The 72,089-nt window shown below is 37.1% G+C and overlaps 2 protein-coding genes and 1 non-coding gene across 3 annotated transcripts; all 3 read left to right on the forward strand.

The window, feature by feature from the left end:
• Nucleotides 1-25,757: 25,757 nt before the first annotated feature.
• LOC130952821 (small nucleolar RNA R71) lies at nt 25,758-25,861 on the forward strand. The gene has a single exon (XR_009075001.1). It is a non-coding gene; the product is annotated as a small nucleolar RNA R71 (small nucleolar RNA).
• Nucleotides 25,862-37,992: 12,131 nt separating this feature from the next.
• LOC130976943 (uncharacterized) lies at nt 37,993-43,040 on the forward strand. Its single transcript, XM_057901905.1, has 2 exons — nt 37,993-38,545; nt 38,638-43,040. The coding sequence occupies exons 1-2, from the start codon at nt 37,993-37,995 to the stop codon at nt 43,038-43,040; spliced, it is 4,956 nt and encodes a 1,651-aa protein (XP_057757888.1).
• A 25,601-nt stretch (nt 43,041-68,641) lies between these two features.
• On the forward strand, nt 68,642-69,802 carry LOC130976951 (uncharacterized). The gene is made up of 3 exons (XM_057901917.1): nt 68,642-68,825; nt 68,931-69,056; nt 69,171-69,802. The coding sequence occupies exons 1-3, from the start codon at nt 68,642-68,644 to the stop codon at nt 69,800-69,802; spliced, it is 942 nt and encodes a 313-aa protein (XP_057757900.1).
• The last annotated feature ends 2,287 nt before the right edge of the window (nt 69,803-72,089 follow it).

Raw genomic sequence — 72,089 nt, forward strand, 5'->3', positions numbered from 1 at the left:
AGTGATTTTTGAAAATTAAAAGATAAGATAAGATTAAAATTAAGACAATTAATCAATTAAAAAGAATTTTTGAAAAAGAGAGAGATATTTTTGAAAATTAGAAAGGGAAAAGTAGTTAGGTGGTTTTGAAATAGGTAAGAAACAAACAAAAAGTTAGTTAGTTGAAAAAGATATTAAAATCAAATTTGAAAAGATAAGAAGATAAGAAGTTAGATAAGATATTTTGAAATCAAATTTTGAAAAAGATAAAATTTTAAAAAGATGTGATAAAAAGATAAGATAAGAAGATGTGATAAAAAGATATGATTGAAAAAGATTAATTTTTAAAATTAAAATTAATTACTTAACTAACAAGTAACTACAAGATATGATTCTAGAATTTAAAGATTGAACCTTTCTTAACAAGAAAGTAACAAATTTCAAATTTTTGAATCAATCACATTAATTGTTAGCTAATTTTCGAAAATTTGATATAAAGATAAGAAAAAGATTTTGAAAATATTTTGAAAAAGATTTTTGAAATTTTCGAAAAAGAGGAAAAATTGGAAAAGATATGATTTTTGAAAAAGATTTTGAAAATATAAGATTTTTAAAATTGAAATTTTGACTTGACTTGTAAGAAACAACTAATTTTTAAAAATTTTTTGACCAAGTCAACCCAAAATTTCGAAAATTTGGAGGGAAATAAGGAAAAGATAATTTTTTGATTTTTGAATTTTTAATGAGGAGAGAGAAAAACACAAACATGACCCAAAACATAAAAATTTTGGATCAAAACACAAGATGCATGCAAGAATACTATGAATGTCAAGATGAACACCAAGAACACTTTGAAGATCATGATGAACATCAAGAACATAATTTTGAAAAATTTTTTATGCAAAGAAAACATGCAAGACACCAAACTTAGAAATCTTTAATGCATGGACTCTAACAAACAAAAAATGCATATGAAAAACAACAAACAGCACAAAACAAGAAAACATCAAGATCAAACAAGAGGACTTATCAAGAACAACTTGAAGATCATGAAGAACACTATGAATGCATGGAATTTTTGAAAAATGCAAGAAAAATTTTTAAAGCATGCAATTGACACCAAACTTAAAGATTGACTCAAGACTCAAACAAGAAACACAAAATATTTTTGATTTTTATGATTTTCTAATTTTTTTTATTTTTATAAATTTTTTCGAAAATAAAATTTGGAAAAACGAAAAAGAAAAGAAAAATTTTGAAAAAGATTTTTGAAAAATTTTTTTGAAAAGAAAATTACCTAATCTGAGCAACAAGATGAACCGTCAGTTGTCCATACTCGAACAATCCCCGGCAATGGCGCCAAAAACTTGGTGGACGAAATTGTGATCCTTAAAGTTGTACTCCTTGTACTTGTATGGAATTTAAAATTGGCACGTGTGATCACAACTCCGTTCAACTTAACCAGCAAGTGTACTGGGTCATCCAAGTAATACCTTACGTGAGTAAGGGTCGATCCCACAGAGATTGTTGGTATGAAGCAAGCTATGGTCACCTTGTAAATCTCAGTTAGGCAGATTCAATGGTTATGGGTTTCGAAAATTAATAATAAATAGAAAATAAAAAGGGATAGAAATACTTATGTACATCATTAGTGGGATTTCAGATAGGCGTGTGGAGATGCTAGAATCCTTTTGAATCTCTACTTTCCTATTGCTTTCATCCAATCCTTCTTACTCCTTTCCATGGCAAGCTGTATGTAGGGCATCACCATCATCAATGGCTACTTTTAATCCTCTCGGGAAAATGGACCTATGCGCTGTCACTGCACGGCTAATCGTCTGGAGGCATCACCCTTGGCAATGGCTACATCCCATCCTCTCAGTGAAAATGATCTAAATGCTCTATCACAGCACCGCTAATCATCTGTCGGTTCTCAATTAGGTTGGAGTAGAATCTCTTGATTCTTTTGCGTTTGTCATCACGCCCAGCCTTCAGGAGTTTGAAGCTCGTCATAGTCATTCAATACCGGAATCCTACTCGGAATACCACAGACAAGGTTAGACTTTCCGGATTCCCAGGATCCTACTCGGAATACCACAGACAAGGTTAGACTTTTTGGATCCCCATGAATGCCGCCATCTATCTAGCTTATACCACGAAGATTCTGTTGGGGAATCTAAGAGATATGCGCCCGGCCTAAGGTAGAACGGAAGTGGTTGTCAGTCACGCGCGTTCATAGGTGAGAATGATGATGAGTGTCACGAATCATCACATTCATCAAAGTGTTGTGCAACGTATATCTTGGAATAAGAATAAAAGAGAATTGAATAGAAAGTAATAGTAATTGTATTGAAACTTGAGGTACAGCAGAGCTCCACACCCTTAATCTATGGTGTGCAGAAACTCCACCGTTGAAAATACATAAGTGAAAGGTTCACGCATGGCCGAATGGCCAGCCCCCTGAATGATCAAAAGACCAAATGATCAAAGAATAAACAGTCAAAAGATTAAACTGTCAAAAGATGTCTAATACAATAGTAAATTATCCTATTTATACTAGACTAGCTACTAGGGTTTACATGAGTAAGTAATTGATGCATAAATCCACTTCCGGGGCCCACTTGGTGTATGCTTGGGCTGAGCTTGATCTATCCACGAGCTGAGGCTTTTCTTGGAGTTGAACTCCAAGTTATAACGTGTTTTGGGCGTTCAACTCCGGATCATGACGTGTTTCTGGCGTTTAACTCCTGACAGCAGCATGTACTTGGCGTTCAACACCAATTTACGTCGTCAATTTCCGAATAAAGTATGGACTATTATATATTGCTGGAATTCTCTGGATGTCTACTTTCCAACTCCGTTGAGAGCGCGCCATTTGGAGTTCTGTAGCACCAGAAAATCCATTTCGAGTGCAGGGAGGTCAGATTCCAACAACATCAGCAGTCCTTTTGTCAGCCTTTTTCAGAGTTTTGCTCAAGTCCCTCAATTTCAGCCAGAAATTACCTGAAATCACAGAAAAACACACAAACTCATAGTAAAGTCCAGAAATGTGAATTTAACATAAAAACTTATGAAAACATCCCTAAAAGTAGCTTGAACTAACTAAAAACTACCTAAAAACAATGCCAAAAAGCGTATAAATTATCCGCTCATCAGCCCGCAAATATCTTTCGATTGATATCTAAGGTCAATCAATATCTTTCAAATCTCTATCTTGCTTCTTTTTTCTCCTTCAAAAATAAGAAATCTATGTATTTTGAAATTCAAATTACTCAAATGATTTGTGTTTATAAATAAAGGCCAAACTCCTTGATCATGTCACATTTTTCTCACATTCATGTTGTCATAATATGTGTTTTAGTTGTTGTTTTATTGACTTAAATATGTTTTCTCTTTTATCCCTTTAATTGCATTTCAAGATGAGAACTGTCATGGATATGGTTAATAAGATTAATCCTGAGAAGGAATCATGGAACCTTAAAGTTAGGGTGATTAGGCTTTGGTCTGTTCTTACTTTCACTGGTCAGCTTCTCCCAAATTCCATGGAGATGATTTTAGTTGATCAATCTGTGAGTTATAGTAGTCTAAATCTATTAAATTTTTTTGGCTGTTTATTTTTTGTATTTAGATGTATTTCTCCTTACCTTTTTTATATTGAGGTCTCAAATTTTGTTTCATTTAAATTTATTTTTCTCTTTATTCTATTTGTCATTTATCAGATATTTGTTATAATTTGTGTTGATTGGTAGGGGTGCAAGATACAAGCTACTGTTCGGAAGACTATGATTTATAAGTTCAAAGAACTTCTCTGTAAGGGTATATATAAGTAGAACTGGATTGCAAGTTATAGTTGAGAAAAATATACCCATTTGCAATTTGAAAGACACCATATAATAGGTACTGGATTGCAAGTTATAGTGGCACACAATATACTTAATTGATTGCCCTGATATTGCATATTGTGGCTTGAAATGTATACCTCGACTTCTAATATTTTTTTACCTTTCATTCTATACATAAAAATGGGATAGTGATCACATTGCCATGGCTTCTGAATTGGAAATCTTAAAAGATACACCCAAGTTCGCAGTGATGTTTAATGGCACTATGTTTATTGACAATCTTTTAAAAGATCATGAAAAGTCTGAGAAGAAAGACGATGATCAGAAATTGAAAAATAAGAAGAGAACAAACATGGAAACATCAAATCAGTTGTCAGATAATGAGAGAAAGAAAAGTAAGCATGAATTGATCTCTAAGATAAAAGAGGAGGTAATTTTTATATATAAATGATAAATTACATATTATGATTGTTCTGGTTATTTTTGAGATAAGATTGAATTGATGCTTTCTATAGGTTGAAGCTGAGTACAAGGCTACATCGTTTGTCCCAAATGTTACGAAGAGGAGACATGCAATCTGAAACACTCTCTTCTGTCTTTTTGAAACACACAATGCATTCTATAGTAATTAGGTTTGTATTTATATAGTACCTTTGTGTATTTGTATTACAGTGAGGCACCATTAGTTGTTGGATTGATAGGGGGTGATAATTTTTTTATTATTTAATATTTAAAATTCGGGAAAAGAAACCTGCTTTTTCATGAAAAGATATTAATTATTAAAAAAATTCAATTTTGAGACATCTAGAAATGTTTGAGAAGTGCAATATATAAAATAACCTTTTTTATTAAATAACTTTTTTAATTTTTGGATTACTCATGCCATCTTTCTTAATTTTGAGCCTTCTATTTCTCGATTTTTAAAAGATATACTTTTATGCCTTTGAAATAGTAAAATACTTCTGTTGTAAAAAGTGAGAAAACTTATAAAATTTAATGTTTCAATTCCAACTGCTGTCGTCCATATTTGTCTTTTTTTTTGTCACAGCCAAATTGAGTTTCAAATTCACTTGTGTGTTTTAAGTAACAATTCATTAAAATTTTTTAACCCATTTTAATGAAAATTTATACACTGAACTTCTATCTGAATTTACTTTTGTTGTCATACACAATGATAAAGGTTGAAAAAGAATATAAGAAATAGTACTTGAGTTTTTGTGATTGTGACTTTATGTAGTCCCAATTCAACGCAACAATAATTTAGAGTAAACATTTTAAGAGTAAAAATTTTTTTTGTTATCATTTTAATTCCAAATAATCTTTAAGGTAATACGGCTGAGTGAGCCATAACTTTATAACTTTTATTGTTTTTTATATTCTTTTTTTCACGTTCACTATTCTAGATGTTTTATAGTACTTGAGTTTGCTGTTTCGGGTGAAATGATTGTTTGAGTTTACTGTTTCGGGTGAAATGAGTGTTTTTGGCCAAGACGAATGTCTGTGGATCTACTAAGTTTCCTCTGAAGACTTCGTTGTTGAAAACTTAATCCTACAGCTGCTGCTGTTTCGGTTAATAAATAGCAAACATTTATTAGTTTTTGATCATATGTATTGATAGTTGGGTATTAGAATGTGGTAATTACAGTAAAATATTATTTGTTGTATCAAGGAAGGGTATAAATTAGGACTGTGGGTAAAAGAAATTCATCATGGTAAATTTTGGCAACGAATGTTTTTTGTCCATGCATTGCATATATTCCAATGAAGAATAGAAGAGAAAGCAAAAAAAAACCAAAAAACGTCCTCTATAGTGCGCTCTCTCTCATCTAAGTTAGGATTTTCATTAAAAGGTAGTGATTGAGAGATTTGTATGAACAAGTTGAAGTTGGGCAAAAGAAGTTTTACACTTATTGTTCTTCTTCTTTCTTTTATCTTGAAAAATAACAATTTTGATGAGATATTCCAAATATCCATTCTTTTTTTTTCTCTGTCTTTGATCAACATTTAAACATAATAAAGGGTCAAAGCAGTAATTTTTTTCAAATTCTTAAATTCTTCGTCTTTTTATGCACTTGGCCCTCTCTTTCTGATACTCTTTTTAATAGACCTTTATTAGCATAAAAAATGACAACTTATATTTTTGTAAAATAAATTTTTTATCCAATATATAAATTATTTTAACATGATAAATCAAAGAATTTTTTTAATATACATAAATTATATTGGTTATGATTCTTATTTATATTTATCTTTTGAATTGTATTGTTTATATTTTTAAGTTGTATTCGCATAATTTATGAAATTGAACAAGATACAATGTACTGTGAGATAGAATCTGTATAGCTATTTTAAGAAGTGCTCATCAAAATAAATGTTTCAAAAAACATGAATACTTATGCAAACTATGAGAAATTAGAAAAAGATACTTCTGTATTTTGAGTTGTAATAGAGTAAATAAATCTATTACATTTAATTAAAAATTCAATACACTAGACTACTTTTAGTAACGTAAAAAGATCAAAACAGGAAACAAAAATTTTTAACCCGTGCATTACACAGGACATCTGCTAGTATATATATATATATATATATATATATATATATATAAGCATGTAAGCCACGTTTTCATTCTTCCTTTTGTTTTTTTTTTAACTTTAACAACAACAACAACAACAACAACAACAACAACAACAACAACAACAACAACAATAATAATAATAATTAAAGTTCTTTTTTATCTTTTTAAAAATATCTCATTATAATTAAAATTTTTTAAAATGCCTAATGAATTTTAAATTTAAAGTATCATAAAATTTATTTTAATGACTTTTAGCAAAAATGATTTTTCTTAAATAAAATTCTCAATAAGTATAATAAATCGTAAATCACTCATTATTTAATTTTCAAAAATTCGAGTTGTTATATACTTTATGCGTACGCATGATGGCTCAAAATCTTCTTGTTGTGCGTACACCTAATACATTTGTACGCATGATGGCCAATATCCCACGTCTATTCTTCTATGTTCCACGTTGAATTGGGGGTCATGCGTACGCATGAATGAGCGTATTCCTCCACTTGTGCGTATGCATGGGTCATGCGTATGCACAACTTCCTTTATCGTGTTGAAGTGCCTAATGCGCATGGGACGCTTAATTGGTTTGGCGTGGCACGCTGCTCTCTCCCACATTACACGTGAAACTTTATTTCCAACACTTGGTGTCCAGGGAGCTCTCTGTTTGGTCCAGAGAGCTTTCTGAGTTACTTATGCATTTTGCTCTTTATGCTCAAAGTGATTTTTGGCCTTCTTTTCTCTTTAATCTTTGCCAATTCTCTTTCAAATTCTCTGAAATCAATAAATACACACTAACTCAAAGTATTTCTCAATTAACCATGAAATCATTGTTTGAATTATAATTATTCTTAGTTTATTGAATGAAATTCTAAGAGAAAACACTAATGATTGGTGCACGAAATTGTGATCATCAACAATGGCGCCAATAAACTTGGAGCTCTAAAACGTGAATCACACTTTGTCACAACTTCGCACAACTAACCAGCAAGTGCACTAGGTCGTCCAAGTAATACCTTACGTGAGTAAGGGTCGATCCCACGAAGATTGTTGGTATGAAGCAAGCTATGGTCATCTTGTAAATCTCAGTTAGGCGGATTCAAATGGTTATAATGGTTTTCGAATACAAAGATAAATAAAGCATGAAATAAAGATACAGATACTTATGTAATTCATTGGTGGGAATTTCAGACAAGTGTATGGAGATGCTTTATCCCTCTTGAATCTCTGCTTTCCTACTGCTTTCATCTAATTATTCTTACTCCTTTCCATGGCAAGCTGTATGTTGGGTTTCACCGTTGTCAATGGTTACCTCCCGTCCTCTTAGTGAAAATAGTCCAAATGCTCGGTCATAGCACGGCTAATCATCTGTCGGTTCTCGATCATGTCGGAATAGGATATATTGATCCTTTTGCGTCTGTCACTACGCCTAACACTCGCGAGTTTGAAGCTTGTCACAGTCATTCAATCCCTGAATCCTACTCGAAATACCACAGACAAGGTTTAGACTTTTCGGATTCTCAAGAATGCTGCCAATGGATTCTAGCTTATACCACGAAGATTTTGATTAAGGAATCCAAGAGATACACACTCTAGCTCTCGCTTGTAGAACGGAAGTGGTTGTCAGGCACGCGTTCATAAGAACAGATGATGATGAGTGTCACGGATCATCACATCCATCAGGTTGAAGTGCAGCGAATATCTTAGAATAAGAAAAAGCTTGAAATGAATAGAAGAACAATAGTAATTGCATTAATTCTCGAGGTACGGCAGAGCTCCACACCATAATCTATGGTGTGTAGAAACTCCACCATTGAAAATACATAAGAACAAGGTTCAGGTATAGCCAAATGGCCAACCCCCAAACGTGATCAATAGTCTCCAAAAATGATCTAAGGAAAGCTAAAGATGTCTAATACAATAGTAAAAAGTTCTATTTATACTAAACTAGTTACTAGGGTTTACAGAAATAAGTCTAAATGCAGAAATCCACTTCCGAGGCCCACTTTTGTGTGTGATTGGGCTGAGCTTGAGCTTTACACGTGCAGAGGCTTCTCTTAGGGTTAAACGCCAAGTTGTAACGTGTTTTTGGCATTTAACTCTGGTTTGTGACATGTTTCTAGCGTTTTACTCCAGAATGCAGCATGGAACTGGCGTTAAACGCTAGTTTGCGTCATCTAAACTCGAATAAATTATAGACTATTATATTTTGCTAGAAAGCCCTGGATGTCTACCTTCCAACGCAGTTGAGAGATCGTCATTTGGAGTTCTGTAGCTCCCAAAAATCCATTTCGAGTGCAGGGAGGTCAGAATCCAACAACATCAGCAGTCCTTTGTCAGCCTTCTATCAGATTTTTGCTCAGGTCCCTCAATTTTAGCCAGAAAATACCTGAAATCCTAGATAAACACACAAACTCATAGTAAAGTCCAGAAATGTGAATTTTGCATAAAAACTAATAAAAACATCCCTAAAAGTAGCTAGATCCTACTAAAAACTACCTAAAAACAATGCCAAAAAGCGTATAAAGTATCCGCTCATCACAACACCAAACTTAAATTGTTGCTTGTCCCCAAGCAACTGAAAATCAAATAGGATAAAAAGAAGAGAATATACTATAAATCTCAAAATATCAGTGAATATTTGTTCTAATTAGATGAGCGGGACTTGTAGCTTTTTGCTTCTGAACATTTTTGGCATCTCACTTTATCCTTTGAAGTTTAGAATGATTGGCATCCATAGGAACTCAGAGTTCAGATAGTGTTATTGATTCTCCTAATTAAGTATGTTGATTCTTGAACACACCTACTTTTATGAGTCTTGGCCGTGGCCCTAAGCACTTTATTTTCCAATATTACCACCGGATACATAAATGCCACAGACACATGACTGGGTGAACCTTTTCAGATTGTGACTCAGCTTTGCTAAAGTCCCCAGTTAGAGGTGTCCAGAGCTCTTAAGCACACTTTTTTAGCTTTGGATCACGACTTAAACCACTCAGTCTCAAGCTTTTCACTTGGACCTGCATGCCACAAGCACATGGTTAGGGACAGCTTGATTTAGCCGCTTAGGCCTGGATTTTATTTTCTTGGGCCCTCCTATCCATTGATGCTCAAAGCCTTGGATCCTTTTTACCCTTGCCTTTTGGTTTTAATGGCTATTGGTTTTTTCTGCTTGCTTTTTCTTCTTCTTTTATATTTTTTTTTCACCATTTTTTTTCGCAAGCTTTTGTTATTCACTGCTTTTTCTTGCTTCAAGTTTCAAATTATCAATAACATTTCTCTTTTTCATCATTATTTTAGCCAACAATTTTAACATTCATAAACAGCAAGATAAAAAATATGCACTGTTCAGGCATTCATTTAGAAAACGGAAAGTATTGTCACCACATCAATATAATTAAACCAATTTCAAGGATGAATTTGAAACTCATGTACTTCTTGTTCTTTTGTATTAAAAACATTTTTCATTTAAGAAAGGTGAAGGATTCATGGAATTATTCATCACCTTAAGACATAGTTACTAGACACTAATGATCATGTAATAAAGACACAAACATGGACAAATATGAAGCTTAAAAACCGAAAAACAGAGAGATAAGAACAAGGAAGTTAAGGAATGAGTCCACCTTAGTGATGGTGGCACCTTCTCCTTGAAGGACCAATGGTGCTCTTAAGCTCCTCTATGTCTCTTCTTTGCCTTTGTTGCTCCTCCCTCATAGCTCTTTGATCTTCTCTAATCTTGTTGAAAATGATGGAGTGCTCTTGGTGTTTCACCCTTAATTGGTTCATGTCATGACTCGATCCTTTTAGAGAAGTGTTGAGTTGTTCCCAATAGTTGTTTGGAGGAAAATGCATCCCTTGAGGCATCTTAGTGATTTCTTGATGATGAGCTTCCTCATGCGTCTCTTGAGATCCATGAATGGGCTCTCTTGTTTGCTCCATCCTTTTCTTAGTGATGGTCTTGTCCTCTTCAATGAGGATGTCTCCTTCTATGACAACTCCAGCTAAGTAGCATAGATGGCAAATGAGATGAAGAAAAGCTAGCCTTGCCAAGTGGAGGGCTTTTCGGCTACTTTGTAGAGTTCTAGAGAGATGACTTCATGAACTTCTACTTCCTCTCCAATCATGATGCTATGGATCATGATGGCCCGATCCACAGTTACTTCAGATCAGTTGCTAGTGGGGATGCTGGAGCGTTGGATGAACTCCAACCATCCTTTAGCCACAAGCTTAAGGTCCAGTCTTCTCAATTGAATGGGCTTGTCTTTTGAGTCTCTTTTTCGTTGAGCTCCTTCCACACATATGTCCATGAGGACTTGGTCCAACCTTTGATCAAAGTTGACCCTTCTAGTGTAGGGGCGTGCGTCTTCTTGCATCATAAGCAAGTTAAATGCCAACCTTACATTTTTCGGACTCAAATCTAAGCATTTTCCCTGAACCATTGTAAGATAATTCTTTGGATTCGAGTTCATACTTTGATCATGGTTCCTAGTAATCCATGCATTGGTATAGTACTCTTGAACCATTAAGATTTCGACTTGTTGAATGGGGTTAGTAAGAACTTCCCAACCTCTTCTTTGGATCTCATGTCGGATCTCCGGATACTCATTTTTCTTGAGCATGAAAGGGACCTCAAGGATCACCTTCTTCTTGGCCACAACTTCATAGAAGTGGTCTTGATGGGCTTTTGAGATGAATCTCTCCATCTTCCATGACTCAGAGGTGGAAGCTTTTGTCTTCCCTTTCCTCTTTCTAGAGGTTTCTCCGGCCTTAGGTGCCATCAATTGTAACACCCTAATATTCAAATCCTTATGCTCGAGTCATAAGTCAATGATATTACGGTGGTACGACTCTCAGGTGGATTTTTAATATATAAGCATAGGTAATTTCGAAAGGAGTATTAATCAAGAAGCCTGAAAAGAGTAGAAATAAAATCGCGAAGACGTATCACTCACGTTTCGACAACGAAAAGATAAAACGTGAAGCCGAAAGCGATATACGGATAAGGCATAAAGGAGATTAAGAGATAGATAACAGATAGATATATATAACATAAGTAATAGCCACTAGTCGCGACCCGCGAAGCTTAGGCCGGCTAGGGTACAGTATGAAAGTAGTTGACAACAGTACATCCTAATCTCTCCCAAAGGAAACATAAGAGCCTCTATAGGCAAGTCCCAAAAGAGTTCAACACATAATATAATATCTTCAAAACAAAGATGGAGAGATTCTAAGCAAAACACAAAGTAGAGAAAATAAAGATCTTCGCCGGCTCTCAGACGAACCACAGCTCACTTCTGAGCACCTGGACCTGTATCTGAAAAACAAAAGATATATACGGAATGAGAACCCCGGGCCCACGGGTTCCCAGTACGGTAAAAGTGCCAAATGAGTTCAATGCACTGCAATAAAAACTCACTAAGCATCCTAAACTCCTTTTCATCAAGTATCCAGCCTAGATTCTCACTAATCCATAAATAGGCATCTGTCGTAAGGGGATACTAAATCTAGTTCATGTTACACATGTTTCCCAACTCGCTGATTCTTCCACGAATCAGACTCAGAATTATAAGCAAAACCATCATCAGTTGTTCTGCCTCAGCAACTCAATATCAAAACATCATACCCTCGCCTGGAGCTAGTGAAATCACATCACTGCGTCTACCCAGGGGGCTCAAATGATTTCATTCAAAAATCATCATCATTATGCAATCGCATTATCAATTCATCTCATCAAGGACAGCCCCCAACATCCACCAACACCATCATGAGGGATCTCTCAGTTGTACAAACACAAGCAATACAGACAAGTAATACACAAATAAGGTACAAGTAGAACAAGTAGCATATAATCAGGTAACATAGCATATATGATATAGAAATCCAAAACAAATAGGCAAACCCAAACAATTCAAACATATGCAAATGATGTATGCCTGTCCTATGGCTGATGATATCATCTGTCGGTTATATAGCCAACCCGACACGTCCTGGTAGCTAACCGTGGACAGAAACACCCCTCGCGGAGCAAGTAGGTTTGAGCTACAACCCCCTTGCTACTACCCGCTCAGCCCAGAGCCAGTGGAACAACCACTACTGCGGCTACTACCCAGGCGGGTGTTTAACAGCTCAACCTGGAGCCAGTGGAACAACCACTACTGCGGCTACTACCCAGGCGTCACAATCTCTGACCTGGAGCAAGTGGGACAAACCACAACCCTTGCTACTGCCCAGGTATCTCAAGCATTAACCCGGAGCAAGTGGGACGAACCACAACCCTTGCTACTGCCCAGGTATCTCAAAAGCATTGACCCGGAGCAAGCGGGACGAACCACAACTCTTGCTACTGCCCAGGTATCTTAATCATATATTCATTCAATCTCAATTCAAATTATCAATCCTTATTGTTATCAAATCTCAAACATTAACCTGGAGCAAGTGGGACGAACCACAACCCTTACTACTACCCAGGTATCACAAATACATTCATCTAAAACTCCATAATTAAACTCATTTATCATAAACATCCTTTTCCGTCTCACACCCGGAGCAAGTGGACTAGCCACTGCTACTACCCAGGGAAACTCGCATCTCAGATAGTGGAAGTGCAAATCACAATTATCAATAATTCAGCATAAACATGCATGAATTCTCATCCATGGATCAACATCCATATCAGCCATCCGGCTCACGGTTAAATCCATAACCAGCCAATATTCATAGCATACACAGCTATTCCGGCTCACGGTTCAATCCAGAACCAGCCAATTCATAAACAATTACGGCCCTTCGGCCAATGGCATAACAAGCACTTCCACCAGCATCCTCCACATCTCATATAATCATCAATGATCCTCATTGATTATTCATTTTCCCCTTGCTTCACTCGCAAGTTACCTCATTCACTAGCCCTTTTCTAATAGCTAGGCATATCATAATGATTTAGGATATAAGTGGTGAGATCGGAGGCTTAGAAGTATGAGATTTGGCTTTTAAAACTCAAATATCAACTTTGACATGAAAACAATGCCACGCGTACGCGTACTCCACGCGCACGCGTGGATGTCCTTAAAAACTCATCGACGCGCAAGCGTCATGCACGCTAACGCGTGGATTAAAAATTTGCCAAATCGACGCGCACGCGTCAACCACGCATACGCGTGGATACTCTCGTGCCCCAGGCACAAAGCTGGCACAGTTCTGGCACAACTCTCTGGAAAATGGCTGGGCATTGGGTGCAGCACTATCGGCGCGCCCGCGCACATCACGCGCACGCGTGGATGGCGTTTTCTGGAAGATCGGCGCGTACGCGCCAAGTGCGCCCACGCGCAAGGGGTTATTCTGCTAAAAATTTACTAAGTTAAAAACTGCAGAATTCACAGCTTCAACCCCCAATCTTCCGACGGACATAACTTCCTCATTTTAAATCGTTTTTCACCCGTTCTTCGAACGGCATGGACATCCCGAATCCAATTTCATTTATAAACAGATTTGGCACAAAACAAAGATCCGTAGTCCAAGTTATGTCCCGTCAAAGTATGCCCAAAAACCATATTTCCATATAAAACTACAAAGTGCCATTTTCAAAACAAGCCATTTTCAACTCTTTTCAAAATCAACCAAAACATGCCAATTTCAACCCTTTTTGAAACCAGTCAAAATATACCAAAATCAACATCAAGCCTCCTCAACTCATACATTAACACTTTACCACAATTCACAAAACCGCCATATAACCATCTTTACCCATTTCAAACAAATGGCTAAATTACAAACATATCAACATGTCATACATCCTTCCTCATCCCAATTTCCAACAATACTATTTCCAATCAACCATCATTATACATAACCAATATCATACTCACTATCACGTGGTTTCACCCCCAAATCAACCTTAATCATTCCACAAGCATATGTCACAACATACATACCTCTCATGCATTATCATACCATCAAGGCATCAATAATCATACTCACATATATGACCACATAATATATCTCAACCAAAATCAAACATACCTCATCTACACTATTTCACCCAAAATTTACCAATTTCCACACTTCAACTCCTCAAACCTCATTGTTCACTAATCAACCCAATCATTCATATATTCATTATATGAAATTCATCCAATCACTTGTGTCATCATACAATGCACACATCAACTTACCTTCCTTACCTCTTTCCGGCCTCCGGCCCAAAATATACGGCCTCTGGCCCAATTTCACAATTTAAATGCATAAATCACAAATCAATACTCATTACCCAAAACATCAAATTTTCAATACACCAAGCATACAAGGCCACACAATTCTCAACCCAATCATTAATTCACATTACATACCAACTATGCATATTAGCATCAACCATTTACACAATCCAAACTTAATCCTAGGGCATCTAGCCTAGGAATTCTCATCACACCACACGGTACTTAAATGAAACTTAAACCGTACCTCTTGTAGCCAAATCAATTGAGCCTCTTCTTTAGAAGTCTCCACCAACCTTAGTCCCAAGCCTCACCAAAGCTCCTCAAGCAACACCAATCTCCCAATTGTGCACCAAGATCATCAAATACACTAACATAACCAATATCACATACATACATCAACCTAGGGCTCATAAAAATCACAAATCACAAGGGTTTGAGCACTTCTTACCTCAGCCCATATGAAGTAGGGATAGAACCCACTTAGAATCCATGTTGGAGTATCCCTAAACACCCAAAATCACAAGATTTCAACACTAACTTCCCAAAAACGTGTAACAGTGGGGAAATTCGAAAACTGGGCAGAGATGAATGGAATACTCACCACAAAACTTAGATAGAAATGTAGAGGATGAGAAGAGCAACGCGTGGCCGCAAACGGCTCGTCAATCGGAGCTCCGTAGCTCAAGTTATGGTGGTTTGAAGATCAAAGAGAGTTAGGTTTCCTCTCTTCTCTTCTCTCTTCTCAAATCAGCGCCCCACACTCCTCTTTTAGGGTAAAAATGAGCTGAAATGCTCATAACTAATGTTTATATATGTTGGGTCTTGGGCCCACTTAGGCCCAGTTCACTTATTTTTGTCCGTTGGCCTAATTTTGGCCCCAAACCTTTAAGATTAGCGCTTTAAATCGCACTTCAAATATTTCTACCTCCCCTAATTATAATTCCTCATTTCTTAATCTTATTTACTCATAATCAATTTTCTCAGCTGCAGTACCAGACAGGTCTCAGCCAGTACTGCCGGTCAAAATTCCACTGCGCGCTTTTACGCAGAAAACTATGTCTTCCGACTCGGAAAAACTCACTGAATCCAAATATCATATTTAAATCATCAAATTCCAATGGCCAAATCTTCCAAGCATATTCGCTCCTACTTAACTCATCATTTAATTAATTTCGGTTAGACCGGGTATTACATTCTACCCCCCTAACAGAAATTTTCGCCCTCGAAAATTCCATCCATCACTACGAGTACGCGAGCGTAGTCTGCCGTTATATCCAACGCATAACAGTTCCAAGGCCCTTTTACTCTGCGCGCTTCCGTTGCCGTGCTCTGATTTCTCTATCTCTGAAGATCTCGGTCATTCGTTCCTTACTTTTATCGTCTCATGAACTCACACCCTATTAAATCTCAAATCATGTCATCAATAATATTGTCATCATCGTTAATCATAGCCATCATCACACATCACTATAATCAATCAAAGCTTTCTTCGTTTTTAGAATCCAATGAGTTTGTACTAACAAGCTGACAAACTCTTATGAATCCGCTTTGCTTTACTAATCTATAAAAGCTTTCGAGACACATCTCTTTTGTTGAAGTTACTCAGATCAAAAATCATCTTCAAAAATATAACCAAGTACTCTTTCAAATTCTTGGGAAAATTTTCAACAGCGCCTCTCCAAAAATTGGAGTTTACCACCCGTCACGGGTTCCCTCAAACCAATCTCAGTACCACATCAGCATTGCAATTTAAAGGTTTCCAAACGATTCCTCTGAAACCGATCATTACAAATCTTGATCTAAATCCAAAGTCACCATGACCAAACATCATAGCACTCATCTCTCGAACACAACAACTTGCACTCAATCATCATCTAAATCTGATTACGCATCAATGATAATTTTCTCATCCGTTTCAGAACCATCAAGGCTCACAGCCGCAATTAATTCCAATTATCTAGAATCATTATCTGTATAAGCTCACTAAGCTTTTAAGTACCCAAAGCATAAGGCATTTCTAATCATACCCCACTTTTCCTTATTATTACCATACTATGCTAACGCTTTAGCAAGCTTCCACTACGCCACTTTGATTTCTCGTCAAGTATTAGCTCCATCACTTATTTTCTCAAGTACCCAACCACAACTTAGCATGACTGGTATTTCAAATCAACGTTTCTAAATCCATCATTTAGGAACATTTCTTATCTATTTAAATCAAAGGAACTAAAAGTCACGGGTCAATCCGTTTTACCAAAAATCCAAGAATTAACCAACTATATAACAAACACAACACATTATTTTCAACAGAAAATCATTTACATCACAAGCATTTATCCATTTGTATTAAGGTAAATCCTTACTCGGACCATCCGGTTTGCTTCTCAGTCTAACATTAAGCTCGACATTCCCAGTTATACTGTATAGGTGGTATTATAAAATCACACACTGCCATTTAAGCTTGATTATTGCAATTACCTCAATCTTACTGCCGCAATCGGCCCGCATCCTGACTCTCTCCCTGTTGGCAATTTCTTGATACATGCGCTGGTAACCCGCACTTGTAACATACGCCTAACCCCAATCGGCATGGCCTATTTGGGTGATGACTTCCACATCTCTGACAGCTCAGAACATTAGAAGCAGCCGCTGCTAGTTTTCCCTTACCATCCCTTTGGGACTCCTCACTCGTCGCAAGGTCATTTCGCCTTTGAGAAAAACGTTGTGGGTATCCTCTTCTCTTAAACTCTTGACCCCTTGTTGGGTATTCTTGATTGTGCTCCCTGCGGTGGGACTCCCGACGGTCATTCTTTGCCTCAACAGCCTTCCTCACACATTCTTCAGCAATACGGCTCTTGTTCACAAGTTCAGAGAAGACCCTAATCTCCATCGGTCCAACGGAGCTTAGGATTTCACTTCGAAGTCCTCCCTCATACTTAATACACTTCCATTCCTCGAAGTCTCCCGGAGCTCCCTGACACATGCGGGAAAACCTGAATAGCTCCTCAAATTTGTCTGTATACTCAGATACGGACATAGCACCTTGCTTCAACTGTAGTAACTCCAATTCCTTGGCTGTTCTGGCGGAATTCGGAAAGTACTTCTTATAGAATTCCACTTGGAAGGCATCCCAAGTGATAGGATCATTCCCCTGTTGCAGGAGACGTCGAGCCCCTTGCCACCAATGCGATGCTTCCCCTTTGAGCAGATAGGTAGCAAATTCAACACGCTGCTCTTCAGGCACCAACTGCGCTTGCAGCGCTCGCTCCATGGCCTGAAACCAAGTATCAGCTTCAGTCGGATTGGTGGTCCCCTTGAACTTAGGTGGATTAACCTTTAAGAAAGTTGCCAGTGTCATCGGGCCCTGAGCTTCCCTTCCGCCATTGCCATTATTGTTTATCTGTTGCCCAAGAGCCTCCGTAGTGGCTTGCATAGCAGCAGCCATATTCTCCAACGCCGCCATAAGGTTTACCGGGTTATTCGGGTTGACTTCCGGTTCCTGCGTACTAGTACGATCTCTCTCACGTCCCTGACTGGGTCCACGAGGCGCCATCTGGTTCCTATACACACCAAACAATCGATATCAAGTTGATCAGTCTCAATATCGGAAGTATAGTGCTTCAAAGTACCAAAGGTACACTCATGGACTTCATGCTAGATGTATCAGTTAGATACCCTAACTAGCACAGGCACAGACTCAGAGTATGCATTGAAGCATAAGCAGTTCCATCCCTCAGGCTCACGAGGACGAACTGCTCTGATACCATAATGTAACACCCTAATATTCAAATCCTTATGCTCGAGTCATAAGTCAATGATATTACGGTGGTACGACTCTCAGGTGGATTTTTAATATATAAGCATAGGTAATTTCGAAAGGAGTATTAATCAAGAAGCCTGAAAAGAGTAGAAATAAAATCGCGAAGACGTATCACTCACGTTTCGACAACGAAAAGATAAAACGTGAAGCCGAAAGCGATATACGGATAAGGCATAAAGGAGATTAAGAGATAGATAACAGATAGATATATAACATAAGTAATAGCCACTAGTCGCGACCCGCGAAGCTTAGGCCGGCTAGGGTACAGTATGAAAGTAGTTGACAACAGTACATCCTAATCTCTCCCAAAGGAAACATAAGAGCCTCTATAGGCAAGTCCCAAAAGAGTTCAACACATAATATAATATCTTCAAAACAAAGATGGAGAGATTCTAAGCAAAACACAAAGTAGAGAAAATAAAGATCTTCGCCGGCTCTCAGACGAACCACAGCTCACTTCTGAGCACCTGGACCTGTATCTGAAAAACAAAAGATATATACGGAATGAGAACCCCGGGCCCACGGGTTCCCAGTACGGTAAAAGTGCCAAATGAGTTCAATGCACTGCAATAAAAACTCACTAAGCATCCTAAACTCCTTTTCATCAAGTATCCAGCCTAGATTCTCACTAATCCATAAATAGGCATCTGTCGTAAGGGGATACTAAATCTAGTTCATGTTACACATGTTTCCCAACTCGCTGATTCTTCCACGAATCAGACTCAGAATTATAAGCAAAACCATCATCAGTTGTTCTGCCTCAGCAACTCAATATCAAAACATCATACCCTCGCCTGGAGCTAGTGAAATCACATCACTGCGTCTACCCAGGGGGCTCAAATGATTTCATTCAAAAATCATCATCATTATGCAATCGCATTATCAATTCATCTCATCAAGGACAGCCCCCAACATCCACCAACACCATCATGAGGGATCTCTCAGTTGTACAAACACAAGCAATATAGACAAGTAATACACAAATAAGGTACAAGTAGAACAAGTAGCATATAATCAGGTAACATAGCATATATGATATAGAAATCCAAAAGAAATAGGCAAACCCAAACAATTCAAACATATGCAAATGATGTATGCCTGTCCTATGGCTGATGATATCATCTGTCGGTTATATAGCCAACCCGACACGTCCTGGTAGCTAACCGTGGACAGAAACACCCCTCGCGGAGCAAGTAGGTTTGAGCTACAACCCCCTTGCTACTACCCGCTCAGCCCAGAGCCAGTGGAACAACCACAACTGCGGCTACTACCCAGGCGGGTGTTTAACAGCTCAACCTGGAGCCAGTGGAACAACCACTACTGCGGCTACTACCCAGGCGTCACAATCTCTGACCTGGAGCAAGTGGGACAAACCACAACCCTTGCTACTGCCCAGGTATCTCAAGCATTAACCCGGAGCAAGCGGGATGAACCACAACCCTTGCTACTGCCCAGGTATCTCAAAAGCATTGACCCAGAGCAAGCGGGACGAACCACAACTCTTGCTACTGCCCAGGTATCTTAATCATATATTCATTCAATCTCAATTCAAATTATCAATCCTTATTGTTATCAAATCTCAAACATTAACCTGGAGCAAGTGGGACGAACCACAACCCTTACTACTACCCAGGTATCACAAATACATTCATCCAAAACTCCATAATTAAACTCATTTATCATAAACATCCTTTTCCGTCTCACACCCGGAGCAAGTGGACTAGCCACTGCTACTACCCAGGGAAACTCGCATCTCAGATAGTGGAAGTGCAAATCACAATTATCAATAATTCAGCATAAACATGCATGAATTCTCATCCATGGATCAACATCCATATCAGCCATCCGGCTCACGGTTAAATCCATAACCAGCCAATATTCATAGCATACACAGCTATTCTGGCTCACGGTTCAATCCAGAACCAGCCAATTCATAAACAATTACGGCCCTTCGGCCAATGGCATAACAAGCACTTCCACCACCATCCTCCACATCTCATATAATCATCAATGATCCTCATTGATTATTCATTTTCCCCTTGCTTCACTCGCAAGTTACCTCATTCACTAGCCCTTTTCTAATAGCTAGGCATATCATAATGATTTAGGATATAAGTGGTGAGATCGGAGGCTTAGAAGTATGAGATTTGGCTTTTAAAACTCAAATATCAACTTTGACATGAAAACAATGCCACGCGTACGCGTACTCCACGCGCACGCGTGGATGTCCTTAAAAACTCATCGACGCGCAAGCGTCATGCACGCTAACGCGTGGATTAAAAATTTGCCAAATCGACGCGCACGCGTCAACCACGCATACGCGTGGATACTCTCGTGCCCCAGGCACAAAGCTGGCACAGTTCTGGCACAACTCTCTGGAAAATGGCTGGGCATTGGGTGCAGCACTATCGGCGCGCCCGCGCACATCACGCGCACGCGTGGATGGCGTTTTCTGGAAGATCGGCGCGTACGCGCCAAGTGCGCCCATGCGCAAGGGGTTATTCTGCTAAAAATTTACTAAGTTAAAAACTGCAGAATTCACAGCTTCAACCCCCAATCTTCCGACGGACATAACTTCCTCATTTTAAATCGTTTTTCACCCGTTCTTCGAACGGCATGGACATCCCGAATCCAATTTCATTTATAAACAGATTTGGCACAAAACAAAGATCCGTAGTCCAAGTTATGTCCCGTCAAAGTATGCCCAAAAACCATATTTCCATATAAAACTACAAAGTGCCATTTTCAAAACAAGCCATTTTCAACTCTTTTCAAAATCAACCAAAACATGCCAATTTCAACCCTTTTTGAAACCAGTCAAAATATACCAAAATCAACATCAAGCCTCCTCAACTCATACATTAACACTTTACCACAATTCACAAAACCGCCATATAACCATCTTTACCCATTTCAAACAAATGGCTAAATTACAAACATATCAACATGTCATACATCCTTCCTCATCCCAATTTCCAACAATACTATTTCCAATCAACCATCATTATACATAACCAATATCATACTCACTATCACGTGGTTTCACCCCCAAATCAACCTTAATCATTCCACAAGCATATGTCACAACATACATACCTCTCATGCATTATCATACCATCAAGGCATCAATAATCATACTCACATATATGACCACATAATATATCTCAACCAAAATCAAACATACCTCATCTACACTATTTCACCCAAAATTTACCAATTTCCACACTTCAACTCCTCAAACCTCATTGTTCACTAATCAACCCAATCATTCATATATTCATTATATGAAATTCATCCAATCACTTGTGTCATCATACAATGCACACATCAACTTACCTTCCTTACCTCTTTCCGGCCTCCGGCCCAAAATATACGGCCTCTGGCCCAATTTCACAATTTAAATGCATAAATCACAAATCAATACTCATTACCCAAAACATCAAATTTTCAATACACCAAGCATACAAGGCCACACAATTCTCAACCCAATCATTAATTCACATTACATACCAACTATGCATATTAGCATCAACCATTTACACAATCCAAACTTAATCCTAGGGGCATCTAGCCTAGGAATTCTCATCACACCACACGGTACTTAAATGAAACTTAAACCGTACCTCTTGTAGCCAAATCAATTGAGCCTCTTCTTTAGAAGTCTCCACCAACCTTAGTCCCAAGCCTCACCAAAGCTCCTCAAGCAACACCAATCTCCCAATTGTGCACCAAGATCATCAAATACACTAACATAACCAATATCACATACATACATCAACCTAGGGCTCATAAAAATCACAAATCACAAGGGTTTGAGCACTTCTTACCTCAGCCCATATGAAGTAGGGATAGAACCCACTTAGAATCCATGTTGGAGTATCCCTAAACACCCAAAATCACAAGATTTCAACACTAACTTCCCAAAAACGTGTAACAGTGGGGAAATTCGAAAACTGGGCAGAGATGAATGGAATACTCACCACAAAACTTAGATAGAAATGTAGAGGATGAGAAGAGCAACGCGTGGCCGCAAACGGCTCGTCAATCGGAGCTCCGTAGCTCAAGTTATGGTGGTTTGAAGATCAAAGAGAGTTAGGTTTCCTCTCTTCTCTTCTCTCTTCTCAAATCAGCGCCCCACACTCCTCTTTTAGGGTAAAAATGAGCTGAAATGCTCATAACTAATGTTTATATATGTTGGGTCTTGGGCCCACTTAGGCCCAGTTCACTTATTTTTGTCCGTTGGCCTAATTTTGGCCCCAAACCTTTAAGATTAGCGCTTTAAATCGCACTTCAAATATTTCTACCTCCCCTAATTATAATTCCTCATTTCTTAATCTTATTTACTCATAATCAATTTTCTCAGCTGCAGTACCAGACAGGTCTCAGCCAGTACTGCCGGTCAAAATTCCACTGCGCGCTTTTACGCAGAAAACTATGTTTTCCGACTCGGAAAAACTCACTGAATCCAAATATCATATTTAAATCATCAAATTCCAATGGCCAAATCTTCCAAGCATATTCGCTCCTACTTAACTCATCATTTAATTAATTTCGGTTAGACCGGGTATTACATCAATGGTTATGGAAAAACAAAAAAAAAATATGCTTTTACCACACCAAACTTATAATGTTGCTCGTCCTCGAACAAAAGAAGAAAGAATAGATGAAGAAGAAGAAGAGATAGCGGAGAGGAAGAGTGGTGTGTATTCGGCCAAGAGGGAGAAGAGAGGGTTGTGCTGTGTGAAAATGAAGAAGGATGGGGGTTTATATAGTGGAAGGAGAGAGGTTAGGGTTCGGTCATTTAGGGTGGGTTTGGGTGGGAAAGAGATTTTGAATTTGAAGATAGGTAGGGTTTATGGCGAAGAATGGATGGATGTGAGTGGTGAAGAGGTGATGGAGAAGAGTGATTGAGGTGATGGGTGAATGATGTTTGGGGAAGAGTGTTATGAAAAGGTGTGAGAGAGAGGGAGAAGGTAGGTGGGGATCCTGTGGGATCCACATATCCTGAGGTGATCCTGTGGGATCCACAGATCCTAAGGTGATCCTGTGGGGTCCACAGATCCTGAGGTGATCCTGTGGGATCCACAGATCTTGAGGTGTCAAGGATTTCTCATCCCTGCACCCTTTAGGCGTGTAAAACGCCATTTGTATGCAATCCTGGCATTTAACGCCAGACTGCAGCATGTTTCTGGCGTTAAACGCCACTTCCATGCTTCTCTTGGGCGTTCAACGCTAATCTGCAGCATGTTTCTGGCGTTGAACGCCACTTCCATGCTTGCTTCTGGCGTTTAACGCCAGCTCTCTTCAAGGTGCAATCCTGGCATTTAAACGCCAGACTGCTGCTTGTTTCTGGCGTTCAATGCCAGCTTCATGCTCTGTTTTGGCGTTGAACGCCAGCCAAATGCTCCTTACTGGCGTTTAAACGTCAGTAAGCTCTTCCTCCAGGGTGTATTTTTTCTTCTGTTGTTTTTTATTCTGTTTTTAATTTTTTCAATTATTTTGCGACTCCACATGATCATAATCCTAATAAAATATAAAAGAACAATAGAAATATAGATAAATAAAAATTGAGTTGCCTCCCAATAAGCGCTTCTTTAATGTCAATAGCTTGACAGTGAGCTCTCATGGAGCTTCACAGATGTTCAGAGCATTGTTGGGACCTCCCAACACCAAACTTAGAGTTTGAATGTGGGGGTTCAACACCAAACTTAGAGTTTGGTTGTGGCTTCCCAACATTAAACTTAGAGTTTGATTGTGGGGGTTTTATTTGACTCTATATTGAGAGAAGCTTATCGTGCCTCTTTTCCATGTTTACAGAAGGATAACCTTAAGCTTTAAACACAAGGTAGACCCAATTCAATTGAAGGACTAGTTCACCTCTGTCAATATCAATCACAGCTTTTGCTATGGCTAGGAAGGGTCTTCCAAGAATGATAGATTCATTCTCATCCTTCCTAGTGTCTAAGATTATGAAATCAACAGGGATGTAAAGGCCTTTAACCTTTACTAACACATCCTCTACCAATCCATAAGCTTGTTTTATTGACTTGTCTGCCATCTCTAATGAGATTCTTACAGCTTGTACCTCAAAGATCTCCAGTTTTTCCATTACAGAGAGTGGCATAAGATTTATACCTGACCCCAGGTTGCATAGAGCCTTCTCAAAGGTCATGGTGCCTATGGTACAGGATAGTAAGAATTTACCAGGATCTTGTTTCTTTTGAGGTAGAGTTTGCTGAACCCATGTATCTAGTTCACTAATGAGCAAGGGAGGTTCACCTTCCCAAGTCTCATTACCAAACAACTTGGCATTCAGCTTCATGATGGCTCCTAGATATTGAGAAACTTTCTCTTCAGTTACATCTTCATCCACTTCAGAGGAAGAATAGTTCTCAGAGCTCATGAATGGTAAAAGGAGGTTCAATGGAATCTCTATGGTCTCTAGGTGAGCCTCAGATTCCTAAGGTTCCTCAGTTTGGAACTCTTTTTTGTTTAGAGGACGTCCCAGGAGGTCTTCCTCACTGGGATTCACGTCTTTCTCCTCCTTTGTGCATTCGGCCATATTGATTATATCAATGGCCTTGCACTCTCCTTTTGGATTCTCTTTTGTATTGCTTGGGAGAGTACTAGGAGGGGTGTCAGTGATTTTCTTACTCAGTTGACCCACTTGTGCCTCCAAATTTCTAATGGAGGACCTTGTTTCACTCATGAAACTTAAAGTGGCCTTAGATAGATCAAAGACTATGTTTGCTGAGCTAGAGGGGCTCTGCTCAGACTTCTCTGTCTGTTGCTAAGAAGATGATGGAAAAGGCTTGCTATTGCTAAACCTGTTTCTTCCACCATTATTAAAGCCTTGTTGGGGCTTTTGTTGATCCTTCCATGAGAAATTTGAATGATTTCTCCATGAGAAATTATAGGTGTTTCCATAAGGTTCACCCATGTAATTCACCTCTGCCATTGCAGGGTTCTCAGGATCATAAGCTTCTTCTTCAGAAGATGCCGCTTTAGTACTGTTGGATGCATTTTGCCATCCATTCAAACTCTGAGAAATCATGTTGACTTGCTGAGTCAACATTTTGTTCTGAGCCAATATGGCATTCAGAGCATCAATTTCAAGAACTCCCCTTTTCTGAGGTGTCTCATTACTCACAGCATTCTTCTCAGAGGTGTACATGAATTGGTTATTTGCAACCATGTCAATAAGTTCTTGAGCTTCTACAGGCATTTTCTTTAGGTGAATGGATCCACCTGCAGAATGGTCCATTGACATCTTAGAAAGCTCAGATAGACCATCATAGAATATATCTAAAATAGTCCACTCTGAAAGCATGCCAGAAGGACACTTTTTGGTCAACTGCTTGTATCTTTCCCAAGCTTCATAGATGGATTCACCATCTTTTTGCTTGAAGGTCTGAACATCCACTCTAAGCTTGCTCAGCTTTTGAGGAGGAATGAATTTGGCCAAGAAGGCCGTGACCAGCTTATCCCAAGAGTCCAGGCTATCTTTTGGTTGTGAGTCCAACCATGTTATAGCCTTGTCTCTTACAACAAAAGGGAAAAGCATGAGCCTGTAGACTTCAGGATCTACTTCATTAGTCATAACAGTATCACAGATCTGCAAAAATTCAGTTAAAAATTGATAGGAATCTTCTGATGGAAGTCCATGAAACTTGCAGTTTTGTTGCATTAGAGCAACTAGTTGAGGCTTCAGCTCAAAATTGTTTGCTCCAATGGCAAGGATTTTATGCTTCTTCCATAAAAATTGGAAGTAGGTGTAGTATAATCACCAAGCATCCTCTTTTTGCCTCCACCATTGTTATTGGGTTCGGCCATGTCTCTTTCGTTTTTGAGATTCTCTGTAAGGTTTTCTCTGAATTGTTGTGCTTTAGCTTCTCTTAGCTTCTTCTTCAGAGCCCTTTCAGGTTCAGGATCTGCTTCAACAAGAATGTCCTTGTCCTTGCTCCTGCTCATATGAAAAAGAAGAGAACAGAAAAGAAGAGAAATTCTCTATGTCACAGTATAGAGATTCCTTTATGTGAGTAGAAGAAGAAAAGAATAGAAGAAGAAGGAGAAAAATTCGAACACAAAAGAGAAGAGAGGGTTCGAATTTTAAGATGAAGAGAAGTGTTAGTAAATGAATAAATAAATAGAAAGAGATGCGAGGAAAGAATTTTCAAAAATTGTTTTGAAAAATAGGTTAGTGATTTTCGAAAATTAAGAGAAGAAATAAAATTAAAATTAAAATTTGAAATAATTAGTTAATTAAAAGAATTTTGAAAAAGAGGAAGGAATTTTCAAAAATTAGAGAGAGAAAACTAGTTAAGTGGTTTTGAAAAAGATAAGAAACAAACAAAAAGTCAATTAGTTAGTTGAAAAAGATTTGAAAATCAATTTTGAAAAGATAAGAAGTTATAAAAGATTTTGAAATCAAATTTTTGAAAAAGATATGATTGAAAAGATGTTTTGAAAAAGATTTGAAAAGGAAATTAAAAAGATTTGATTTTCAAAATTAAAATTGATTACTTGACTAACAAGAAACTAAAAGACATGATTCTAAAATTTAAAGATTGAACATTTCTTAACAAGAAAGTAACAAACTTCAAATTTTTTAATCAATCACATTAATTGTTAGTAAAGTTTTCAAAAATCATGAAATAAAGATAAGAAAAAGATTTTGAAAACCAATTTTTAAAAAAAATTCGAAAATAACAAAAGGAAAATGAAAAGATTTGATTTTGAAAAAGTTTTGAAAAGATAAGATTTTTAAAATTGAAATCTTGACTTGACTAACAAGAAACAACTAATTTTAAAAATTTTTGACTAAGTCAACCCAAAGATTTCAAATTTTATGAGTAAAATAAGGAAAAGATATTTTTTTTATTTTTGAATTTTTAATGAGGAGAGAGAAAAACACAAATATGACTTAACACATAAAAAAATATGAATCAAAACACATGATGCATGCAAGAACATTATGAATGTCAAGATGAACACCAAGAACACTTTGAAGATCAAGATGAACATCAAGACTTATTTTTGAAAAATTTTCAAGAAAAGAAAAACATGCAAGACACCAAACTTAAAAATTTTCAATGCTTAGACACTATGAATGCAAAAATGCATATGAAAAATAACAAAAAAACACAAAACAAGAAATTTTGAAGATCAAACAAGCAGACTTACCAAGAACAACTTGAAGATCATGAAGAACACCATGCATGAGTTTTCGAAAAATGCACAAATTTTTAAAAATATACAATTGACACCAAACTTAAAAATTGACACTAGACTCAAACAAGAAACACAAAATATTTTTGATTTTATGATTTTCTAATTTTTTTGGATTTTTTGAAAACTATTTTTAGAAAAACGAAAATAAATAAAAAATTTTGAAAGATTTTTGAAAACTTTTTGAAAAGAAAATAAGAAGAAAATTACCTAATCTGAGCAACAAGATGAACCGTCAGTTGTCCAAACTCAAACAATCCCCGGCAGCAGCGCCAAAAACTTGGTGCACGAAATTGTGATCATCAACAATGGCGCCAATAAACTTGGAGCTCTCAAACGTGAATCACCCTTTATCACAACTTCGCACAACTAACCAGCAAGTGCACTGGGTCGTCCAAGTAATACCTTACGTGAGTAAGGGTCGATCCCACGGAGATTGTTGGTATGAAGCAAGTTGTGGTCATCTTGTAAATCTCAGTTAGGCGGATTCAAATGGTTATAATGGTTTTCGAATACAAAGATAAATAAAACATGAAATAAAGATACAGATACTTATGTAATTCATTGGTGGGAATTTCAGACAAGTGTATGGAGGTGCTTTATCCCTCTTGAATCTCTGCTTTCCTACTGCTTTCATCCAATCATTCTTACTCCTTTCCATGGCAAGCTGTATGTTGGGTTTCACCGTTGTCAATGGCTACCTCCCGTCCTCTCAGTGAAAATGGTCCAAATGCTCTGTCACAGCATGGCTAATCATCTGTCGGTTCTCGATCATGTCGAAATAGGATCCATTGATCCTTTTGCGTCTGTCACTACGCCCAACACTCATGAGTTTGAAGCTCGTCACAGTCATTCAATCCCTGAATCCTACTCAGAATACCACAGACAAGGTTTAGACTTTCTGGATTCTCAAGAATGCTGCCCAATGGATTCTAGCTTATACCACGAAGATTCTAATTAAGGAATCCAAGAGATACACACTCTAGCTCTCGCTTGTAGAACGGAAGTGGTTGTCAGGGACGCGTTCATAAGGACGGATGATGATGAGTGTCACGGATCATCACATCCATCAGGTTGAAGTGCAGCGAATATCTTAGAATAAGAATAAGCTTGAATTGAATAGAAGAACAATAGTAATTGCATTAATTCTCGAGGTACAGCAGAGCTCCACACCTTAATCTATGGTGTGTAGAAACTCCACCGTTGAAAATACATAAGAACAAGGTTCAGGCATGGCCGAATGGCCAGCCCCCAAACGTGATCATTAGTCTCCAAAAATGATCTAAGGAAAGCTAAAGATGTCTAATACAATAGTAAAAAGTTCTATTTATTCTAAACTAGTTACTAGGGTTTATAGAAATAAGTCTAAATGCAGAAATCCACTTTCGGAGCCCACTTTGGTGTTTGAATGGGCTGAGCTTGATATTTACACGTGCAGAGGCTTCTCTTCGGGTTAAACGCCAAGTTGTAACGTGTTTTTGGTGTTTAACTCTGGTTTGTGACGTGTTTCTGGCGTTTTACTCCAGAATGCAGCATGGAACTGGCGTTGAACGCCAGTTTGCGTCATCTAAATTCGAATAAAGTATGAACTATTATATATTTCTGGAAAGCCCTGGATGTCTACTTTTCAACGCAGTTGAGAGCGCGCCATTTGGAGTTCTGTAGCTCCAGAAAAATCATTTCGAGTGCAGGGCGGTCAGAATCCAACAGCATCAGCAGTCCTTTGTCAGCCTCTTATCAGATTTTTGCTCAGATCCCTCAATTTCAGCCAGAAAATACCTGAAATCATAGAAAAACAAACAAACTCATAGTAAAATCTAGAAATGTGAATTTTGCATAAAAACTAATAAAAACATCCCTATAAGTAGCTAGTTCCTACTAAAAATTACCTAAAAATAATGCCAAAAAGCGTATAAATTATCCGCTCATCAATGATGCAAACGCATCACCTTCCAAAATCTCTCTTCATGCACATAGGTTCTAGCTAATTCTTTTTCTAAGAGATCATTCATGTTTTTGTCTACCATTGTTGGATTTTCTTTTAGCACCGCAAGTGAGGTTTCTATATTCTCCATGTCTTTTCTTTAAGTGGTTGCTCCCAAAGCTTGCCATATTTTTTCAACTTCTAGAATAATTGAAACATGGGTGAACCTTGTATGCTCTCTTGCTAAGTTTCTCCAATAATGTGATTAATTTCTTCCAAACCGTACTATCTCTCTTAATTCCAGAAGTGTATTTTCTTTCTTTGACCACCTTCACTTGAGAACATAAACGGGGTCTATATGATCACTACCATTGTCCTCTAAATGGGTAATTATAGCAGTGGGATATTCCTCTTGCAAAAATAGCGAGATCAGCCCTCTATCTAACCTTTCTCTGACTGCTCTCTGTTGGTAACTCCTATTTTACTTTGTGAATTTTGATCCATTGTAACCATATCAACTAGTAAATCTCTATTAACAAAATCCAAGAAATTCCGAATTAATTGTGGAGATTTTTCTCTGCCTCCATCCTTCTCATGCATTGCTAGGATTGCATTAAAATCCCCAATTATGAAATATTTGTGCCCTAATGAATCGATAAGCTCCAATAATTCCTCATATTGCCTATTCTAATTTTGCTCAATGTTGTTTAGATGCACGCCACCTATCTCGCAGGTAATTTGTTTCTATGGTTCTGTGAAAGAAAAGTGAATAAAATATTGTTCACCTCTCTAACCTCTACTTTGATTTCTTCCTTTCATGCAACAGCTAGCCCCCCGCTGTCCCCACTGGTTTGACACAAAAACATTCATTATAACCATATTCATTCAACTAGTTTGTCACAAACAAGGTGGGTTTTTTAGTTTCACCTAAAAAAAACTACCTCAGAAGAATGGAAAATCCAAATCCCTTTGATGTTGTGAACTGCTATGGTTTTCCCAAACCCCGGTAGTTCCATGCCACTAGCTTTATATCTCTGTGGGTGCCTTTGAAAGGTTGGCACCTGCATCCTCTTTAGTTTCCTGTTTTTCTCCCACTTCTTCTCTCATGTCCTCCATCCTTTCCTTCAAATACTCTGTGGTTCGTTTAACACTAGCCACCTGCCTAGTATTCTCACCTATCCTGCCGTTTCTTGCAAGATATTTTAATTTTTGTCTTTTGTTATTGTGCTTTGCCACCACCTTATTGCTTCCCATTTGAAATCTTTTGGATCCTCCAATCTGTTGAGAATATGTTAATGCTTCAGATGTGAATAAGCAAGTTGGATTAGCGGACGTGAGTTGGTGTTGTGGGAGATTTGGGTTGTTGGGTTCATAATGAGCGTGGTGATAAGGTTAGGATGAGAAAATTGAGTTGTGTTGATCAGCTTGGTGTGTTGGTTGTGGTGAGTCAATTTGACTCGTGGTTGCTAGTTTGTCTTGGAATGAGGGTTATAGTTGAATTATGATTGGGTTATTGTTGTCACTTTGTCTTGGAGTGTTTGGGCGAGATGTGTTAAGTGTAATGTTCTGGGGTTGGGACAGTACAGTTGTAGAGGTTTTGTTGTAGTAATTTGGAGTTGGGTATAGAAGATGGAGAGTGTGATTTTGGTTTGGAATGATATTGGTTTGGCCTCTAACACAAAGTTGTGAAAAAAATTTCAAAAGGCTAACAGATGTGGGCTTCTTTCTTGTGTGATTAACTCCTCCCTCATTCCTTCCAAAATTTGGGTTATTGTTCTCCTTTGAATCATCCACTTTCCATCACATTTGATCCTCCTTCAAATTTGCACTCCATTTCAATTCTAGCTATTGTTGATCTTGCAAATCCTTTAGGAATTTATTGCACTTTCTGAACTCATGACTAATAAAGTCACAGTAGCTGCAATAAAGACCCAAGCATTCATATCTCAACAGAATTTCATGTGTAGTGCAGTTAGGGCTAGCCACCTTGATCGATTGCTTAAGAGTTTTATTGACATTAAGATTAATTCTTGCCTTTATTATCTGACATTTTCCTCCTCTTACTTTAATAGCCATTACCTCCAAGACCCTCCCAATCCTTCATCCGATCTTCTTTGCAGCTTCAGAAGTTTTGCAGAATTCAGGTAATCCCCAAAGTTAAAACCATGTGGGAATGATGGTGTAATCTTCATTAATTATATTCATATTTACCTTCCATCTCTTTAGATGAATCGCATATTATTTAAATAACCACAGCGAACCCTTCTCTAATCGAATCACATCAGCTTTATTATCGCAAAAAATTGATAGATATTATTCCCATGGTATTTGATTATCAATCCGTCCGAGTGATTTCAAATCACATCAAAGGCTGCCTCCAGTGTTCCCAAACTAAAATCTCTGTCCGCCATTAATCTTCCTACCAAAATTTTATTGCAGTTTTCAATTCCTCTTTGGATGTCCTCCTCTTCTAATATCACTACCTCCTCCCCCTTAGTCCCTGGTGGTAGGGGTGGGAAAAAAAATCCAAATTTTGGATTTTAATGCAAATCCAAACCAAACCATTTAAAAAAAACCAGTTTTAAACCAAAAAAATCCAAACCAAATTATATTTATTTTATAATTTGGTTTTTGATCCAATCCATTTAAATGGTTTTAAATCCTCCAGATCCAAATTCAAATTAAGATCCAAACCTTAAAAAAAATCCTAATTTCGGATTTCTGATTCGGTGAACTCTCCTCTTCTACTCCTTCGCCTCTTCTCCTTCGACCGGGGAGTCTCCACTCTCCACCGCAGCCGGCACCGGAGCAGGCAACTGGCACCGGCACCGTCTCATTCAATGTTGAACGGGTCTCACCTTTGTTTCTCTTCTTCTACCTTTGGTCTTCTCCGCCGTCATCTTCAGTTCTTCACCGTCGCTGAGTCATTGTATCAAGCTTTCGTTGAACTTGGGTGTAGTAAGTCTCCATTTTAATATCAAGCTTTCATTGTTATACTAATTAGTAGAGTTGAATATCAAGCTTTAAGTCTCCATTACTTTCTGGGAATTTCGGGTTGTCGTGTCTGATTTTGCAATTGATTGCATTGTAGATTTTATTTTTTCACCCAGGAGCACAACAAAGTTAGTGAAACTGAACCAGAACAAGCAGTTCCAGCACAAGCAGAACAAGTAGTAGCCCCTGTTCTAGTTCTCTGTTCCAGGTTTTTGTCCATTTTATTTTATTAAGTTTGATTAATTTCCAGGTTCTTTGTGATTTAAGACTAAGAGAATTATACTAAAAGAAATCAGCTACTAAGAATAAGGGTTAGGGTAGTTAGAAGCTCAATCATATGATATATAAACTGAAATTATGAAGCTGTATTGGTTGAGTTTGTGTTGCTGAATTTGTGCTTGATTATGTTGTGGCGAATGTTTAATTGATCTTCTGAATATGTCATTTTATATTGTGATGATTGAATGCAAATGTTATAAGGAAAATTGGTTTATCAATTTGATGAGTGGTGCTGATGTGGATTAGCCACATGTATTTGGAGATGCTAATCAACAGAGTGGATTTTGGCCTAACACGTTTTTCCATTGAAACAAACAAACGAAGAAATTTAAGTTTTATAAGTGTGGGTTCCTTTGTTGGAGTTGGATCTTTTTATGTTTAAAATAAGTATGATTTGGCATATGCATATTTTTATATGAGATGATTGCTCTTAAAAAATAAAATATTAAACTTCTATGACAGTATAAATATGATTGCAAGCATATGATAAATCATTAACATGTTATCTTTTGACTTGGACTTGTTATCTTCACATGTCGAATCGCTTTGGTCTGTGGTATAATCTTCCTTTTTGTTGTTATCTTCCCCTGTCATATTGCTTAGATCTGTGGCATAATCTTCCTTTTCTTCCTTTGTTGTCTCAACATCTTTCATGATAGCTAAGTTATCACCACTTCTCTTCTTTTAAGGTGTATAGTGTTCCTCTGGCTTCACATCCATCAATTTTTCTGAAAGATTCTCAAGATTATTGCTAGCTTTAGTGAAGTTTGATTGGATACTATTTTCTTGCATTCTGACATTCCTGTTAAGAAGCTTAACTCTCTTCATTTCCTCCTCTAATTCCTTCAGCAGCTTCTTGGTTTTTTCTGAATCATCTAACAGCATTTCCTTGTCCTCTTCCAAGCTTTTTATGAGATTCCTTAACCTTTTGGAATGTTGCATTAGCTTCTTCAGAAGATTGCAATTGTTCTTCTTGCAATTTAGTCAATTTCACTTTGCATGAATTCAGAGACGTGGTTGCCATCAAAGTTCGCGCATCATTATCTTCTATGACAGTAGAAATATTTTAATATTATAGATCACAAGCATATGATAAATCATAATATGACCGAGTTTGAACTATTTTTGCTGTTTTGGCATCTCTTTTTCGATTTAAATATGATTGCAACAGAGTTGACTCCTGCTGAATACTGACATTAGCTGAATGATAATACAAATGGAAATAAGAAATGAATTATAAAACCAGTTTTATATGTAAAAATGAATTTAAAACTGGTTTATAAGTAAAACTAGATTTAAATTATAAAATCGATTTAAAATCGATTTTTATTTTTTTCAAATCGATTTAGAACCGGTTTCTTCCTTCAATCCAGTTCTAATTTAATTTTATGAACTATAAAACTGATTCTAAAATGGATCCAGTTTACCATGCCCACCCCTACCTGGTGGATCAGGTGCTTGAGGTAAATTCCTTCTCTTCGTTGCCATCGTTCAGTACCGCGTGCACTATGTCTCTGAGATCACAGACCAGGTCACAGAATGTGTTCTAGTCACGTACCAATAAACAATTTTGAATTCAACACTCAAATGAGTCACAAGCTCTGATAGAGATCAAAATCCTAACAGAGCACACTAACCTTAGGAGGCTACTCTAGTGATGGTTCTGTTCAATAAGTAAGGATTTTAAATGTTACTAATTTAGCTTTATAAGTTTAATTTGGTGCTAATTGAGCCGTCTATCGTGCAGATTTTCTTACTAAAATTTAGTCTGTTTAGTATGATGGCCAAAATTTTACAAAGAGAAACGAAATTAATGAATTATATACTTTCAAAAATTTTATATAAAATTAAAATGTCATTTTTATCGATTCAACCATAACTGTTGAATTAAATTAAATTGTAACTGATCATTATTTATATGCAATTTGAATAGAAAATAGAGTATATATTCAAATAGGTCGTTAAGAAATTTTGGTTTTTGTCTCCAAATATTTTTTTATTACATTGAGATTCTTGAACTTTACAAAAGTAAGACATATAAATTCCCATCTTAATTAGATATGTTGTTTTTACTTGGACAAATTGGTTTTTAAGATTACGTTTGGTTCTAAGAACAAGATAAGATAAAATACTGAAAACAAGACACAAATGACAGAGATAAATTAGTGTCTTCTATTTTTTTTAGTGATAAACTAAAACAAATTAGAAAAATCTAATTTCTTCTTATTTTTGTCATTCAAAAAGTTTGAGAAAAAATTATAATAATAAATAATATAACTAAAAAAATTAACAAAAATAATGAAAGAAAAATAAAAAATAAGTTGTATTTCTTGTTAATATATTTGTGTTCTTTTTATTAAGATGGATACAAAATATAATAATTTAATATCTTTGGACACAATATTTCTGTCTAGATCTCATTTGTCAACTACAATTTTATGTTTCTGTGTTTCTGTTTTAGTGTCATATATGTAAATAAATGTAACACAAAAATATGAAAAAATGATTTATATGTCTTATTTTTACAAAATTCAGATATCTCAATGTATTAAAATTTTGTTAGGAACAAAAAAATTTGATGTGAAATTTTTTAGAAACTTTTTGAATATATACTTTAGAAAATATTAAAATGTGATAAAATGGTTGACTTTTACATATATTTAATAAATCTGTGAATATTAGTTTTTAGTCTATGAAAACAAATTATCAAACAATATTGTATTAATGTAAAAATTTTATAAATTAAATATGATCTATAACATATGATATCCAATGATACAACGAGATGTGAATCCGTATAATGTCCCGCTTCATATAATATATAAACATACTATTTTCTCTCTATTTATTTATTAGTAGCTTTGGCTTAAATTAGGTGTATATGATTGTCAAGTTATAAAAGTGGAACCTCGGATCAGCTGGGTGGAAAAGGGAAAAAAAATATCCTTGATGGTATGACCGTATGGAAGAGCTGAATTTTGGTACCTTCGCTTCCACATGTCCATACCTGAAACCCCTCCACCAAACAAGAAAAGAAGAATCATCATGAAATTTTTTTTAATTGATTAAGTCCCTCTAGCCAAGTTACGAATAAAGATAAAGACGGTGCAACTATTAATTCGGTTCTTATTTTAATCGGAGAAAGAAAAATATAAAGTCACACATAACATAAATATATATTTATTATTGGTCAAATATATATATACACATATAAATTAATCTTCCATAATAACAGGGTCAAGAGAGTGGAAAAAGCAGACTCAGCTGTTCATGAAATACTAAAGTTTATGACTTTTAAACCACTTTCCATTGATTCTGGTTATTTTATTTTATTTTTAAATAATGTGGTGCACCACCCATGCCGACGTTACAGAACCCTCATCCAGATGTACAAATTAACCCATTCTATATATCTCCACCACTACAATTTATTTATTGATCCGATTAAAGTGTACGTGTATATATATGTCTTATCTTTATGTGCTTGTAAATTTTAATTCGAATTTAGTGATACTGAATGTTATTTGCGATAGTATAAGCAATACATCCAAGGGTGTAATGGTATGGATTTTATTAATACGTATAATGCAGAAACTAGGGTGCCTTTACAAACAGAATTACAATGGAAAAAATGAACAAATAAGCTATATCAGAGTGTAATAAAGGAATGGAACTATAAGAGTATGATTGATGAGTGTGATATGTATATGTCCAGCAAGTACCTGAAAGGAGATAGAGAAAGAACGTAAGAGAAGCAGAGAGAAGCAGAGATTAGAAGAGAATTATGCAGAGAAAGAAGAATTCAGGGAGGAGAATCTAGTTACCAATTTAGCCACCAAACAAAGTCCGATCCTCCCTTCACCTATTAGTGTCCTTCCTCTTTTGCTTCACTTAGGCCCCAAAATATGTGGATCAATTGCCACCTGTCCCTATGATGTAACTAACTTCTCTTAACTCTCAATTGATGTATTGACGCCTCTCTAATGTCTCATTCCCTCAATATTGCTTTGCTCTACGTCAACCCCCTTTACATTACCCTCTCCATTAAAAACAACCTTGTTCTCAAGGTTGAGATTTGGAAATGCAGCTCGCAAGTCCTCCAATAATAGTTCCCAAGTCTTCTCTGTTACTGGTCCTATCCCCAATTGCACCTCAACTTGCTAAATTTCTTTACCATTCCGCAAAAGAGTTTTGCTCCTGGTAACAACATGTGGTGCCAATATCAGATTTGCTACTGACGTTTGTAGAGGTAAGGGGAGATATTGTTGTTGCAAGTCACCTCTAAATTTCCTGAGAACAGAGATGTGGAATATGTTTTGTATTCTCGCCTTTGCTGGCAGCTCCAACTAAAGCTGGTTATACGGGTGATGATTCGTGGATCAACTCGTTTAATTCGCAATCTGCATTACTTAAATCTATAATTTTTTTATTAGCAATATTAATAGAGTTTTTAATAAGCATTATTTAATTTATGGACTAAATAGATTGAACCCGGCATATAGGAAGGCCAACCCATTAACCCATTTTAAGTATATGTAATATTAACAAAAATGTATTTATACGGACTAAAAGCTAATAACTTTATATGACCAGTAAACATCGGTTACACATTATAGCTCGGTTACACTTGAGACCCGATCATAACCGACGATTTCATAACGGCCATAAATGGCCCTAAATCAATAACGTCGGATTCACAATTTATCCTCTTCCTAGACGTTATACCTCAAGGAAAACGGCCGACCTTTCCCGTTAATATAAAGCAGACGAAAGACCAGAAGGAGGTATGTCACTTTTTCAAAAGTACAATCTATTATTCACCTAATTCTGACTTGAGCGTTGGAGTGCCTTTGCAGGTACTCTCCCCCGCCGATCATTCGCCACCGACGTATACCTTGCTTCACTTTGGAAGTCGGCCGACCTCAGTAGAAGACGAGCTATACCTCGGGAGAATCAGGCAAGAACATTTGGCGCCCACCGTGGGGCCGAATAACTTGGAAATACTATTCACAAAGGTCCCAAAACATCCTTAAAATACACCCATGGCTGACGCTCCTCCCCCTACCCCATCTGAGCTCCTACGGATGGTGACCGAGCTTCAACAGGCAAATCAACAAATGGCGGAGGAAAATTGAAGAATGCAAGAACAAATTGCGCAATTAGTTAATGCTCGGCTGGAGCACAACAATGATCATCATAACCGAGAGGAAAATCATGAACGTCGATCAATGCCAACCCATGTTTCTGAAACACCCCAACGGGAAGAAGAGGAGGCCCACCAAACAGAAGAGGCCCAACCAGAGGCTGAGGAAGAAGAGCACGACAATTCTGCCGGCCCGTTTACGGCCGACATCATGAATTTCCAACTTCCCAGACAGTTCACCCTGCCAACAACTCTGACCCCATACGATGGATTAGGAGATCCAAAGCAGCATATTAAAAAATTCCGATCTATTATGATTGTTAACGGTGCATCTGACCCTATTTTGTGCCGTTATTTTCCATCCTTTTTAGATGGTCCTGCACTTGACTGGTTTTGCTCTTTGCCTGCAGATTCAATATCGCGTTTTCAGGAATTGGCAAAGCAGTTCGAAGATCACTTTGCAGCATCTGCAATATACCTGCACGATTCTGACTACCTGACGACCATCAAACAGGGCCCACAAGAGAGCCTGAAGGACTATATTACTCGTTTCACAAAGGTTGCCATGAGGATCCCCGACCTTCATCCTGAAGTCCATCTCCATGCAATTAAGAGCGGCCTTCGTTCGGGCAAATTTCAGGAGACAATAGCTGTGAGCAAGCCGAAAACTTTGCAGAACTCCGTGAAAAGGCCAAGGGACAGATAGATGTTGAAGAGCTTCGGCAAGCCCGTAAAACAGAAAAGTCAGCCGCTGTCAAGGATGATGATAAACCTCGGGATAATAAGAAAACCTTCAAGCCCGTCCTCCGGTATGAGTCATACACAGTCTTCAACGCAAAGAGGGATGACATTATCAAAGAAATACTTAACTCCAAATTAATCAAACCCCCTCGTAAAGCCGGAGCCTACCCAGAGTCCAAAACTGTTGATAAATCCAAATTCTGTACTTTTCATCAAAAGCACGGTCACACAACTGATGAATGTGTGATCGCCAAAGACCTCCTGGAACGCCTCGCAAGACAAGGTCACCTCGATAAGTTTATCGCAGGACGCATGCAGAAGACTGTAACCTTGGCCTCCGACCCCTCAACAGCAAGCCCCTCATCAAAAGAAAAGGACAAGGCACCCACCCAACCAAGAGGAATCATCAATTGTATATCAGGAGGATATGCAGGAGGCGGACATACAAGCTCGGCTCGAAAAAGAACCTATAGAGCCATGTTGGCAGTTACAGATGCCCCTAAAATTCCCCAGCCGACTCACGATTTCCTAGAAATGACTTTTCGTTCAACCGACTTTAATCATACAGATGTGAATTATGACGATCTAGTGGTAATTTCTGTTCAGTTAGGAGACCTAATAGTCCGCAAAGTACTCCTCGACCCCGGAAGTAGCGCAGACGTGTTATTCTTTACCACATTTGAGAAAATGAAGCTGAGTAACAATATTTTGCAACCATACCATGGAGATTTGGTCGGATTTTCCGGCGAACGCGTCCCCGTTCTCGGTTCTGTGTGGTTACAAACCACACTCGGTGAGCAACCATTATTTAAGACACAAGACATTCAATATCTTGTTGTCGACTGTTTTAGTCCTTATAATCTTATACTAGGTAGACCATTTTTAAATCGATTTGCGGCAATTGTATCTATAGTTCATCTTTGCGTGAAGTTTTCTGTGCAGGATAATTTAGTAGCAACCATCCACGGAGACCTCCATGAAGCTCGGGAATGCTACAACACAAGTTTGAAACCTATCAAAAGGAGCAATATAGCACAGGTCAACTCCATACAGCCCGACCAGCCGAGGTTGGCAGAAATAGATCCAAGAGCCGATTTTGAAGATCGACCTATGCCAAACGAGGACTTAACAACGGTTCTCCTAACGGATGATCCCATGAAATTCACCTTTGTTGGAACGTCAACAGATACCGAGGAAAGAGAAGCACTCGTAACATTTCTGCGTGAAAACGCCGATTTATTTGCTTGGACCCCTGCAGATATGCCCGGAATACATCCCTCCGTTATCACACATAAGTTAGCAATCAATTCAGGGGCTCGCCCAATCTCACAAAGGAAAAGAAACCTCGGGACAGAGAAGCGCCTTGCATGCCTTGCCGAGGTTAAAAAGCTCATTGCCGCCAATTTCATCCGTGAAATCAGGTTCACAACATGGCTCGCTAATGTTGTCATGGTAAAAAAGAGTAACGGTAAGTGGCGCATGTGCGTCGATTTCACTGATTTAAACAAAGCATGCCCTAAAGATGCTTATCCTTTACCTTGCATTGACAATTTGGTAGACAACTCCTGTGGTTTTGGTTCCTTAAGTTTTATGGACGTATATTCTGGTTATAACCAAATTCTTATGCACCCATCCGATCAAGAGAAAACCGCTTTTATAATTGAATATGGAAATCATTGCTATAATGTTATGCCTTTTGGTTTAAAGAATGCAGGAGCGACGTATCAGCGTTTAATGAATAAGGTCTTCCAGAACCAAATTGGTCGGAACATAGAAGTGTACGTCGACGATATGGTCGCCAAGACAATGGTCGGAAAGTCTCACATCAACGACCTAATGGAGATCTTCGCGCAAATCCGACGATATAATATGAGACTAAACCCTGAAAAATGTGCTTTCGGTGTTCGCGGAGGCAAATTCCTCGGATTCATACTTACCAGCCGAGGAATAGAAGCAAACCCCGATAAATGTCGGGCGATAATTGATATGAAAAGTCCAACAACACTGAAGGAGGTCCAACGGCTAACAGGCCGGCTCGCAGCTTTATCAAGATTCCTACCCTGTTTGGCATCAAAATCTTATCATTTTTTCCAATGCTTAAAGAGGAACACAAAACATTTTAAATGGACTGAAAGCTGTGAAGCTGCATTCCAAAATTTAAAACAATTTCTTTCCAAACCACCTGTTTTACAAAAACCAAAACCCAATGAGCCATTATCTATATACTTGTCTATTACTGATGTGGCAATTAGTTCTGTCCTTTTAAAAGATACAGAGAAAGGTCACCAGCCGATTTATTTTGTAAGTAAGTCCCTACAAGGTGCCGAGCTTCGTTACCCAAGGTTGGAAAAACTTGCATTGGCCTTAGTCTTCTCCTCAAGACGACTCCGACCATACTTTCAGGGGCACACCATCTTCGTCAGAACTGAACAACCTCTTCGGCAGATTCTTTCAAAACCAGAATTAGCAGGCCGACTTATCAAATGGGCCATTGAGCTTTCAGAATTTGATATTCAATACCAACAGAGAGGATCCGTCAGATCTCAATACTTAGCTGATTTTGTAGCCGAACTTACCCAACCATTCCAGGAAGAAGAAAACTCGGACTGGAACTTGTTTGTTGATGGAGCTTCAAACCCCCAAGGGTCAGGAGCAGGAATATTGTTAGAAAGTCCTGAAGGTATAATCCTCGAACATTCTCTCCGGTTCTCCTTCAAAGCAAGCAATAACCAGGCCGAGTACGAGGCCCTCATCGCAGGGCTCAAGTTAGCAATTGATTTACAAATCGCCAGCTTAAAAGTTTATTGTGATTCCCTATTAGTGGTTCAACAAGTGAATCAGGTTTTTCAGACTAAAGATCAAATTTTATCAAAATACTTGGACATTATTCAAAACTTGAAGAACAGTTTCTCAAAGATAGAAATTCACCACATTCCTAGGGAACAAAACAATAGGGCTGACATCCTATCAAAGTTAGCTACTACACAAGCACACACAGCGACACTACTCCAATCAACTTTAGATAAGTCGAGCATACACGCTCTGAGCATTTTAAACACTTTATGTAAAGACAATTGGCAGCTACCTTATATGCAGTACTTAAAATACGGTTCTGTCCCGGATGAAGTTTCAGATAAGAAAGGATTCCGACGACAAGCCTCTTTTTTCACATTAATCAATAACGTTTTATATAGGCGGGAATTTTCCCGACCACTTCTGAAATGCTTAGACAGGAAAGAAGCCGATATTGTGTTGGCCGAGGCTCATGAAGGAATATGTGGCATACACTCGGGAGCAAGAAGCCTGGCACAGAAAATACTCCGAGCTGGTTTTTACTGGCCGACCATATGGGAGGATAGCAGGAAGAAAGTCAAAACTTGTGACAAATGTCAAAAGCACGCACCGTCCATCAACATTCCGGCCGAACAACTTCATCAGTCAGTAATAAGTTGGCCATTCAATCAATGGGGGATTGACATCCTCGGCCCCTTTCCCACTGCACCCAGGCAAATGAAGTATTTGGTGGTAGCTATTGATTATTTCAGCAAATGGATCGAAGCACAACCCTTAGCAAGAATAACATCCTCCCAGATGATATCTTTTGTGTGGAAATATATCATATGCCGATATGGAATTCTGAGACATATTATCACTGACAATGGTCGGCAGTTTACCAACCATAACTTTAAACTCTTCTTGCAGAACCTAAAGATAAACCAACACTTCTCATCAGTGGAACACCCACAATCTAATGGCTTGGCTGAGGCCGCCAACAAAGTTCTCTTACACGCCTTGAGAAAAAAGCTCGACGAAGCTAAGGGACTCTGGGCCGAGCTGGTTCCAGAAATATTATGGTCATACAACACTACGGTACAAACGTCGACTAAAGAAACACCATTCCGTTTGGTATATGGGTCTGAAGCAATGATCCCTTTGGAAATTTCACAACAATCCTTGAGGACACAGGTAGAGAATCATGATCAAGCTCGACAAGCCGAGTTAGATTTAGTAGAAGAAGTTCGAAGTACAGCAGCTCTCCGACACCGAGCTTTACAGCAACAACTTGGCCGGCGATATGCAAAAAAGGTGCTACCAAGATCCTTCGACATTGGCGATCTGGTGTTAAGAAAAACTGAAGATGCTCGCCAACCATCTGCCCATGGGAAGTTTGCCGCGACATGGGACGGCCCTTATCGCATACTAGAAATCCTCGGAAGAGGAGCTTACAGGCTAGAGCAACTGGACGGCACTAAGATCCCAAATACATGGAATGTCAGTTCTTTAAAGCAATACTTCAGTTAAAACAAAGCAGAGTGCTGGTACTCTTTTTCCTCACTTGAGATTTTTCCCAAAAGGGTTTTGCTCAAGGAGGTTTTAACGAGGCCAGCCTACCCGAGTTAAGATTGTAAGGTACTGCTTTGAACAAAGTCTAAATGCATCTATAAACACTTTTAGCACGTTCTGTTTAACCGAATTTATATTATGACTAAATATCACGGAGAGTTTGTTATCAAATTACTCCTTTTACAGACCAATACATCATCAAAATACAGTCCCAACCCCCCTAACGGGTATCAGACAAAGTAATTAGGATCATCCAAAACCTAATTACAAAGATCACTAACACAAAATAAACAGTCATGAACATTGGTTCTCCAAAACTTTGCAAAACCGCTAAAATACTACACAGCTCCGCTACTTAACTAAGTTATCACCACCCTCTTCAATCACTTCTTCGTCATCTACAAGCTGGCCATCACGAACTACTTTACTCGGATCCATATCCGCAAAGTCAGCATCAGGCACTAAAAACTTTGCCTGTGTCACAGCACGATCAAACCCTTCAGCAAAAGCATCAAGAATGTCACCCTCTCTACTTGCTTCGAATTCCTTCATCTGTACGGTAAGCTCAATAACTCGCTTGTTTATGTCTTCAACATCGCTATTCTTCTTTTTTAACAGTTCAGCATCCTTCTCACGACTCTCTTTTTCAACCTTTAATTCCTTTTCCAAATTAGAAAAACTTTTCTGCAATTCGGTTAAGGCTAATTCCTTAGCCGATAGTTGCTCCTTTAGAGCGCTGACCTGTTCAGCCTCAGTAACCATTTTCTTATGCCTTTTTTCTTGGCTGCATCCAATACAAGCCAATCGAAAGCCCAACACCTGAGATTTAAATATTCAACTATTAAAAAGCTTACAATATAAATGTTTAACCAGAATAAGTAGTTAGAGTAAGTTTACCTGAAGAAACTGGTCAACCCCGACATCCCCGACCTCTTCCACCCGAGCTATATCAGAAACACTTTGCACAACTTCGTCTGCAATGACGTTGAACGGAAAACCTCGGTCCCAAAGAGATGACCCATCTCCATTGTTGTCGAAAACATGAAGCTTCTCCTGTTTTGTAATAAAACTGGACAAGTCATCGAGTTGAATAACACCTTCCTTGCCCTGTTCTCCTGCAGTTGCAGTCATCTCTGTCTTCCTTTTTTTAAATACAATCCCTTTCTTTCTTGGGAGGGGCTGGTCAACTTCTCCCCCAACATCCATTTTTTTCGCATTCAAAGAGGAACCTTCAAAATTCTTGGACTTAAATCGAGCCCTAAGAGTAGAGGCGGTAACTCCAGGAAACTTTCCACCTGTCACAGAAACAACAATAACGTTGTCAAAATAATAAACATTTAAATTAATGAAAACCAAAACAAAACCATACCCTGATGACCTCACCAAGGTAATCTACCACAGCCGACTTATGATCCTCCTAAGGAAGTAACTCCGACACAGATATCAATCCCCCCTTGGATACCATTTCAATCAGAAAAGATATAATACACTCGTTCCGTTCAGATATCGTTTCGGGACCCAAAATGTGTTGAGGTTGACAACACCAGTACAAGGGAAATTTTTTCCCAAGATTTTCGTCCATATAAAAAGGAAAATCCTCATTCACTGACTTAACTTTCAGAAGCATTTCTTTAAAATTTTTGAAGGAAGATTTATACAATTTGAAAATAGAAAAGCCAGGTGTACTGTTCAAGTTTACCCACAGTCCCTTCCATACCCCTTTTGCTTGAAATAATGAAAAGAAAAGTTCCAAATCTGGTTCAATCTCCAGGAATTCCATCAAAATCTGAAAACACCTTATGAACGCCCAACCATTAGGATGAACTTGTGATGGAGCACAGTTCAATTGTTTCAGAATATCACATTCGAGCTGGCTAAAGGGGAGTCGAACCCTCAATTCCTCTAACACACAACTATACATAAAAAAGTTTTCAAAATCCTTTCTCCTATGAAAAACACGATCTGAGCGGTTGCATGGAAGTAATTCCAAACGGAAACCAGATTTCACTAGGCTAGCTACATTAACCTCACTAACACTATCCCTATCAACAAACAAAGAAGCCCTTATTTTCACATCATCATCAACCCAGTCATACGACTCGCCATTATCAAGCTTAGGCAATGATTTTCCTTTCTTCTCACTCATGGTTTCTGATGAACTCAGAAAAAGGGAAGAAGGGATTAGAAGAAAAGAAGGGATATTGCTACTAACCTTTGGTGCTCATGGTGTTTAAAAGCTTCTGAAAATAAAAACTTCCAAAGTAATAACAAGAGCCAAAATGCTAAACCGTTCAGTTACTTAAAGCCTCCTCAATTTATGATAAAAATCAAAACCATTAAATGAGGTACACTACCAACGGTTAAAACTAAGCTTTGGAACTCGCACCTATCTAGAAAAAATAATAAAACAATAATTAAAGGTTTTACACCTATCGAGACTTGGGTAATAATTACAAAAGCTAATCTCTTCAGTTACCTACCATTAACTTTAAAGAGAGCTATATTGACCTGGGGGCACAGTGTACCGAGCTATTACTCACTCATTATAAAAGCTCAACCTATGGGGGCTGTGATATGACCAGTAAACATCGGTTACACATTATAGCTCGGTTACACTTGAGACCCGATCATAACCGACGATTTCATAATGGCCATAAATGGCCCTAAATCAATAACGTCGGATTCACAATTTATCCTCTTCCTAGACGTTATACCTCAAGGAAAACGGCCGACCTTTCCCGTTAATATAAAGCAGACGAAAGACCAGAAGGAGGTATGTCACTTTTTCAAAAGTACAATCTATTATTCACCTAATTCTGACTTGAGCGTTGGAGTGCCTTTGCAGGTACTCTCCCCCGCCGATCATTCGCCACCGACGTATACCTTGCTTCACTTTGGAAGTCGGCCGACCTCAGTAGAAGACGAGCTATACCTCGGGAGAATCAGGCAAGAACATAACCCATATATAATTTATTTTTTCCACCTTAGTGTTTACTCTTTGAGTCCTTAGTTAAATCTAAAATTGGTATAAATATCAATTTATTTTTGTGCAAAATTTGTGCCTTTTTTTATGACCATTCATTTGCCAATTTTTTAGTCATAACTCATGAATTTAATAATAACAATAAAAAAAAAGAGAGAGATACAAAGAATGAAATTTGCGGTTTGGACTGGTCTGCGAAACAGCGGACCAACGCAGTGCAGATATGGGCCTCTTTCAAAGCAGCCCATACATATTATGAGCTAGTCCGGTTCGGTCCATTAATATTTAGTCTGTTGTGGTCTGAGTTTAATGGACCGGCCTGACCCGTATACCCACCTCTAGCTCTAACCTAATTGTCACTTTACTAAGATTCTTGATAATCTTAAAAGGGTCTAAAGTATTTCATTTTCAGTTTCTATGAATTTTTTAAAATTCATCGTATATTGGCAGTATGACTGTAATTTCACCAGCACTAATTTTCTTTCATTAAGATTGAGATTTTCTTAATTTCAATCTGCAGATTTCTTAAAAAAAATATTGTGACCTGCTCACATTGCTTTTTAATTGCTATAGCAATTTATCCTTTTTAATCAACATCTCTTACAACGACAACACATTATCAAGATAGATTTCATATTTAACTAGGATTCGCTGATTCTTTTCATATAACGCTTTATAAAGAGTTATCTTAGTGTTATTGTGTTCAGACGTATTGTACCAATATTGAGACCATGGTAACATAAAAAATAGCTTTTCAAGTTATTGTAATAGAAATACCTCAAGAACATTTTCAGAGTCTTATTCAATAGCCGATGTTATTCCATGTGCCTTAAACAATTGCTGCCAGAAACTACTAATGAAGTCGTGTAGTTTAACAACATTTAGGAGGAATGCCACAACCACCATTTTTCTATTGAAGTCATGCTTCAGGGGCATAAAATGGGACAACTTTTTAACCTATTAATCACAACAATGATCACTGAATACCCATTGGATGGTGGGATTGATGCACTCGCATATTTAGTTATTTTCTTTTTATAATTTCTTTCAATTAGCTAAGAATTCGTGTTAGATAAACAATGATTTATGGTTAAAAGAACATTACTTTTGAGTTAGTTGAATTAATTTGATTACAGAAAAAAGTGAAAGGGAATGTGCAAAGATCAAGGAGAAAAAGAGAAGCAAAATCACAAACAAAGATTAAGAGATGCAAAGAGGGTGTCATGTGTATTCAGGGGCAGAGGCAAAATCATTTCAACAATAACCCTCACCACAATAATTTCAACCGTCAGTACCATTCCTCACAACCCCCACAACCATCACAAGAATACCAAATTTCACATAAGCTTTCTCATATGAAAATTGCCTTAGAAAAACTCTCCCAAAATATCTTTGATTTTGTTCAAATTATTCAAAATTTCATGCAGTCTAAAGCTTCCATTAGAAACTTGGAAATACAACTGAGACAAATTGCTCAACAATTAGCAAAATCTACAAATATTTTTTTTCAGTGACACAATTTTAAACCCAAGAGAAAAATGAAAGACTGTTACTTTGAGAAGTGAAAAAATGGTGGGTAATAAAGTAACAAGTAATGAAAAGAAACCTGAGGAAGACAAATCATGTGAAGAAGAAAAAGAGGTGACCACCCATCAAGAGGCACACATCCCTACACCTCAACTTCAAGTTTCTCAAGAAAAATTAACAAGGAAGACAGAGGTGCCAGAATACAACCCACGAATCTCATACCCTTAAAGGCTCTAGGGGGAGAACAAGAAAAAATAATACTCTACATTCTTGAAAATATTCAAGACATTACACATCAATGTTCCATTTCTAGAAGCACTTGAACAAATGCCACTATATGTTAAATTTATGAAGGACTTGTTGTCTAAGAAAAGATCCTTAAAAGGAGGCCAAACAGTGGTCATGACTAGGGAGTATAGTGCAATTATTCAAAAAAAATTGCCAAGTAAGAAGAAAGATCTTGGGAGTTTCCAAATTTCATGCACCATTGGAAGCACAACCTTTGAAAGAGCGTTATGAGATCTAGGGACAAGCATCAATTTGATGTCTCTCTCTGTGATAAAGAAGCTACACATTCAAGAGTTGAAACTCACAAAGATAGCTCTTTAACTGGCGGACTGATGCACGAAATTGCAATCACACTTTTGCGATCCCGCACAACTAACCAGCAAGTGCACTGGGTCGTCCAAGTAATACCTTAAGTGAGTAAGGGTCGATCCCACGGAGATTGTCGGCTTGAAGCAAGCTATGGTTATCTTATAACTCTTAGTCAGGATATCAATAATTCTCAGGTTTAATTGTGAAAAGTAGAAGAACATGAAATAAATACTTGTTTTGCAGTAATGGAGAACAGGTTGAGGTTTTGGAGATGCTCTATCTTCTGAATCTTTGCTTTCCTACTGTCTTCTTCTTCATACACGCAAGGCTCCTTCCATGGCAAGCTGTATGTAGGGTTTCACCGTTGTCAATGGCTACCTCCCATCCTCTCAGTGAAAATGTTCAACGCGCTCTGTCACAGCACGGCTATTCATCTGTCGGTTCTCAATCATGTCGGAATAGAATCCAATGATTCTTTTGCGTCTATCACTAATGCCCCACAATCGCAAGATTGAAGCTCGTCACAATCATTCAATCCCTGAATCCTACTCAGAATACCACAGACAAGGTTTAGACCTTCCGGATTCTCAAGAATGGCCGCCAATATATTCTAGCTTATACCACGAAGATTATGGCTAAAGAATCCAAGAGATATCCACTCAATCTAAAGTAGAACGGAGGTGGTTGTCAGGCACACGTTCATAGGTGAGAATGATGATGAGTGTCACGGATCATCACATTCATCAAGTTGAGGAGCAAGTGATATCTTAGAATGGAAACAAGCGTTTTTTAATGAAAAACAGTAGTAATTGCATTAATCCATCAAGACACAGCAAAGCTCCTCACCCCCAACCATGGGGTTTAGAGACTCATGCCAAAGAAGGTACAATATGAAACGTGTAAAATGTCATGAGGTGAAGATACAATAGCAAAAAGTCCTATTTATAGTGAACTAGTGACCTAGGGTTTACAAGAATGAGTAAATGACGTAAAAATCCACTTCCGGGGTCCACTTGGTGTGTTCTTGGGCTGAGCATTGAAGCTTTCATGTGTAGAGACTTTTCCTGGAGTTAAACACCAGCTTTTGTGCCAGTTTGGGCGTTTAACTCCAACTTTTGTGCCAGTTTAGGGTTAAACGCCGGGAATTCTGAAGCTGATTTGCAACGCCGGTTTGGGCCATCAAATCTCGGGCAAAGTATGGACTATTATACATGGCTGGAAAGCCCAGGATGTCTACTTTCCAACACAATTAAGAGCGCGCCAATTGGGCTTCTGTAGCGCCAGACAATCCACTTCGAGTACAGGGAGGTCAGAATCCAACAGCATCTGCAGTCCTTTTTCAGCCTCTGAATCAGATTTTTGTTCAGGTCCCTCAATTTCAGCCAGAAATTACCTGAAATCACAGAAAAATACACAAACTCATAGTAAAGCCCAGAAAAGTGAATTTTAAATAAAAACTCATAAAAACATACTAAAAACTAACTAAAATGTACTATAAACATACTAAAAACAGTGCCAAAAAGCGTATAAATTATCCGCCCATCACGGACAAATTAATAAAGTAAGCACATGGGGTGATCGAGAATGTCTTGATTAAGGTAGAAAAGTTTTTTCTCCCAGCAGATTTTGTTATCCTTGACATGGAAGAGGATGAGAATTCCTCCATCATTCTAGGGAGATATTTTCTAGCTATTGGTAGAGCTTTGATTGATGTTAAAAAGGGTGAATTGATGTTGAGGATGCATGATGAGCACTTAGTTTACCATGTCTTTATAACCATGCACCATTCAATTGAGAAGGAGAATTATATGAAGGTTGAGTCTTTTGATCCAAATATGAAAGGAGCTCCGACTAAAGTAACTCTAAAAGCTCCACCTCCAAGTTTGAAAGAAAAAGAAGAAATAGAAGTGGTGCAGAAAAAACTCCCTGATGAAGCTAAGAAAAAATTGCAACCCAAGCCAACTCTGAAATCAACAAAATTTTTCCTAACATCAAACTTATGTTTAATGTTAGGCGTGCATCATCAAATAGGGAAGAATATCCCAAGAAGCAAGTGCCTAGGGGATGGAGAAGGAAGAAGATCGATACAAGTGATTTCTCCCCTAGCCAGCAAGTGATACAATTCCTGTCTCCACCATGGATATGGCCATACAAGTCCAAAAAATGGTATGGACCTTACACTGTAAACAAGATCCTCTATCTGGAACACATTGAACTCATAAATGAAGACATTGAGAGGACATTCATAGTGAGAAAAGAGGCATTGGAGCACTATGGTCAACCTTCACCTTAGCAAGAACCAACCATCTTAAGTTAGTGACATATAAGAGTTTGTTGAGAGGCAACCCAACGTTAGGTAATCTCTTTTCATCTTTCTTTTTACTTTGTTTCATGTTGCATATGTCTTTCATGGATTAAAAGTTTGGTGTTGCTACACCAACATGATGCTTGCATTTCACTGGGTACTTGGCCTAGCCTCTCATTGATTGTGTCACACTAAGTTTGGTATTCTCACACCAAATTTGGTGTTGCCATACTTCACCCATGCAAGGTACATCCTTCATGCAAACACATTAGCCACTTATTTGTATTATTTTATTTTGTCTTTACTTCCGTTTTGTTTTTAATTTTGTTTGTTTTATTTGAATAAGCTTTAACATCACTTAATTGCTTCCACTAGATATACATGATTATTCCTATTTTCATCACCACTATTTTTCTTTGTTGCTTGAGGGCAATCAACCATTCTAAGTTTGGTGTTGGAAGCTATACTCTCTATAGCCTAAAAGGTGATGAGGATGATGATGGGAAAGATGGTGACAGAGGCAACAACAATGAATGAGGTGGTCAAGTTCTTTTATAGTTGTTTTACCTTTTATTTCTTTTATTTCTTTCTATTCTGTTTGTCTATTCTTTTCTTTTATATTGTTTTTTTGTTTTTGTGTTTTCTTATCTCTTGTTATGTCCGCAAAACTTACTACATGTAATGTCCTCCTAAATACTCTAATCGGATGAAAAAGAGCTCTTTAGATGGAAGAAAGTTAAATCTAATAAATAAAGTGCTCTTATAAAAAGTGGTGGTACACTACTTGTGATTGTCATGGATTGAGCAAAATGGTTGATAATCTTGTATGATGGAGAAGAATGATTCTCTATGAGCATGAGGCCTAAAAAGGTATTATGAGACCTCTGAGAAAATAAAAAATTCCTTGAATTGAAAATGAAAGAAAAATAAAGAGAGAAAAGAAACAACAAAGAAAAGAACAGAGAAAGAAAAAGAATTAAAAAGGTCAAAAGAAAGATCAAAAGTTGCCAAGCTCTGAGCATCAATGGTTAAAAAGCCCAGTTATGTGTTTGTGGTGTTGATTGTCCAAGGATACGGCTCAGGTGATTAGATTCGAGGGATGCTTCATTACTCGGTAACTTGAGCCAATTGGTCTGGTATTATCGATCGAAAACTTACCATCAAGAGTTTTCTTGAGACAAAACTTTTAGAAGTCCAAAGAGGGTTTGGACATCGATGGCTGAGAATTTAAAGTCTTTAACTATATGCTTGTGATGTAAATTTATCAAGGAGTGGCTAGGATAATTAGATCCGAGGGGTACCTTCTCACTCGGTAACTTAGACCAGCCGGCCTGGGATTATCGATTGAACACCCACAATCAAGAGTTGCCTTGAAAATGAAGCATTTAGAGTTGTCAAACATAAAAGCTCTTTGATATAAATAAAAGATTCAAGGATCAATCAGAACTTAAAAGAAGGGTCTAATAATACCATCCGAGCCTTAGCTCTTAGGGACCCTTCACTCCCAAAAATGTAAGATACATTAAGAAGGAAGAGAATCCTTTATAATCATATGATCTGCTACACCCCACTCTCAAGAAGGACATAAACTTCAAGTATGATTCAATTCCCCTTCATCTAATGCAATTCATTTCTTTTTTTTTATCTTTTACTTGAGGACAAGCAAAGTATTAAATTTGGTGAAGGGGGATTAAAATAGAAATGTATTTCAACTTGAGGTATGTTCTAAAGAAAAAAATGAGCGCAATTTAATTTCAATTGCATGGACTCAATTATTTAAGTGTATGCGTATGGCAGGGAGATCTAAGCAGAAATTGCTCGTTGTCATAAATGGAGCTTCTACTATTGAGATGCAATTGGCCGAGGAGAAGAATGAAGTCATATCAAGTAAAAAAAGTGAATTAGAGTCTTTTATTGGTTCTAATATATTTCAAGAAGTTGAAATTCTTCTGCCTGATCCTTCAAACACCAAAGGAAGTGAAAAACGACTTAAGTGAAAAAGAGAAGGAAATTGAACAACAACAAAAAAGAACAAGATTTTGCAAGGCCTGCAAACAATATGCAAACCATGATAGTCACAATTTCCCTACTAAGACTTCTTCCTAAATTTTGGTAATCAATTATGTCATTTAGTTTTAATTTAATATAATTTCTTGCCATACTTCACTTTCTAATTTCATTATTATTTTTTCTCTATTTTGCAGCAATCAAAGATATAAAGTTTTGTTACTATAACTATGTGTTTGGAGATTATTGTTGATTTGATGGATTATAAATGAGTTATTGTTTTAGTTTGTGTGTGTCGTATGTCTTAATTTGTGTGTTGACATTTTTTTATAGGGTTAAGTACGATTTCGGTCCTTAACGTAGAGGCTGAAAATTTATTTCGTCCCTGACTTTTTTTCGCTACAAAATAGTCCTGAAGGTTTAACTTAGTTTTAAAATCATCCTTCAAACAAAAATTTCCCTCCCCTCTTCTTCCACAAAATTAACCAGAAGCAGAAGCACAAAGGCACATCAAACGCAGAAACAAAAACAGGCAGAAGCAAAAAACAGAAGCAAAAAATAGAAGCAGAATAACAACAATCAAACAACAACAACCACCAGAACAACAACAATAATAACAATGAATAATGGAATCAGAGCAACAACAAAAGCATAACCAGAAGCAGAAACAAAAACAGAAACAGGCAGAAGTAGAAGCAACCAAAGAATCAACAACAACAATGGAATAAAAAGAATAAACAAAAGTAACTAGAAGCATCAACGACAATAACTACAATGAAATAAATAGAAGCAAAACACATTCCTTTAAATCTGAAAAATTAAAGAAAAAAGGAATAAAAAATTGAAACAGCACTGCAAGGGAAGGACTGCGGCGATGGTGGCGGAGGAGGAGCTGCGGCGGTGGACTACGAATCGCGAGGGGAGGAGAGATACGGTGATGGTGGCGGATGGCGTGGAAAGGGTTGCAGCAGTGGCGGCGACACCACGAATTGTGACCAGAACGCTGATGCAGTGGTGGCAGACTGCAGATCGCGACGAGGAGGGCGCTATGGTGGTCGGCGACGCTGCGAATCGCGACGAGAGCAGGGGTGTGGCGATAAAAACGGCTCCATTCTTCTCTTCTCTTTCTCTCTCCTTCTGCTATCTCTTCTCTTATCGTTAGTATGAGTATGTACTGAGGACGAAAGGAGCAGCAACCTTCCCCCTTCCCCTCTTCCCTGGAAACAACACCCCTCTCCCCCTAACAAAGCATGAATCCCTCTCCCTTTTTCCCTTTTTTTTATTTTATATTTTTTTAATTAGAAATAATTTGGTAATAAAAATAAAAAATTTAGTAAAAAGGTCGATTTTAAAACTATGTTAAATCTTTAGGATCATTTTGTAGTGAAAAAAAGGTCGAAGAAAAAATAAATTTTCAACCTTTACACTAAAAACCAAAATTGTAGTCAATCCTTTTTTATGCTTTTAAGTATTATAGTTATGAGATATCTTTTGAATGACTTGCTAATAATTTATAATTTGTGATCATCCTTAATAGAAATGCCAAAGAGGATGTATCATGAATCATTGAATTAGTATTTATATGATTTATAAACTTGTTATTTATATTATTTTATGTGATTCTCATTACTAATTAGTGTTTATCTAGAATTTTTATGAAGTTAAAAATTAATTTAAACTTGTAACTTCTCGTTATATCATTATTCTTAATTTACCATGCCATAAAACTCAATCATACAATAAAATTATATTTACTTATATATTATTTATTTATGAACCAATCAACTTGTTTTATTAATAGATAAACTTATTTTATTTCATAACTTATATATTGAATTATATATTAAATAAATTAAATAATATATATTTATATATTTATATAATATATAATGACTATTTTTAATAAATACATAATATTTTTATGAAAATATTTTAATAAAAATTCATGTATAATTATTTTTATATAAATTAATAATTAATAATTATTAAATAATTTAATATATTTAAAAATTTATCAACTATAAACTCTTAATTATTAATTTTATACAAACACAATTACATGCAATTTTTTACTACATATTTTCATGTGAATAACTATAATATTAAAATCTGTACACATAGTATTTGTAAACAAAAAATTATTGCAAATATACTAAAAAAAGACGCATCAATGAATAAATAGAGATATATCCTAACAAATTAGCATTATCACTTCTATGGAATATGCACCGTGCATTTTACGCTCTTTGATAGAATTAAAGATAGATCTATTTCATGGTGGGGAAGTAATTTTAGAACCTGATCCGTCACCTTATAACTCAGTCTTTATTATGCATTATGAGTTATAACTCGGTGTTAACTATCATTCATTCTTTTGTTTGTAACTGACACCTTCATTACCGACTTAATGACCATCATTTCTATCTTAATGACCAAACGGTCATAACATCAATTTTATGCCTATAAAAAGAACCTTCTATATCTAATCTCAATACTACATTCTATATTCATAGAATTATTATAAATAATACATTCTATATTCATAGAATTATTATAAAACGAATACATTCTATATTCATAGAATTATTATAAACACAACATAACACATGATAACTTTCATTTCATGTCTTACATTCTATATTCATAGAATTATTATATACCTCTTAAACACTTACTGACTTGAGCGTCGGAGTGTCTTTTGCAGGTACCCACCCCCTTGTTCTCTCTTTGCCGACGTATAACTCATCCCGACGAGAAGTTTGAAGACATTCATTGACGGACGAGCTATACACCGGCTAAATTCAGCAAGAACAATTGGCGCCGTCTGTGGGGACGAGTAAAATCATTCCCACTCCCCGTAGGTTCATAAAACTTGATTTACATTCAAATTTTTGAACCAATCTCAACAATCTTATTTAAGATTTTAATACCTCTTATCAAATTTTAATCTATCATAACTTTTTATAAAGTATTTACTTTATACATTCAAATTGCTTCATTTTTACGTATCATAATATTTCACATCTCATAATCGATTAATGAACCAATCCGAGAATAAACTCGGCTTTCAATCAACCCGAAACGAACTCGGTTTTCAATCAATCCGAGCACAAATTCACTTACCAAATTTGCTTATCTTTTTTTTCAAAGTTCTCTATTTACACAAGTAAAATTATATATTTTATTCAACATACTTTTATATTTATACTTTGAGTAACTAATACTTACTGATTTATTAGTTATATTCAAACCTCACTATATGTTCTATACAATAATGACATATAACAACCATGTCAATTGCATTTTTATTTCTTATGTATTATATTTTTACTGCTTAATGATTTCATTTATACAATTAAATGACAGTAATGATGAGTTTAAATATTAAAATTGGATTCCATCAAAAATTAATTATATATCAATTGTATATAACTGTTACACTATTCATTTTATACTATTAAATTTTATGTTACTATTTGTTTAATGTAGAAAATTAAACAGGCAATTTACTATTATTACACGAGGAATATCCCTCGTCATACTGTAACTGCTAGAAACATTATACTAAATGTATAATTCATCGATAACTGTTATCTTACTGCTTTATTATCAAATTAAAGCATGTCCTACAAAATAAAATTCAGATATTCACATTTGGCATGTATGACATTCATATATGTCGTCTTCTTCTCTACAATTATCAACTTTCAAGGTGTATTTTTTTTTTTACTTTGAACTATTTTACTTTTACAATATATTACTCAATATATGTTGCGACTTTATACCTATTCATTTTCTCAATTTATCTTATTCATGTCAGACCTTCACTGTAAATTGTAAATATTCAATAACTAATCGCTTTGAGAGAGAAATTTATCAAGAAGTTGTTGTGGGTCGGAAAAATTCCCAAGAAAATTAACCACTATATCCTCGAATCATACAATCGATTCCGTCAATGGATATCTATCTCTGAACTTTTCAGTTCACATACAATCAAATGCTAAAATTGTTCTTAAGCGGAAAAGTATCCCCCACACAACTATCTTGATTGAATGACTCTTATCATTCAATTATTTTTGAATAAGTGCCGACATAATAACCCGACTAAGCTTGGGGGCTCACCATCATTATTCACTCATCTTTTAATCGAGTTATAACTCATTTTATTTTCTAAGCTTAGCCTGGATCATATGATCGGCGGACAAAGCTTGGGGGCTGTGATCCGTCACCTTATAACTCAGTCTTTATTATGCATTATGAGTTATAACTCGGTGTTAACTATCATTCATTCTTTTGTTTGTAACTGACACCTTCATTACCGACTTAATGACCATCATTTCTATCTTAATGACCAAACGGTCATAACATCAATTTTATGCCTATAAAAAGAACCTTCTATATCTAATCTCAATACTACATTCTATATTCATAGAATTATATAAATAATACATTCTATTCATAGAATTATTATAAAACGAATACATTCTATATTCATAGAATTATTATAAACACAACATAACACATGATAACTTTCATTTCATGTCTTACATTCTATATTCATAGAATTATTATATACCTCTTAAACACTTACTGACTTGAGCGTCGGAGTGTCTTTTGCAGGTACCCACCCCCTTGTTCTCTCTTTGCCGACGTATAACTCATCCCGACGAGAAGTTTGAAGACATTCATTGACGGACGAGCTATACACCGGCTAAATTCAGCAAGAACAGAACCAATTTTTTTAAAATAAATTATGTTTGTCAATTTTTTAAAAAATAATAAATATAATTTTATAATTAAAGTAATTCTTCATCCTTAGTTAAAGAATAATAAAATAAACTATTTATTACAATATTTATTTCATAACTAAATAATTTTTCATATATTAAATTATATTTTAAAATTAATTATTCTTTCTCTAATTTTAAAGATATAAATGATCACTTATCTCTAATTTAATTATATATATATATATATATATATATATATATATATGTATATATTAAATTTTATAGTCTAATTTTAGTTATTTATTTAAATTTAATAATTATAATTAAATTCTTTTATTTTTTATATAAAAATATTTTTTTTTATTAGATACCACCTCGATCTATATATATATAAATTGCATGCCCAAACGGTAAAACTGGTAGAATAAATGTTTTGATTCAAATTGCATGACCGATTTATGAATCGGTATATAATAGATAATTGATGCATGATCGAGCTATGAGTCGGTTTGTAAGTATGTGATCCAAAGTAGTTTGATTCACATGATTGATTGAGTTTGGATGTCCACAATTGAAAGTAGTTGGTTGTATATGATTAATTGAATTTTGCTTGACCACATTTCGAAGTGGTTTGATGATAATAGCCGAACTATATATCTTTCCTATGTGATCGATGATATCTCAATTGGTTTGATTGAATTTTGAGATCGGAATCTCAGCCGATGTAATTGGAATCTATTTAATATGAAGGTATACTTGATTTGTTGTAACTTACAACAATAAAGCACAATTGATAAGAATGTGATAATGACATTAAAGGCTATTTGATTGAATTTGAATAATGATGAGGTCAAAGTCCATTTAAAATAGAAATTAAAATAAAAAAATAAATTGAATAACCGAAATCTTGATCGGCATTGGTAATTATAAGATAATAAGCATGAAGACATATTTTAAAGAAATGAAAAGAAATGTTATTGATAAATTTTCGTGGTAAAGATGCAGGTAAGAATGTTTCATTAAAATTTTTTGTTGATTGTAACACCCTACCATACAGAGCCTTATGCTTAAGTCATAATTCAGAGATGGCAAGGTATTACGACTTCTAAAATAAAAATTTAGTACGTATAGTAGTATGAATGATTGATTATAACTAGGAGCCTTTGTAGAAAAAGGGGTAAACAAAAACCGCAACTCAAAAGCGCATCACTCCGATCGATAACGTAACGAACAAGGATAAACCAACGCGAGATTGTATATATACAAAGGAGTGTCAAAAACAGGAATATCAAGACTCAGAATCCGGCTGCGAAGATAACCGGTCCGAGCATAACAATATATACATATGATAAAATAAGGAAAACCCCCAAAGGAAACCCAAAGGGACACAAATACATAAAACCTATTCTCCAAAATCTCCCATAAGAGGAGTCATCACAGTTTGTATTATTCACTGGAGATAAAAGTATCTAAGCAAAACGTATAAACCAAAACATAGTCCCGAGAACAAAGGATCTTCGCAAATCTAGAAGTCTCCAGCATGCCTCAGCGGGAAACCTCACGTCCTGCATCTGAAAACCACAAAATCCGCATGGGTGAGAACCAGAGGTCCCCAGCATGGTAACAGCTTCCACATATATAATACATAATAATAGAGGAAAGCCAAAGACAATCCTAGAACTTCCTCCAGATAATATCAAAGCTTATAAACAAGCTAAACCATATAAGGGCATCTGACTAAAGATTCTTCAGTCTAACTAATACTTCCCTTTCCAATTCCTTCAAACCTCCCAACCACCAGCAGGAGTATATTATAGCAAACACAGGTATATCAGACAAAGAATATACAAATAGGAGCAGTTAAGACATTTAGACAATTAGCAAGTAATATGCAGTCAAATAGGCAATCTCAAACAATTCACATAGTATGCATATGATGAATGCCTGTCCCTAGTGGCCGATGATATCATCTTGTCGGTTATAGAGCCAACCCGACAAGTCTTGGTCGCTAACCATTGGACTGTCCCTCTGTCGCGCATCCCCAACTCGAGTTATACTCGTTATAAACTTGATCATAAACATGATCCATATCCATCACCCTCACTGGTGAATATTTCGGGGGCGAGCTCATCCGGGTCTTTCACAGTGCCCGGCCACACTTACGACATAGGGTCACCAGAGTATCAAGTCTCAACCTGGAGCACGTGGTGGCTAGCCACTGCTACTACCCAGGGAAACTCGTATCTCAGATAGTGGAAGTGCAAATCACAATTATCAATAATTCAGCATAAACATGCATGAATCCTCATCCATGGATCAACATCCATATCAGCCATCCGGCTCACGGTTCAGTCCAGAACCAGCCAATATTCATAGCATACACAGCTATTCCGGCTCACGGTTAAATCCATAACCAGCCAATATTCATAGCATACATAGCTATTCCGGCTCACGGTTAAATCCATAACCAGCCATTTCATTAACAATTACAGCCTTTCGGCCCCTGGCATAACAAGCACCTCCACCACCATCCTCCGCATCTCACATAATCATCTTGATCCTCATTGATCATTCATTTTTCCCTTGCTTCACTCGCAAGTTACTTCATTCACTAGCCCCTTTCTAATAGCTAGGCATGTCATAATGATTTAAGACATAAATGGTGAGATTGGAGGCTTAGAAGTATGAGATTTGGCTTTTAAAACTCAAAAATTAACTTTGGGATGAAAACAGGGCCACGCGTACGCGCACTCCACGCGCACGCGTGGATGGCCTCAAAAACTCATCGACGCGCAAGCGTCATGCACGCTAACGCGTGGATTAAAAGTTTGCCAATCGACGCGCACGCGCCAACCACGCGCACGCGCGGGTGTTCTCGTGCCCCAGGCACAACACTGGCACAGTTCTGGCATAACTCTCTGGAAAATGGCTGGGCATTGGGTGCAGCACAATCGGCGCGCCCGCGCACATCACGCGCACGCGTGGATGGCGCTTTCTGGAAGATCGGCGCGTACGAGCCAGGTGCGCCCACGCGCAAGGGGTCATTCTGATAAAAATTTTCTAAGTTAAAAGCTGCAGAATTCACTGATTTAAACCCCAATCTTCCAACGGACATAACTTCCTCATTTTAAATCGTTTTTCACCTGTTCTTCGAACGGCATGGACATCCCGGATCCAATTTCATTTTTAAACAGATTTGGTACAAAACGGAGGTCCGTAGTCCAAGTTATGTCCCGTCAAAGTATGCCCAAAAATCATATTTTCATACAAAACCACAATATGCCATTTTCAAAACAAACCATTTTCAACTCTTTTCAAAGTCAATCAAAACATGCCAATTTCATCCCTTTTCTTTGAAATCAATCAAAATGTATCAAATTCAATATCAAGCCTCCTCAACTCACACATTGACACATTACCACAAATTACCAAAATCACTATCTCATCATTCTAGCCCACTTCACCCAAGTGGCTCAAACTCAAACATATTGACATATCATATACTATTCCTCATGCCAATTCTCAACAACATCAATTCCAATAAACCATCATTGTACATAATCAATATCATACTCACCATCAACATGGTTCAACCCACAATTCAACCATAACCAATCATCAAACATATATCACAACATGCATATTTCTTATACATCATACCACCAAGGCATCAATAAGCATCATCACATATATGACCACATCATATATCTCAATCATTCAACAACATCAACCATTCAATGCCTATCTTAGGGCCTCTAGCCTAAGTATTTCCTACCACATTACATATTAGATACGGGAAACCGAAACCATACCTTAGCCGATTTTCCCAAGCTCCACCGGAGCACTTCCAAACCACTTATTCACAAGCTCTCAAGGCCTCAAGACCTCCAAGAACAGATTTTTCACCACCAAACCCTTTCCAAGCTTTTCAAAGTCACCAATCAAGCTCCAACATTCACATATATACAACCTAAGCCACAATCATCATACCCATACACAACATCTCAATACCCAAACATCATAAAACCACAAATCACACTAGGGTTGAGAATCTTACCACACCCAAAGTCCAAGGAGACAAGATTAACCTTCTCCTTCAAGAGAGTTGGGTCCTATAACATCAAAGAACCCAAAATCTCAACATTTCACCCATGAAACTCGAAAATAAGGGCTGGAATTTCGAACAGAAACTTGTGGCTTACCTCAAGATTAATTGTATGGGTTTTGTAGAGCTCTCCGCGGTGAACGCGTGGCCGCAAACGGAGCGGCAATCGGAGCTCTAGATCAAAAGTTATGGTGGTTTGAAGATCAAGTGAGAGAAAGAACTTGAGAGAGTGTTCTTCCTCCCCTCTCTTCAATTTCAGCGTGAGTTTGAGTGTTGTGAGGAGAGAGAGTGCTGAAAACTAGGGTTTTGGTTAAGTTATGTTGGGCCAAGGGCCCACTTTGGGTCCGGTTGGCCCGGTTTGGCCCGTTCGGTCCAATCTTGGTCTGAATTCTATAAAATTGGTACCGAAATTCTCGTCTCAGTCTCCTCTATCACATTTAGCCATAAAAATCACATTTTAGGCTTTCTAGAATAAATTCTCATTTATGGGTTAATTAGCCGTTAATTAACCGGGTTTTACATTGATCGAAAAATATTTTTGATGAAGACAGGTTGGTTCGAAGTAGTAAAAAAGTTGAAGACTTGAGTAGTTTTCGAACGGATACATGCGTAAGTATTAGATGGAGGTATTCGATACGGATTTGATATCAAAGTCCTTTATTAAATCGAATAAGTCAAATCGAACCAGGTACTCGAATCAGGTAATCGAATAAGTTATTCGAATGAGTGGATTGAGCAGTTGTGGTAGTGGAGAAGTTAAAGACTTTTATCACGCGAGAAAATCATGCCTAACATTTGTAGACAAAGAGGCGGAAACAGTTACCAAGAAATATGCATTAAAGGCTGTGATTTCGTAATCATTTGTAATTAATTGTGAGTTACCGAAAGTAGATTATAAATACTAGGAAGTTTTAGGGAATAAAGGTTGGAACTTTAATTTAGAAAAACACTCAAGCACACTCACATCCCAGGGAATTCCTGAGTCTGTGATCGAGTAACTTTTCTTTAGGGTTCCTTCCATGTTTTCATTCTTTCAATTTATCTTTCTGTAAACTTTATTTTTCAAGTAAATTTATCTTTCAAGTATTCTTTATCTTCATTGTTCAATTTACATTCCCACATTTTAGATTTTCATGTCAAAGCTTTTTGACCCAGTCGAAGGCATTTTACTGCTTTCTTTCAATTTCAACGCAAACTTTTCCATTTTTAGTATATTTCTTTTTCAAAAACTTTATTTTTTCATTTCCTTCTTTGACTTGTAAATTTTAATTTATTTTATTCCCAATTTCCGTCTAACCGAAGACACTTTGATGCACTTTTAGAAAACTGATACCTGCAAAGAGGAGTAGATTTTGCTCCTAGACCACTAGATATCGAACCACCATCAATTTGCTAAAAATCGACAAAAAAATTGGCACGCCTGGTGGGACAGATTTTAAAATTGAAGTATGTCAAAGAAATATTTTCCAGTGTCATTTGGTGTATGCGATTACGAAGTGGAAAGATCATTCATATGGCTGATGAGTTATCAAATGTGAATGGTGATTCATCCATCAATGATAGCATACCAGTATCCATGCAACAGGCTGACGTGAGTTCACGTTCGGAAAGTGCAATTGGAACTGAAAGCATAGCAGTTACAACTGTTCAAACTAGAAATTTAGGACGTAACACTCGTCTGCGTGGTACTTTGCCACCATTCCAACCTCCACTAACCGCTGGTTGGCCTCCTTATGGTTTGCCTCCTGGTTATACCCCACCAGTGAGTGGTTTTGTTCCACCTATTTGTTTTGGAAACACGAGTGGAGTGAATAACCTTCAAAATCCATAACAGCATTCCGAGTATTCTCGAGATTATAATGTGGGCTCTACTTCGAATGCTGCTAATTAAATGGCAGTATATCGACAACAAGTAGAGAAGAGTCATCATGACTTAGTTAATTTATTGACTCAACAAATGACCACAATTCTGAACCCTATGATGGCTGATCATGAATCAAAATTCGAACATCTTGCTAGACAACTCGAACAAATTGCTCGAATTGTTGATTATGATAAGGGTGAAGGGCATAATGCCAGAGAAAATAATGAAGGATTTGGGAAGGATTTTAAAATGAAAATAACATTTTTAATGAAGAAAATCCTCATGTAGTTTCTCATGGGTAAAATGCAGATAAAGTTCTGGCCAGGTTACATGTTAATCATGGTGGTGAATGTTATCAGGTCACCAGAATTGTGGAAGAAGTACTGAATCGAGTTGGCCTGAACATTGGTTTTATGAACCGACCACACTTTGTGTCTGCTTTTTCTCAAGTTGTTCAAATGGCTGAAGTGCCAAGAAGGGTAAAAAATCCAAAGATAGTCACAAAGTTTGCCGGGAAAGTTGGAGAATCAACTATTGAACATGTTGCTCGGTATTTGGTTGAGATTGGAAATTTAGCCAATGATGAAAATTTGAAAATGAAGTTTTTTCCTTCTTAACGAAGAATGCATTCACTTGGTTTTCGAATCTCAGACCAAATTTGATAGCAACAGGGAATCAGTTAGAAACTGCTTTTCACGCTCAGTTCTATCGAGGGAAAATGAATGTGGCAGTTACTGATCTAGTGGCTTTGAAATGTGAAGATGATGAACCAGTGATGATTATCTGATACATTTCAAGAACGCTAGGAGTAGGTGCTATGTGTCATTACCTGAGAGTGAGATAGTGAAAATAGCAACAATGTGGCTAGGGTTTTACATGCGTAGAAAGCTGCGTAATGTGTATATCCCTTATTTAGTCCATTTGGCTGAAAAGGTTCGTCAGACCGAACTCATGAAAAAGGAGAAAGAGAAATATAGGAGTGAACAAAGATCGAAGAGTAAACCCTTTACTCAAAAAGAAAAAGTTGCCTATGTGACTATGGAGTCCTCGGAGGAGGAACTCAATTTCGAAACAGAAGTTGATTTGGCCGAACTTAAGAAAGGCCCTCCATATGTTTGTTCTTTACTCAAAATGCTTCCTAGTAATGAAAAGTCGAATGATTCAAAACTAAAGAGTGGAAAGAAATATAGTTTTGATATTTCAAAATCTGATCAGATTTTTGATGTGTTGCTTAAAGATAAACAATTAATTTTACCTGAGGGTAGAACTTTACTTTTGGTGAAAGATTTAAAAGGAAAACCTTATTACAAGTTTCCCCAAGAAACAAGTCATTTGACTAACAGTTGTGTTCGTTTCAGGGACTTAATTAAGGAAGCAATAATGGAAGGGCGGTTTAAATTTAATGATGGCAAGAAGGAAATGAAGGTTGATGTTGATCCCTTTGATGTTGATGCTAGCTTTGTCGAGCCATGCTTTGGAGTGAACATGGTTGGCATGTCCTATGATTTTGATATGACTCTAAATGATTTTAAGTCACAAGTGAGATTAGTGTATCCCCGGGCAGGGGATGGTTTGTTGGACTTCCTAGTTCAACAAAAAATTAAAGACCGGGACGTATCTCTGTGTCCCCGGTGTAATGCTGTCTTTGATGCCGAAGCAGCGGCAATCTTCGAAAAGGAGAAAATGAAGAAAGAATTGGCTCATAGAGAAGAACAAGCGCGCCAGAGACCGCCAATTCAGCGCGTAGAGCATCAGAATTCTAGGACTCCTCAACAAAGTGTGGCTGCACCTTTAAGCTGGTCTCAGGCTATAGGTGTTCAATGGATTAGGAACTGCCAGGAGTTCCAGAAAAGGGACGCTCTGTATCGACGCAACCCCCCAATGGGGACATCAGGGACCTCATCAAAATCAGTATCCCTATTATCGTGGCAGAGCCAGAAGATATCCTAGAGACAGAGGAGGCAGGAGAAATTTCAATCAGAATAAAAAGTCTCAGGTGGAAGTAAGCAAGGGACAATGCCCGCTGTGCATTCTCAAATTGCCTTTCCTTCTGATGGAGAGACTTGTCCAAAAGGAATTCCATCTCTTGCGAAGTTGGAAAAAGGCAAGGCAATAGCCCAATCTTCAGGAGTTGATAAAGACAAAGAAGTTGATATTGATGAAGAATATTTTGAAAAAGGGGATGATTGGAACGATTTCGATCATTCCAACAGAGTATCTGGGCGAGTATGAAGGTGACCTAGAGGTAGATTATGACATGGAAGATGAGGAAGCTTTTTCCTTCATTTGAATTGAGGATGAGCCGGGGTATTTCCTTCAGCCTACTGAAAAATATATGTCTCATCTCTGCCCACTCCATATAACTACCACTTTGAATGGGATTAAGGTAAACAAAGTCTTGATTGATGGTGGGTCAGCAATCAGCCTTCTGCCTGAGAGGATGTTAATGAAAGTGGGAAGGCATCCTGATGATTTGGTCCCCGCAAATATTGCTGTGATGGACTTTAGTGGAACTTCGACTCCGGCAAAAGGGTTGGTCACTTTGACTGTAAAGGTTGGTTCATCCGATCGAAACACTGTGTTTGTGGTGGTTCCATCCAAGGCGAGTTATAATGCTTTGCTAGGGCGAGATTGAATCCATGGTGTGGGGGCAGTACCTTCTACTATGCATCAGAGTGTTCTTCTGTGGACAAAGGATGGCAAGCCTGAAATCGTCAAGGCAGATTCGAATTTATATGTCGAACAACTGCATGTCAATTTTAGAATGTACAATCCTAAGTTAAAACCTCTTAATGTTGACTGAACACTGAATTCTTATAATTGTGAAGGTTGTTACTTGTCCTCGGAGGGCTTATCGGTGAAGTTGCATTACCCAGAGTTAGTATTTGCTCCAACTCGTTAGGACTGTCTGTCTTGAAAATCCTTTGAAGATTGCTCTATGGACCGGGTTGAAGAGGTTTCTGACTACTTGGTAACTTTGCATAATTATTTAAATAATTTCCTTTCTATAAAGAATAAAGATTATTCTTCTAATGAAGTAGAATCATATAGGGTTAGTAGTTTTTCTAGTTATAATTGTACCGACTCGATGTATTCAATCGAGTTTAGTCATACTTCTACTGCTTTATGTAATGAAAATAATGATGCAAGCCAGACTGCCGATTTGATAGTAGAGGCTCATTGTATAGAAAATCAAAGCAATATTAATTTGATAAATAATCAAGTTCCATCTATTTCTAATGATATTATTGATTTCACATTTGATTGCATCTATCATTTAGAACCGCTGAGTTTGAAAAGCATTTAGTAAAAGATGATGAACCTTATAAAGGTTTTGAATCTCAGGATCCCTTGGAAGAAATTAATTTGGGAACTTCTAATAATGTTCGAATTACTTATATTTGTAAGGGTCTTGCTGATCCTTTTCGAACTGAACTTTTTCATCTTTTACATGAGTTTAAAGATTATTTTTCTTGGAATTATCATGAGATGCCTAATCTCGATCGTTCACTTGTGAAACATCGATTAGCTTTGAAACCAAATGCTAGACCTGTGAAGCAAACTCCACGATGTTTTGCTCTAGAAATCAATGAAAAGATTAAAGAAGAAATAGAATGCTTAATTAAAGTGAAATTTATTCGAACTGCACATTATGTTGAGTGGGTTTCGAATATAGTTCCTATGATGAAGAAAAATGGGAAGTTAAGAGTGTGTATCGATTTTCAAGATTTGAATAATGCTACTCCAAAAGATGAATATTTTATGCCAATGGCAGATATGCTGATTGATTCTGCAGCAGGAAATAAAATTCTTAGTTTTATGGATATGTATTCAGGATATAACCAAATCTTCATTACAGAAGATGACGTGTCCAAAACTGCTTTTCGTTGTCCTGGGGCATTAGGCACTTGTGAGTGGGTGGTTATGCCTTTTGGTTTGAAAAATGCTGGTGCAACATAACAGCGAGCAATAAATTTTTATGAGTTTATTGGAAAATTTATGGAGGTTTATATCGATTACGTCATGGTCAAATCGATTTCAGTGAGTCAACACATCGACCACTTGAGAAAAGCGTTTGTTACCATGAGGAAGAAGGGATTAAAAATGAATCCTTTAAAATGTGCTTTTGGTATTTCGGCTGGAAATTTTTTAGGTTTTATTGTTCATAAATAAGGAATTACGATTGATAAAAATAAGGCAGATGCAATATTGGCATTATCTGCACCAAAATCGAAAAAGGAAGTGCAATCCTTTTTGGGCAAGGTGAATTATCTTCGAAGGTTCATTTCGAATCTTTCTGATTGAACTCGAGTGTTTGCACCTTTGGTAAAATTAAAGAATGACTCACAGTTTGAGTGGACGAATGAGCATCAATTAGCGTTTGATTTGATTAAGGCTTATTTCTCTAAGGCTCCTATTATGGTGAATATTCGTCCACATGAGGCCTTAAAATTGTACATGGCAGCATCTGCGAACACAATTGGGTGTATGCTAGCCCAAGATGATGAGAAAACAGACATGAGCGGGCCGTTTATTACCTTAGTCGAGTTCTAACTGATATCGAAACAAGGTATTCTCCGATAGAGAAATTATGTTTGTCTCTATATTATGCCTGTATGAAATTAAAGTGTTATATGGTGGCTAAATCGGCAAAAGTTATAGCACAAATCGATTTCATTAAATATATGTTAAGTTTTCCAATGTTACGGAGGCGTTTAGGAAAATGGATGCTAGCTTTGATGGAATTTGATTTACAATATGTACCAGCCAAGGTTGTAAAAGGTCAAGTCATTGCAGATTTTCTTGTGGATAATTCGAATAATCTGAATGACCAGGGGGCAAATATAATCAATTTTGAGGTCAATTTTTGGAAGTTTTATTTTGATGGATCGAAGCATAAAGATGGCGTAGGAGTTGGAATTCTTATTATCTCGCCATAAGGGATTCCATTAGAATTCTTGTTTGAACTAAAATATCCTTGCTCGAATAATGTGGCAGAGTACGAAGCTTTGATTTTGGGCCTCGAGATACTAATTAGTAAAGTGGCTTTGGAAGTTCAAATATTTGGGGATTCTCAGTTGGTTTTAAAGCAGTTATCAAGGGAGTTTAAATGCAATAATGAGAAGTTACAGACATATTTAACCACTGCTTGGGAATTGCTAACTTCCTTTCAAAAAGTTTCTTTAGTGCACATCCCCAGAATCCATAATAAAATTGCTAATGAATTGGCCCAGATTGCTTCGAAATATAGAATTGGTTCAGAAACACTTAAAAAATTGGCTAGTATCCGTCAAATATTAGTGCCTGCGAGTGAAAGAGAGGTTTTATGCTTAGATGAATGGGAGGATTCTCATTGGAGAAAGCCTATTGCTTAGTATTTAAAGGATCCCAATATTCCAGTCGATAGAAAGATAAAATTGTAAGCGATAAATTTTGTCTTGATGGCTGATGAGTTGTATAAGAAAGGGATCGATGGGAGTTTGTCAAGATGTATAGGCCAAGATGATCAGAATATTGCTTTGGGTGAAGTCCATCATGGGATATATGGTGCCCATCAAGCTGGAAAGAAGATGAAGTGGGTGCTATATCGCAATCATGTGTATTGGCCATCTATGATAAAAGATTGTATCGATTATGCAATGGCATGTCAATAATGTCAGAAACATGGATTGATACAACAGATCCCAGTGTCTGAGTTGCATTCGATAATAAAATCATGGTCGTTTAAAGGTCTGGTTTTAGATTTGATTGGGTTGATTCACCCTCCTTCATCAAAGCAACACAAGTTTATCTTGGTAGCAATCGATTATTTCACAAAATGGGTTGAAGCAGTTCCCCTAATAGAAGTTGGTCAAAGTGAAATAATAGACTTTATCAAGGAACATATTATCCATTAATTTGGAATTCCCCAAACATTAAGTACTGATCAAGAAATTATGTTTACTGGTCAGCGAATTAAAAATTTTGCAGCCTCGAGGAGTATCAATATGGTTACCTCAACCCCTTATTATGTGCAGGCTAATTGGCAAGTAGAGACAGCAAATAAAATCCTGATAAGTTTGATCAAAAAGCATATCGGAAATAAGCCTCGAACATGGCATGAGACTTTAAGGCAGGTATTATGGGCTTATCGAAATTCGCCAAGAGGGTCAACGGGTAAATCACCCTATAAATTAGTTTATGGCCATGATGCGTTGTTGCCATTAGAAATCAATTTAAACACTTTGAGGGTGTTAAAGCAAAGTAGTTTTCCAGTTGATGACTACTTGAATGCAATGTTTGATGAATTGAATGAATTAGATTCAAAGCGAATATTGGTACTTGAAAATATAATTCGACAAAAAGAAAGTGTTGCTCGAAGTTATAACCGTCGAATCAAGGAAAAATCTTTTAGTATAGGTGAGTTGGTTTTGAAGGTTATTTTGCTAATGGAAAAGAAATCAAAATTTCTTGGCAAATGGTCCCATACTTGGGAAAGCCTATTTCAAGTAGTAGGAACATATTTTGGAAATGCATATCAAATCAGGAAAACTGAGTCAGGGAAGATAATTGATTTGATTAATGGAAAGTACTTGAAGCAATACTATTGTTGGCTAAATTAAAGTCAAATATGCATAAGTTCAGAAAAGATAAAATCATTACAAAACAGAGAAGCCTAATGTAAATAAATTCAGGGTGCTAGGAGTTTTGCCAAGTCTGAACGTAGCTTCACCCGTCTATTGTCCAAAGTTGAAAGTGCTTCAATATGCTTGAACTTATCAAACTGGACCTTTTCAAATTGTTTCTTATATTCTTCTTGCCTGGTCTCGATAGATACAATTTCTTAAATAATTTGTTGTTGTTCTTGCTGGGCAGTAGTTAGAGGTACACCTATTTCAGCCCGCCTCACATGTACTTTAGCAAGCTTTTTCTTAATTTGAGCCAGTTCTTGTTCAAGACTTATCTCTTCCTTGTCGTAAAAAGCTTGAATAGAAATTGCATGAGTGATCCTCAGGTCGAATTCTTCACAGGAAGCTTTTTTCGGTTGAAGAGCAGAAACACAACTATTTATTTCGGTTCTGATCTTAGCCTTTTCATTTTTGATTTCTTAAAGTTGAAATGAGAGGCTATACTAGTATTGGAAAGCTCTTTGAATTGTTGAACTATGGTAGAATACGGGATAGAAGCTGGAAATTCAAAGGTAGAATTTAAAAAATCAGACACAAGTTGATTGAGGAGGACATCCTTGATCTATGCAGCGGGTGGATGGTCCAAGAGTTTGAGAAGCAACTGAAGTTGCTCTCGAGTATCAACATCCAACTCGAATAGAGGACTGGATGAAGAAGGTCTAGGAAGTGTTGGAGCAGGAACAGGTACTTCATCCTCTTGGATAACTAGATTTAAGACAGAAATCAGGTTAGCCAATGTAGCACTTAGGGGTATGGTAGAGACGCCTAAATTTCCAGATCCTGGTCCAGGGGGAGTCTGAAATCCAGCTTGTGGAGGAGGGCTGGAGAGTCCTTGGGGAGTCTCTAAAACTCTGGATCGAGATGAGTCTGAATTTGTCATCTCACCAACTCGAGAGACAGAATCAGAGTCTAGAGCTACCTGGTTCTCAACAGAAAGTGCAGTTTGATTGTTTGGCGAGGTTGGTCCAAGGATTTAATTTTGTGCTGGAGAATGTTGTACAGGGTCTTTTGTTAAATCAATCACCTGTGTTCCAGGAGGACGAGGAAAAGCAACCTGTAATTGTTCAACAGACCCTGTAGCTTGAATTGAATCATGAGAGGTGAAATGTCCCGGATCGAGTTGTTGTTGCTGAAGTTGTTGATCAGGTGCCACAGAAGATGTGACTGAGTGAGCAGCAATGGTAGGCTGATGTGAAAGGTACACAATTATAAGTTAAAAGTTTATTTCAACTTAAACGGAAAATATATAGAAATGGTAGTTTTACCAGATTAAGTATTGGTTTCCGAATTAGTTGAGGACCAGGATCTTAGTCAGCTGTGTCCTCTGATTGGGGAGAAGTAGCAAGGATGTTCCGAATGTTCTGTTCATTTCTGTCAGAACTTTCACTTGACAGTTGTAACTGTAACTGATATGGAAATTAAAATTAAGAATTGATACATAGATATGATTTTTGAAATATGTCAATTTAAAGTACAAAGATGTGCGTAAAGAATATATAATAATAAATGGATAATGGCTACCTTTCTGGAAGTCCTGGTGGGAGTCCTTTGACTTTTATGTTGTGGTTGTCAAGAAGAGGCTGCGGTATCAGCTTTTCTTTTTTGTGGTTTTATGGGAGAACCCTCAGCAGTAGGGTCTGTTCGAATGGCAGATTGCTGGATTGCTTCTAAAGTAAGATTGTACCTAGAGTAATAGGTAGTCCACCATTCGAGACAAGACTTGGTGATATATGAACTACGTTCGTAAACAAGGAAATTAAAATGGTCATTGTGTTGTTAATTTGTTGCGAGGAGGAAATTGAGGTCACGTTGAGAAAGCAGAGTGATATGGCAAAGTGGCTTGTTGTTCTGAGAAAAAGGGATTGGAATGGCCTGTGAAAATTCCAGTTGTCCAGCTGTAAAGTGAGGAGCGTATAAGGTCACCTTGAGCTTTTCTTTTTTGTGCTGGGGTAACCCTACAGGAATTCCTTGAACAGCTAGCAGATTTGCCCAGTTTCAATTAGCCAGTTCATTTTTCTCTGTATCATGTGGGAAGAGCAAGCGATCGAGCCACGCAAGACCACGATTTCGAAATCTTTAATAGAAGAGAGAAAAAACAGCCCAGAATCGGTCCTCATCCGATTGTGTGTTTGGGAAGTTGGGCTTATAATCAGCTAATCAGACACCTTCGATGTGTTGTTTATCAGTACCACCACCTCCAGGTTTTGTCAAGAATTTTTTG

This window comes from Arachis stenosperma, chromosome 1 (genome assembly GCF_014773155.1).
Source record: "Arachis stenosperma cultivar V10309 chromosome 1, arast.V10309.gnm1.PFL2, whole genome shotgun sequence".
Lineage (NCBI taxonomy): Eukaryota > Viridiplantae > Streptophyta > Magnoliopsida > Fabales > Fabaceae > Arachis > Arachis stenosperma.

Excerpts from the sequence above, each read along its gene's own strand:
- LOC130976943 (XM_057901905.1), top strand. The coding sequence starts at position 37,993 with ATGCAAGAACAAATTGCGCAATTAGTTAATGCTCGGCTGGAGCACAAC. Across the intron at positions 38,546-38,637 it reads CCTGAAGGACTATATTACTC|GAGACAATAGCTGTGAGCAA; the intron begins GTTTCACAAAGG and ends GGCAAATTTCAG.
- LOC130976951 (XM_057901917.1), top strand. The coding sequence starts at position 68,642 with ATGGCTGATGAGTTGTATAAGAAAGGGATCGATGGGAGTTTGTCAAGA. Across the intron at positions 68,826-68,930 it reads GCCATCTATGATAAAAGATT|GTCTGGTTTTAGATTTGATT; the intron begins GTATCGATTATG and ends GGTCGTTTAAAG. Across the intron at positions 69,057-69,170 it reads CCTAATAGAAGTTGGTCAAA|CCTCGAGGAGTATCAATATG; the intron begins GTGAAATAATAG and ends AAAATTTTGCAG.